Below are 71,556 nucleotides of genomic sequence, written 5' to 3'. Positions count from 1 at the left end.
GGTGGGCCCCCCCCCCCCCCCGAAAAAAAATCCTGGGTACGTGCCTGAGCTCAAACACTAGTGGTCCGCTTTTGAGCCTTCTCCTGGGATATTTAGTGGATGACTTGAAGTAAAGGAAGGTGAGATGACGAGCTAATGGTGGAATTGCTGAGTCGGCACGCCTGAGAAACAGTGTAATAAAGGAACCAATATGATGCATACCTAGGCCTCCCACTGTAGCCCGCACTTGTAAAAGTGATTGAGCGAGATTTTTGCCGTATGCAGACAGCGACAGCACAAAGGCAGCTATAACCTCTGAAGCTGAGATTGTCTTCGAGGTATACGAGTGTGAAATGTTGTAAAATGATTAAGTTTAATTTCGTGAACCTATCCAATTTCGGAAGCCTTACAACCAGGTCGTATATTGCAGTCTAAAATGTTTAGAGAGGTTAACAAAAAAAAAGCTAAGCTTACCCCCCTTCTCTGGAGATATATGGTGCAGTCATATCGGGTTTCCTTTTCCGTAGTCGCTTTTCAGTGCGTCGCTACTGTCGCTGTTCAAAATTGGCGTGATTGCAAAACATACAAAACGGACAAATGCGCAGTGTGTCATTGCGTGCTGCTGAGGACTAGCTCAGACACAGTGACGAAAACATCTGCCCTTCTTGGCCCTGCGAGCCCCATCTATAATTAGCCTCCCAAGGAAATATTTCGCTTGAGAGCGTGGACGAGCATTTTTGAAAATCAAGGCGGTGTTTATTACCAAGTTCTTCAGACGCCTAGAAAGCACTCTCAACAGGGCTTGCATATGTTGAAACTGTACGGCGCACCAGCTCATGCCTGCGTTTAGCGGTTAAGAGCCGTGTTGCCGCATGTGTAGCCGACGAGGTTACGCTTATGCGAGGCGCACAGCATACCTTATCAGACGCAACACTCAGCACTACTTAGCGCAGTAAGCTGGTAAGCACCCAAGATTTCGGGTCACCGTAGGATTAAGGCGTAACGCCATTTAGCAATCTGCTGACCATTGTGAGATGGCACATAGAGGATTAAGTGTTGGCTTCTAACTTTAGAGTCGCTGTTGAGAAACTGAGGACTACGCGGGTGAAGTGACGCTGGTGTGCATGAAAAATGAGAACGCGAGGCTCGCAGAACGTTCCTTACAGTTCAGCGGTTTCGCGGTAGCACAGTGCCAAAACATGGGCATTTATGTAGTTGAAAATGCAAAATGGCCGTAAAGTGAGCTTGTCGGTACACATTTACGTTCATATGCGTGCACATATTCATGTTTAAGTGCGGTTTTATCACTATTGATGTATGCTACAGCAAACTGGTCAAATGTTTCTGCTTGAGCGATCTCAGAAGACGCCTTTGACCTTTCTTCGGAGCATGAGCTTTAGGTTTTGTAAACTTCCAGGAATTCGCGCCTTGAATGCGCACCTTCTGCGCATATGTGCATAACCCCTCGGGCTTTACTGGTGACGTCTCAAGCAATATGTCAAAAGTATAGCCTAAGATAACTTCTCCCGTGTCAATAGAAAACTGTCTTTCACGTACTAACTTATCTTAACATTACCTCTCAGTGTTCCTGGCCCCAGGAACATTGAGACGTAATGTTAAGAACTGTTACTTAAGCAGCGTATTTTGACGTCTGTTACGTTTCGCCTACGACGCGCGGTATAGCCGGCGCGGATGCAACGGTCGCCGAGGCTTCATTCAAAGCGGCGGACATTTTGGCCCGTTCCGCGCCGCCGCAACGCCTCCCCGCCAAGCGCGTCCAGGCATGTTTCAGTGCCACGTGTCTTCAAGTGTGCGTGTGTGTGTGTGTGCATGTTGGTGCCCACGCTTGTCAAAGCGCGGCAGCCGGGGAGAGGAGCTCCCCAAGTGTGAAGCGAGGAGGTCTGACCGGCGCCGTCCCGGCGGATGAGTCACTACACTCGTCTCAACATGCCTCTCAGCTTGTCCGTGCCCCGCCGTCACGTGGTCTCATCCCGTGACCTTCCTTCTTGCCCTCGACTCCGAGAGTATAAAAGCAGCTACCCCCGGACGCCAAGAGAGAGGCTCCGATTTCCTCTGTCGAGTAACGTGCTCTCCCGTCTCTCCACTTCGGTCGACCTGACCGGCCGCTCTTTTGCGATGCTAGAATAAACAAGTTGTTCTGTTAGCAGTCGACTCATGCTTTGCCGGGACCTTCGGATGCTTCCAGTTGTGCCCCAGGCCGCCAGGCCAACACTACCCTTGGAGCTTGCGACCCATTTGCAACAACTCGTGCCAGCGGTCCGATTGCTACAACGGGCGTCAGCGCTGAGATTCCAACACGTCTTATTGATGTCGCAACACCAACCTGCCGAAGCTAATAGGCATTTTGTTCTGATGAATGATATAACAGCGCCACTAAGTCATCAACTTCGACTCCACTGTGATCACCGTGCACGCCAATATAAGACACCACCACTTCTCATATCGAGAGAGAGAGAAAAGAGAGAGAGAGGAAGAAGGGGGAGATCCTCTCTTATTAATCTTGAGGAGGTTTTCCTGGTGGCACATCTGGCATGCTACTCCAGATGGGCAGGCGACTCCAGATGGATACTCAAAACACAGCACAACACTGAACAAACTAAAGTATCACAATGAGATCACCGCCAGTGTGGAAGTCTAAAGGTGCCTTCATTGTTGCGCGAGATGCACATGCAGCGTTAGTCCATTAGCCAAGAACATCTCTTAGCTCAAGAGATGGCAGTTTTTGATGAATGTTCAATGCGGACATCAAGGCTCTTCCTTCTAGAGCGATTTGCCTTCAAGCACAGATTAAGTAGGCCATGTCTACCCATACGTTGAACGCAGAGCACAGTGGCGACATTATTCGTTTGATTTAAATAGGAAGTGTCTAAGCGTTTGCTATATTTCGATGAATGTGGTGTAGGCATGCGCCATCCCTCCTATTGAGGCCACATGGCCTGTGAAACTCGCGCATAGAATCGCAAGTGCAAATAGGTCCTTACTGCTGTTCTCAGTCAGTTCAGGTGGCACGTAGCGCTTTCCACGCAGCGCAAGACTCAAGAGTTGATCCCTCACTCGTAGAGAAAAGTATTGGGAGTAACTCTGTAGAGTTGTGTGCTGAATCAGCAGCGTAGTCTGCATGCAAGTGCCCGCTACTCCGCAGTGAGACGGCAGCCACTGCAAAGCATCGCTATACTGCATAGCAAAGGCTTCAGTGTGCAAGCAGTTGACGTCGTAGATCGGCTGATCTTTGGCGCGCGGCTATTTTAGGTATAACAGGGCAGCACGTGTCTCAGTAAAGATGACCCAGGAGCTCAGTGGCAGCTTCAAGATTCAAGTGAAAGCTGCTCTCAGCGAATACAACTCTGTGACGAGGGAAGAGGTTCTGTGAGTGAGTTTCCCTGAAATAGTGACACCTGTTGATGAGATCCACACAGGTATATGGCCCGTCAATCAGTTGTCAGAGAGCCGTCAGTGTAGATATGACGACGGTGTTAGTAGCAGCAGCAGCATGAGATGTGTTGCAACGTAAAATATCTCAATGCTGGCACGGGGTTTTTTTGTTGGCATTTAATGCCTGGCATGTTTGTTACAATAGATGAGGAAAATATAACTTCCAAGGAGGCATTAAAGGTGCAGAAAGGACTCGAGTAGTGAGGCGGGATCAGGTCGCTGATTTCATAAAGTTATACCGGGTGTTTCAGCGAACAGTTCCAATTTTTTTTTAAATTGCCTGTGGCAGATAGGACAATTCTAGTCCATGAGCTGGTCTACTCGAAGAGCCGTACATTTTTGCCAAAAAAATTGAAATATATAATCTAATAATTAACAAAAATCACTAATTATGTTTTAACTAATTACCTTATGGCACATGTTTCAATTTACAAATTCTAGCCGGGGAGTTCACAAGGCAGATACACTCGGAAGAATTCTCAGGATGACACCAGTTTCGAGACATTAATTCCCGAATTTTGCGGAGAAATGCATTGGCGTTCCAGTTGCTTTAGTGCTTGAATGCATAGAACGGCGTTCTGTTAAGAAGTGGAACGACAGTGAATTTTTACCGTAAGTTTGACGGCACATATCTCGTAAATGGTGCCATCCACACAATTATTTTCAAGCGGATGTGCCTTGCAGTCTCACCCGCTCGAATTTGTAAATTGCAATATGTGCCATAATGTCATTGGTTAAAAATTTAATTAGCGAACTTTTGTTAATTATTTGATTACGCATTTAATTTCTTTCTTTTTTTGCAAGTAATGTTCACCTCATCGAGTAAACCAGCTCATGGACTAGAACTGTGCTATTTGCCACGGGCAATTTTTAAAATATTTTGAAAGTGTTCGCTGAAACACCCTGTATTTTCTATGAACGAAGGTCTGGATCTTTGCTGCATTAGGCTGTGCGACAGAAGTTTCTCCTTTCAGTTTCACGTATGCATGGAAAAATGGTATTTTCGTATAGACTTTGTGAAAATAAACGACTTTTTTACTACTGCATGGTGAGAAATAGACACTTGTTGGTAGGTTTGTATAGCTCGCCACTCCAATCTTTGTTAATGAGCTAGCACTGTCCAAGGCAGAATAGAAAAAAACGGTTCTTCAGATGGTTTTACTCATGCTCCCTGTGAAGACGCGTTGGCACTGTAGTATATACAGGGTGTCCCAGCTAACTTAAGCCAGAGTTAAAAATATGCGAATGCCACGTAGCTGGCCAGAACCAAGGTAAAAAAGTAGTTTGTCATCGCTTGGAGATGCTCTGATTACTTTCTTCATTCTACCTGCTTACATAATTAGTTCTAATTAATGAAGCAACTGAAGCAATGAAGCAACGCAGTTTTTTTAGGTCGCTTAGATGTCTTGAATTTGATTATAATTTCTTTACTGATAGTTTTAAGTCAACGTTCTATGGCTTGTTCTGGTACAGGAGTCCAAGTGGATTGGGCTCTAAGTGGTGTCGTCCCGGTGTCCTGGTGTGCACGTTGTCTGAAAAAAAGTGACTGATACGCATTCGTCGGGAAAATTCTGAGAGGTCCTTGTGAAGCGCCAATTCATTTATTGTGTTGTTCGTGGGACAACAGTTCAGGCACTTGCTGAGTACGCTTATTTCTTTTTTACTTAATGGTTTTCGAATGTCTACAACACTGGAGTGGTTTAATTTTGTGGAAGTTTCCGTCACGTCTGGTATTTATAAACTCGAAGTCTCTCTTCTTGGCGTGAGGAGGCTGTTTGCCTTGAAGGTTGTTTTTTGATTAAAGTTTGCTATTTTCCTTTGGTTTTGAACCAATTTTCTAGACTGTTTATCGTCGTAATGCTCTAAATCATTCTTCTCATCTTGTGTCAGAGCTATGTTCAGAAGTCTGTGTCTAAAACTTTCGATTTGTTCTTCGCAGTGCCACTTGAGGATATTAAAATGTGAAAGTGAGGCATTGTGCAATGTTGTTTCCCAGTTTGCACGATGGTGTGGTGTATGTGTTCCTCGAGCTGGTACAGCCTTCAGTGTTAGACCTTTAGGGATTATATTTTTCTCTGCGCAGATTGTGTAGGTTTTCAGATGGGAGATGTACGTAGCTCGCATGTGTTTTGGTAAGTTTTCTAGCCTGAAACTTTAAAACTAACATGCCCAGGATGACGAGGCCGCCTTTGAGGAAGATAGGTCCTCCTATCGAAACGTTGGCCAGCCTTTCTGAGGCACCTTATCCCTGTTTATAAACTTTACACCCTTTTATTTGTTATACCGGTTTCGGTGCCCCCCCTCCCCCCACCCGCCATTTGTTTGTTTGTTTCTTTATTTTATTTTCTGAAACACCCTCGCCAACACATTCCAAAGTCCCAGACCCCAGGATAGCTTTTTCGGCGCCTCAGCCACACAGGGTGTCGCGACTTCTCTATACCACCGTGACGACGCCTACCTAGAGTTACTAGAGCATTCAAGCTACGCCATGCATTGCACCCCAGGCTCCTTGTCACCATCTTAACTATTTCAAAATTACCCTAGGCATTGCTGCTACGCTACTCAAGTCATTCTTTGAACTGTCTTTTTGTGTCTCTTTTGTTACTCGCGCACTGACCGGCTGGCCGGCTCTTCGAAAGCCACAAAAGCATGCCGCACGACAACCCTGAATGCTCCGCAACCTCTCGCTCTCCCAACATTCTCCAATGCCCTTCTTGTTCTTTTCTTTTTCTTTTTTTCCCTCTTCGTCGCTTTTTTCTACCTTGTTTTTCCTTTTTCTTTTTCCCGCCTTCCCAATCTCCCGCTGTTGTCCCCTCGTCTTAGAAACCACGCTTACAGACGTCAGGCGACAGTGCTCATTGTCTTTGCAATCTCTCCTTTACAACTAGCCGCCACCGACAACCGCACGTGACGTCATTCTGCTAACCCGTTAAAGCTAACATGCCGAGGATGACGAGGCCTCATTTGACGAAGATAGTTCCTCCTATCGAAACTTTGACAAGCCTTTCTGAGGCACCTTATCCCGGTTTATAACATTTATACGACAATGTGCTATTCCATCTGTCAGCCCCATTCTTGATTTTGGATTGTCCCTTTTATGACAAACAAGATCGTTTCTAAGCCCGGGTTTCCTCTTTTGACTGTCACTGGACTTTATTTAACGTTGCATTGTGACTTGAAAACACATAATAAAGGCTGTGCAAACATCCTTGTCAAGCGTAGGCACCAGCTTCCATCACTCACATTCTTGGCTGCATGCTAGCTCATTCACCAAACACCCGCTATTGCAGTGCTTCTATCGCCAGTCATCCAACAAGACTTTCTGTTTCTGTGTCTCTCCCTCAATGCTTACGGATGCTACACGTAGACTCCTTCCGCTCGTCACAGTGCTGCTGTGTTCTAATATGGCTCTGGGACGGAATATGATGTAGTTATCACACATTTGTTTACTCTGTTTACATTGTATACGCATGTGGGAGTCGATGACCGGTCAAGCTAGTTTTAGCTTGTACCTTTACCACTCATAAATAATGAATTAAGCTAATCAATTAATTATGAGGATGCTAGTCTGACTGAAGAGCTTGATTGATTGAGGTCTGTTATTGATGATTACGATGTCGATTATGATGGTCATTATGATGCGTTCTGTCGTACGCACCGCAGTAGTTCAAAGTGTGCATTCCATTTCCTAGCAGTGACCTTCCATGCTTGTGCGTTGCAGGCACAAGATCGACATGCTGAACGAGTGGCAGGTCGCCATGCCCAGGTCCGAAGGGCACTGCGACGTAGCGCGTCTTAAGAGCCGCCGCCACGTGCACCCGTGCGCCGCTAAGGACAACAAGCACGTCGTATGGCGGGCTCAGGAGCTGATGATTCCAGGCCTTCTCATGTGCGCAGTAGCCATGCCCGGCCCCTTCCTGCAGTTCATGAGCTCGCGCAACAAAGCGCTTATGAGATTGTACCAGTGCCTGCTGTACGTTGGCTTCTCGGCTTACGAGGCCTACCGGCTCAAGGAGTTCGTCGAAGACTACATGAGAAGCGAGAAGACGTCACTTATCTGCTTCTTCCACTCCCTGGTCAACACATTCCTGTTCCCGTTCATATATGCGTACGTGGCCCGCCGCAGCACGTCGCTGGATCTTCTGCTGACGACTTGGCGTGACGAGAGCGGTGACGTGGCCTTCTCCCAGCACCGCTGCCTGGCCAAGCACCGGTTGCTGGCCGGCGCCTACCTGGCGGCCACCGCGCTTCTAGTGTTCGCCTTCCACACCCTCAACACCGTTCGCGTCTGCTACGAGATCTCGTGGCGCTACACCAACCGCACGCTACCGGTCAAGTCGGTCATTTTCCTTGGAAAGACGGCGCACCACTACGTGCTGCAGACCATGTACTGCGGCCTCGAGTCTTTTGCCTTCTCGCTAATGTTTCTCCTCTGGTTGCTGTCCAGCCACTTGTCGGCTCAGGCCAAGGACATCCCATTGCTTACAACCGCCACGGTGGCGTTGATTCGCGAGAAGTATATGAGGCTCTGCGTAGTCATCGAGGCGACGGCGCACTTCCTGAACAGCCTCCTGTTCCTGTTCTTCTTCCGCACCGCGTTCGACTTCATGTCGTCCGTCATTTTCTATTCTATCCAAGACGGCCGCGAGACCAAGCTCTGGATTCTGGCGTACGAAGGTATGCTCACGCTGATCAACGTGTTCCAGAACACCGCCATCTCGGAGATGTCGGGCAAGTTGTCGTCGGAAATGAGTAGCGCCCTATACGAGGTGTCCAAGGTTCCAGCCATGCCCGAAGCGTACAATGACCTATTGCTCTTTCTGCAAGTCTACAAAGAGAGGCCAGAGGCTATGGCCGGCTGCGGTGTGCTCCGCGTCGACCGGGCACTCATGTTTAAGCTATACGGCTCCACCGTCACTATTGTACTAATTTTGTTCCAGCTTGATCCGAATCTCTCGCACAAAGTGAAGTTCTAGACCCTAGGTGTAGCTTTCATCCATATTACATGGCCCTCGCGGGCGCGGCGTGACTGTAATATATTCTGCACGCAGTAGAAGCCTGAGAGACACTTTTCAGACGGCGCCTATTTGATAGTTCGTTGTATTTTTCGTGTTTACACGTGTATGTTATAGCAGTTCATGCAATAGGAGACAATGCCAGCGAACCGTTAGTAGTTAGATAAGCTCGTCAAGGCAGCCTCCAGAAGCACAGCAGATATATAGCAGTGGATACACATAAATTTACGATCACGCACGATACGTCGTAATGCACGTTGCAGTAGTTAGTGTCTTCGTCATTGTTGTTGTTATCATATACGGTGCTAAGTGACTGGCCTTTCTTTAGCCTAAACATTGGCGCTAAATTTAACAACAATGGCACTGTAGTTCTTTGATGCACGCAGGTATTAAGAATGCTAGCATATGTGCTTGCGTGTTTCTATATACAGGGTGCCCGAGCTGTCATGCAGCAAGACTTAAATATATTCAAATGCCACGTAGTTGGACAAAACCAAGGTAATGTTGTTTGCCGTCGCTTGGAGATACTCAGATTATTTTTTGCGTTCCACCTAATTACATAATTAGTGCTAATTGACAAATTCATTTCGCAAGTATTATAGTTAGATGAAAAGTGTCAATGAGAAAATTGCAGAGCAACATGAAAAACTCCAGATACAGCTTTCTGTTGCTCAATACGTGCTGCATAAAAGTATTTTTCCGAGCGTGAAAGAAGCCCGCGAATACACGCAAAGTGCCTCGAGCGGCCATTCACGCGGCGATCTTGCGTGTATTCGCGGGCTTTTTTCATGCTAGGAAAAAACACCTTGATGTAGCACGTATTGAACAACAGAAACCTGCATCGGGAGTTTTTCATGTTGCTCTACAATTTTCTCATTGACACTTTTAATCTAATTATAATATTTGATAAGTTGATTAAATAATTAAGACTAATGATGTAATTACACGGAATGCAAAAAATGCTCTGACTACCTCGAAGCGACGGCAAACACTACCTTTGTTCTGTCAAGCTATGTGGCATTTGCATATCTTTAATGTTTGGTGCATGATAGTTGGGACACCCTGTGTATACATCATTTCTGGAAAGTCAATACGTATTTTGAATTTATATAGTTTACGAAGCTATAAGCCGAATTTATTAAAACAATTTTTATTTTGCAAAGCAAACAGTAGGAATATTTTACACTTCAAAAATTACCTATAGGTCGTCTCAGCATTGTCCACAAGCTTACGCAAATAATCAGGCACTGCATTTGCTAATTTTCGCAGAAACTTCGGCAGAAACTTCGGCAGAGCGTTGGTGAGGACGTCTCGGATGTGTTCATTGAGTTCTTCCAGAGTAATGTCCTTGGTGATGCGTTGCACTTCTTGCTTCGCCCACTCCGATGGAAAAAAAGTCTTATTACGTTGAAGCAGGGCTGCGTGTAGTCATGTGGACAAAGGCGGCCATACCAAAGTCTTTATTCTGCAGCATAGACGAGTACCGCTGTGCATTTTTTTTGTTCTTTAGAAGAAACGACCCTCCAACTTTGATTGATTTCGTGCCGCACAAAAATGTCACAGTTGGTCGATGTTGAACAAATTCTGAAGTGACTTCCGGATTGTCTTACCTCGCAAAACATCACAGTTCTGCGCCGACAGTTCACGGTATAGTAATGTGGCATTCAAGGATGAAAAACTCATTTGTTTAAAAAAAAAGAAAGGATAAACCGTGTGTCGTGTTCTGGCATGCTCACAGGCAGCCTCGCGAATGGACTTGTTAGGAGTTTTGGAAAAAAATTTGTTGCACAGCTGCACGACGCGAAAGCGGCTGGCCGACAACCTCTGCCAGCACCAGCTATTATTCTACTATTAATGAACACAGGATGGTAATTCCTGACAGTCCTTGCGTCGATGGGTGCATGATGGTCATAGACACAGCGCCGCCACTGCTACGCGAGTACAGCGGACAGCCACATTAGTATCGGCACGCGAGCTGAGCGCACTCACGTATGCGGCAAACGTTTCGAGATTCGATGACCTGGGGACCTATAACGTTAAACGATTCCAATATGTTTGTATTCCAATCTCCTAACGTCAAATTTACGGAACCGCTGGCGCAAGCATCGGGCGGTGGCCCGCATGGTCGTCTGAAGAGACCAATCAAACGCTCTCCTCGTTCATGGAGGTCACCTTTGTTTGCTTTCGAAACGAATAACATTGCCTACACTGAGCAGCTTGTCTTACCTAATTGGCTGACAAGAGGTGAGGAGCACGCTCAAGTGGAGAGGGATTCGATGCGGCCGAGCCACTGCACTGAAAATCGATAACCGGATTAAGAGGGTGGTGTCGGCGTCTGCGATTGGTTCGTTTTCCCTTACTTAGCTTGCGGTGGCTGGTAGAAAATCGCGGCGGCATGCAACGGAAGCTTAAGAATGACGTCAAAACGGACCCTCAGCAAACAACAGTTGGCAGAACGAGGTCGTAAACGTGCCGAAAGTGCTCGAAAACGTCACACGGCCACGCAAAAAGTTTTATTATGCGCAAATAAATCCATGCTCTCTGGCAGGTGCGAGTAGCCAGTGCCTAAGCGATCGGCCGCAGCCATCTTTTATTCATTTCGGAACGGGACAGCCTGCGGTTATTCAGAAGAAAATTCACTTTTGTTCGGCATATTAATGCATCTTTAACGCGTACAGGTCACTTTGACGCGGTGAGTTTTTGCGGTTTTGTGACGTCACGTGAAAGCCAAGTGTATTGGGCTTAGCCCGAAAGCTTTTGACCAATAGCCGAGTTTTAATGGTGAAAAGGCGTCGAATCAGAAATAACTATTTTTCTTTTGTTCGGTCAAATCACGCATAATCAGTGTGTACACGTCATATCGGCTGGGTAGCTAACGCGGTTTTCGTGACGTCGCGTGACAGACAGGTGAAATGGGAGTGGTCCGAAAAAGTTTTTGACCAATCGCGGAGGGCTGATTGCAGAAGTGGAATAGAAAAAATTTCGAATAGCTTTACGTTATAGGCCCCTGCAGTCTGCTTGAACTGGCGTTACGATATGCTGACGCCTGCAGAAAGCAATCTTAAATCCTTTCCGTCAGGATACTAACTGTATTGTTTAAATAATTGCAAAACTTAGCGAACGCAATTGCGGCTCAAGTTTGGTCATTTCTCACAGCATGTGCCCTATAGTTGAGAGACAAATATGGCACCGGTCGTGAGGGCTTCGCGAAATTGTCTGCGGTTGCGCTGTGAGGTCTACGCCATTGCTTTCCTCCTGCCTCATTTGGGGTTATGGAGTCGAAAGTTAAAATAATCTCCAGTAATGCTTCGCCTTTCTAGCCTAAACCTGAGATTAGCTAAAAATATTTATTAACGAACGTAACAGAAGAACTAGGGCGTTTAAAAAGCTATACACAAAGGCAAATTTAATCACAGTCGAAACAACCTCTAAAATCACGGCGCAACAGCGGCACGGTTGCGTTATAAATTTATTTAGAAAAATGAGCTCAGCTCGAGTCATAGCGAACATTTTTCACCGCGCTGGGTTAATTGAAGCCTTGAAAGAAGCAGTGGAAGCGACTACGCGTGCATCGTTCATTATAACACGCCATGAAATAGAAAAAAAAGTCGATCGAATCTGCAACCGGAAAGATGGCCACAATTTCTGACGGCTGCGCTCATATCCCGAGGTTCTTGCACTATGACTCTCTCCTGGCAAATTGAAGTGATGATTAAACGTAGTTAACGTATGGTTCCACAAAAGCATGATCGTAATATTTCCATTAAGAGACTCTTTCGACAGACGCGGCAAGGATGACTTATGGGGTTTTAGTCAAGCACGATATTAAGCGGGACCAAAGAGTGGCAAGGTCGCTTAATCAAAACTCGCACGTGTACTTTATGGACGGCACGTTCGAAAACATTTACGTGTACACAAGCCTTCTCCCCCCCCACTGTTGCAGAGAACGGACAAAGTATGCCACGAAATGAGACAGAAAAAGAAATAGAGCGGATCGATGAGCATGCCAATCAGACAAAATATAAACGGAACGCGGTGGTGTGTCCTAAGCGTACAGTCGGCAAACTCGTTCATGAGTCGACTCACTCGGCCTCAGACCAACCCGTGACTCTGAGTGAGCCCGGCTGAGAAGGATTTACACGATTAGAACTTATATCCATATATGAGTGCGAGTGAGCCCTAAGCAAAAACAATGTAATTTGTGAGTGAATCTGAGTGAGTTCCGTTCATTTTGCCAACCTAAGGGCATTGACGCGTGAGCTCGTAGGACAATCGAAGGCATCGCGGTCTGACTGCATCGCGTTCGAGCGCGCTGCGATTCCTCGTTGGCACGAGGCTACGGACCAGTACAGTTAAGTGGCTGCCTTCCCGTTCAGTAGACTTTCGCTTCCCAGTGCACGCAATGAAAAGCAACGTTTGTTATGTTGACCCGCCCTGCAGCCACTGCGGGGCAGGCGATGACAAAGCCAGAATAAGGTTAAAGAAAAAAAAAAGGTGATTACCGGTCACTGGCATTTTTAACGCGCACAAAGCGTTCATCTGTATAAAACCTAAATTTTGGGGTTTAGCTTCCCGAGGAGGAGGGAAAGAGAAAAGCAGAAAACAGGGGGGTTAACCAGAATAACGTCCGGTTGGCTACCCTACACCGGGGGAACGGGAGAGGGGAAAACAAAAATGACAGGGAGAGAGAGGAGGGAAGAAATGAATGAAATTAGCTTCCCGAAAGTGCGCGGTGGGCTATGAGGCACGCCATAGTGCAGGGCTCTCGATCGATTTTCATCGCCTCGGACTCTTAAAAGTGCACCTAAATATTAATGCGCGCGCGTTTTTGCATTGCGCCTCCATCAGAATGCGGCCGCCGCGGTCCGGAGCGAACCCGCCACTTCGTGTTCAGCAGCAGTACGCCAGCACCACTGGGCTACCGTGCTCTCTGTATATAGATCTTCTTTGGACATGGAACGTTCCAGAGGTGTCACACCCAAGCGACGGCGCACACTTGTATCTACATAATTATGCAATAACCATGCAGATGTAATAACCCTTTACGTAATACGCCCGAGTGCTGCCCTAGGAAATGAAACGAAAGTTCATTTATAGGCTCCTCCACACTCCAGCATGAGTCACTGGGGTCGCCGTCCCCATTTCGCAGTCGCAGTCGTTTCTACTACCACTGGATAGACTCTTTTTCGGGATTGTTAATTAAGCCCGCTTCAGCAGTCGTCGCTATTGCCGCTGTTGCTTAACTGCGGCAATAATTCGAATGGAAACAAAGTGCGCTGTGCGGACACCTGTTGTTTAGCTGAACGTGACGTCGTTACAGAAGCCTTGTTGACATTTTTAGCTTCATAGAACGCGTTTTTTTTTTTCGTTAGATAGAAATGCTCAACTGCAACTGTCGATAAAAAATGTTGGAAGTCGATTTAACCTCCAATTGAAGTCGTTTAAACCTCCAGTTGAAGTCGATGAACTACAATGTCTTTATGATCGAGTCGGGTGTAAGGTGTGGGTAGAGTCACTACACGCAGCACTTTTTCGCATTACTCCTCGCGTGAGGGGAGTAGGAATAGCATCTAACCTATTTTCGGAATCATCCCACAATTCTAGACTGCACTATCTTCGGGATCGGCCTAAATATTTAGGCTGCACGTGTTTCCGGGATCGGCTCGCATTTTGACCTATGATGACGCGTTAATCTGCGCTGAGAGGTTCTCTATTTCGAATCCGGGCCTATTTATTTATTTATTTATTTATTTATTTATTTATTTATTTATTTATTTATAAAATCACAGTTTCGCCACAAGGGCGAAGCAATAATGGCTGCGATTGCAACGCGTTAAAATATTACACGATGTGCAAGGCGCGTGACTGTATAGTGGAAGTATACGAACTGCAGCAAAGATATAAGCTGACTAAGCAAACACCTGTGGTGTGACGTGTGGAGACACGTGAACAGAGAGAACTCGATGACCGCGAGTTGTGCATCGGTTACAACTACAGGGCGTTGTCGGCGTTGTCGCCTTGTGTGGACCTCGCTTTCCCGCACGACGGCATGCTCACGGTGGGCACATTGTGCGCGTCTGCTTCGCGCTTTCGAACTGCGGGCTGCTGTCGACGTTGTCGCTTACAGCCTCGGCATCCCGTTGCCGCAGCGCCAAAGTCTGGCCGCCTTCGACGTTCAGCTACAGTGTGCCGTCGCAGACGCAGCGGATTATTCTTTCTGCACCTGTAGCAACGGAGTGGTCTTATTGGCGAAATCAAGGAAACGGCGAATTTGTCTTGCTGCAGATACGACCTTGAGAGTATGTCGCGTCCACCGCTACCAATTAGGGAAAGCAAAACACAGCCGAAGTAAGACAGGAACGCAACTGCAGAACTTCCAGCGACTGTTCTTTATGAACATTGTTTATGGGCTTTCTTTCAGAAGGGGGAAAAATTAACGAAAAAAAGCGACCCATTCATCTGGTCTGGTTGGTGGGCCATGTATATAGAGGTTAGAGGAGGGATGAAATTAGACACACACACCAAGAGAAAGATGGGTAAGAGGAGCTCCACTGTTCGCGCTCGCCTTGCGTCCCTTCTAATAGCTAATTGCGTCCCTCTTCTAATAGCTACGCTTCATGAACTATGCCAACGATAAATACTCCTAAGGACAGCGACAGATTTTAGCACCTGCACGTCTGAAGTGAATAAAGATGGGATGAACCAGGTTAACACGTGGAGGATGACAAGGCCACCTGCGACAATGACTTATCTTATATACCGACATGTTGGCCAGCCTGTCCGAGTCACTTTACGCTGGTTCGTCCGGTTTCTAATGTGGAGCGTGTAACCACCTATTAGCTTTTACGTCGTGGCTTTGGATCTGCCTTTAAAGATTGATATCAATGCTATCAACTTCCGGTATTAGGGTGAAAAAAAATCTTGTAATATACGGCGCTACAAGCGTAAATCCCCAAAGGTGTAAGAAAAAACGGTACACATCTGCAATGCTGAATGTTTTATTTCGCGTGCGTCCCCAGCCACTCACTTTCGCTTTTAAAAGGATACGTCGATTCGCTACTTCTTGCCACATTTCGGTGGTGACTGAGAGCGCACGTGTTACACCGGCACGTTCTCCCCTGGCCGAATGAAGGAAGCGCCTGCTCTCTGGGAGTGAGGTCATCACTCAATGTATCAGGTTGAACAACCCGCAGGCAATCACTAAACAGAGGCCATTACAAAATGACAAAGTTTCAAGCCACCTTATGCTGGGAAAGGAGCCCTCACTGCGAAGTCGATCAATATATATATATATATATATATATATATATATATATATATATATATATATATATATATATATATATATATATATATATATATATATATATATATATAGAGAGAGAGAGAGAGAGAGAGAGAGAGAGAGAGAGAACAAATTTATCGCTATGCTGGAGACGTTAGCCTGGCTGATCGCCTGGCATGCTACTCCAGGTGCTGGTTGATAACTATATCTCCAAGCAGGGAACACGTTCAAGTAGTCGTATTTGGGCATTCCGTTTATTTCGGGTCACTTTTCTTAAGTGGAAGGTGGTAGAGCGTGGCATCTTGGCATATGGCCATCATATATCCTACTAATTCGGCGGTCTCATTCTGCAAACGAAAAAAAGAATAGTCATGTTTACCCCATGTCATCGTTTTTTTTTCCTAAGCGCTCTGTCTTAAGAAACGCAAGAGAAAGACAGAGAAGAGAGAACGGAAGAAATGAGAAGCATAAACTGGCGAAAACTGCAAAATAGCAAGGACGCCATATGGTGCTATAGCATGCTGCAGAGGCATCTTACTTTCCGACTGTTTTGTTGATTGTGTTGCTTCTCTTACCGAACTCATCGACTCAGTTCAACTTATTACCACATGTTCGGCTTCATCAAGATGCATTTTCAGCGGACAAATTTGCTCAAGCTAAGAATATACAGCACACAGGCAAATGTTATAAGGCTATGTTGTTCAAAGGTTCGCTACTGGTTTCGCTGACAGTATCGTGTATGCGTAAGATCATAGAATGTAACGAAGTAATCAACTTGTTTTGCCAACACCATGGCCACCATAATTATTTGGAACTTGGTTTCTTTCGGGCGCATTAAGGTCTCGCGGTGTATGAGATTTCACGTTGGTGAAAGCTAACGTAACCAAATGAAGCAGTGTGAGCTCCTCTTTCAGTTCACCTAAGTTTGTCTTTGTTCACCTAAGTTTGTCTCTAAAATGTTACATTTCATATATAAAGCGCAGGCTTACCCTTTGTGAAGGCTAAAGCTGCTCTTTAATCATATGCTTCATTGGCACACCAAGCGCCAGAAATCGTGCTTTTCGCCGACGAGCTCGTGAACTTGGCCTCGACTTTGTAGCGATGCTTTCTGCTCGATTCTATGCTACTCTTATCATCCACACCGTTCACGGAAGACGAATCCCATTATACAGTGCGCGGATATTTGCTAAGCTAGAATCGATAGATAAACAAAATATGCGCATCCTTGCACCCCCTGCTCGCGTGCGGCATTAGAATTTGACGTCGTGCGCTCGGTGATACAGTAAATTGCTTGCTATAGAAGGAATGCATTGCATTCACAAGCAAGCAAATATTCAACCTGGCAACTTAAGGGAACTTTTGCTATATAGAGATATATAGTCAACAGGCTAATAAGACACCATAAAATCCGTGACGTTGCAATGACGCCGTCAGCGCCGTGGTTCGTGCGCGGAATTAAAAAGATAAACGCTAGGGTCTTGAAAGAAAGGATAGTCCACCGTGTTGGAATTAGTCGAGTGCCTCTCTTCAGAATTTTCAAAACAAATCTACGCTTTGCGTGCACGCACGCCGAGTACGTTCTGCCTGAGAGGAACTGCTTGACATTTTACTGATCCCCCAGTGAATCTGAACGCCTGCGACTTTCTAAATGCAACTGCGCGTATACGTGCGCATACGCATATATGCACCAATGCACAACTTACCCTTGCGAGGCCCTTTATTACGGTTCTCTGTCGAGAAAGCAAGAAAAGGGATGTCATGCATCTTGGCAAGCAAAAGTGCTTGAGCGCTATATATAGCCAGAGTTGCTTTTCTTTTTTTTTTTTTAGAAGGCGCGCGGGAGTCCCTGCAGACAGCCAGCGTCCCATTGACTATGCTTAAGGTAACATGCGCAGACGGTGAATATACCCCGAATCGCCCATCGATCGGCTCCGAAATGCGTAGGAAAAGGAATTTCGCGTAGCATCGTGGGATCGCCGGGAATTTCTGCAGCTGCACTGCCGCCGGTGCAGGCGCTGCTGTACGAGAATGTGAGCGACAAGCGGTCGACCGAGCGAACGACTATGTCGCAGCCAGCGTTCCCCTCCCGCACTGCTGCCGTGGCCGCAGGCGGGGTAGGTTCACACATCAAGGCCACAGAAGCGCAGTAATCAGGGCGGAGTTCGCGACGGCGGCACGCCACGCATGTGCTGATACAAAGGACGGCTATGCGAAACATTGGATGGCGTCCTGGGAAGTGCGCGGTGTAGATGAGATAGTCAGGAAGAACGAGGGCGCAATAGTAATTCTGTTTCTAAAATTGTCGCTGTCATTTTTGTCTAATTATACCGTCCTGTGAAAATGAGAGAAGCGCTGGAACTTCGCGGCTGTGACACATAGTTTACTCTGCGGCGGACGAAGCTTAAGCCTACTCTGTGAAATAGGCGGAACCGAAGACAACTGACAGGGATGTGTGTGTGTGTGTGTGTGTGTGTGTGTGTGTGTGTGTGTGTGTGTGTGTGTGTGTGTGTGTGTGTGTGTGTGTGTGTGTGTGTGTGTGTGTGTGTGTGTGCGTGCGTGCGTGCGCGCGCGCGCGCGTGTGTGTGTGTGTGTGTGTGTGTGTGCGTGTGTGTGTGTGTGCGTGTGTGCGTGTGTGTGTGCGCGCGTGTGCGCGTGCGCGTGCGCGTGTGTGTGTGTGCGTGCGCGTGTGCGTGTGTGTGTGTGCGTGCGTGCGTGCGTGCATGCGTGCGCGCGCGCTAATAGGAAGGAAAGAATTCGACAGTTTTGCGTGAAGGACGGCGCATTGACTGCTACAGCAAAGTTCAGCGTTGCCCTTGAACTCGACGTATTGGCGCGGCGCAGCACGCGAGGCAAATCCTTCCCATGGGCAGAAGAAACAGCGCTCGGCAGCAGCCACCAGGCATCTCACGACGTTGGCGCGCGCACGAGCGCCGCCAGTGGAGTCTCGGCGAGTCGCACCTCGATGGTGCGCGGTACGAGAACGAAGGGAAACCGTATAGGCGTTTTTCAGCGCTCACTGAAATATTAGATGGCGTCAGCCGGTCGCTTACTGTCAAGGCCTGAGCGTACACAAAGCAGCTCAGCAGAAATACTATATATATATTAGTGTGCTTGCGCGCAACGCTCATGCCAGTAGCGGAAGGTGTCCAACGCTGCCCTTGCTCCGCCACCGCGGTGATTGATCGTATATTGAGAGTGCGTCCGCTTCGCTTCGTCGTTTTCTTTCTTCTTTTTTGTGTTGCAGCCAAACGCACTCCGTGCATGTCTAGAGATTCTCTAACCCTCCGCGCGCGGGCCGTGCATGCGCCGTCGACGGGGCAGCACGAAAACGGCGCCGGCGGTGCCGATGACGTGAATGCGCCTCGACCTTCAATATAATTGTTGCAGCCATAAAGAAAGCTGCAGACTGCACGGGGTTACCGAGAGTGCACGCTTCCAGTGAGGCAGCCGCAAATGTGTGGCATGCTCTATAGCCATAAAAAAAGGAATAAAAAAAAAGAAATGTGTCATTCCGCACTGGTCGCGGTGAGAGAAGCGCACGGCACCGAAAACAATGCGGCGGTAAAATACGGCACGGCGCAGAACAGTGCGCCAAAAAAAAAAAGTTACTGGTGATACTCTGGGATTTCGTACGTGTAAAAAACCATGGTCTCATTATGGGGAACGCAGTAGTGGTATAGTCGCATGTAATTTTTATCACCCGTGGTTATTTAACGTGCACTTATATCTACGTACATTATCGTTTTTGCACTTCGCTCACATCGAAATTCGGCCGCCCCGACCGAACCCGCCACCTCATGCTAAGCAGCGCAACGCCTTAGCCACTTAGCTATATATAGCGCGGTGGGTATATACTCACGAAATTGTGCATCAGAGCTGGAAGACTTTTGCAGTAACGTTTGACCAGGCGGAAGGTGGTAATGTTGGCTGAAATCCTTTTCCTTGCAGCGATCATAAGGTCCAAGTCCTGAAATAAACGTTCCCACCAAGAAAACGTTCTTGCGTCTAATGGCCCGCGTATTTCACGAAAGATGCCTCAAATTGGCTTTACCCAATTCAAGAACACCATGACATACAGCGTCACGTATAGCACGTCAGAAAGGTGCGGTGACGCTTTAAACAACGAGTGCACTTTTTTCATGCCGTATAACCAGTCCACGTCTCATTATGTCTGCCTGACTCGAGGGATGGTGAAGCGGGAATGTTATAATGAGTTCGTTGTGTTGAGCGCGTACGAAAAGATTGAGGATGTATCAAAGGAATATGACGAACACTGTTTAACCATGATCGAGCGTTCATTAGACACGCAAATAAAATTATACAAATGAATATTTCAAGGCATACAAACCACCAAAACATTGTACAGTGGCCGCTCAGTAGGAAGCGCTAGCACTTGTTTTCATCCTAGTCTACCTTGTGATGACTCATTCCGTACTCTACAAATAATCGCAAGAACTGTGCACCACGTGCGAATCCCTTTTGTTTGACGATGAATTCTTTTCTTTTTTTAGTGGTTCTACAATTCTTAGTGACAAAATCTCCACACGCTCTGATGATCCATTCATTCACTGACAATGCTCAGTTACAATAATGCAGAAGTAAGCTCGAAAGCATGGCGAAAAGACAGTTTTATACCTCTTGTGGAAAGATGGTGCAATGGCAGTTAATGACTGCTTTCAACTGTTCGTCGTTGTAATCTGCAAATGAAGACATGCAAGTGACAGCGATTGAGACACAAAATATTCGTTCGACTGTTCCCTCCTCGCTACAAGAACCATATAATCGGTGTCTGTCTATAGCTATTGATTGTTTATTGTTTACTGTTGTGGCGCAACTACAGCTCGAGGTACTTTGTATGTATTCGCGGGCTTCTTTCACGCTCGGAAAAACGCTTTTATGCAGCACGTATTGTGCAACATAAAGCTGTATCGCGAGTTGCTCATGTTGCTCTACAATTTTCTCATTTACACTTTAATATAATTATAATAATTGAGAAGTTGTTTAAATAATTCAGACTCATTATCTAATTAGGCGATATGTAAAAATAATGTGAGTATCTCCAAGCGACGGCAAATGGCATTACCTTGGTTCTGTCCAGCTACGTAGCATTTGCATATTTTTAAAGTTCGGCTCAAGTGAAGTGAAACACCCTGTATATCCGCGCCCTTAGGAACAGTTGAACAGTGTACGGACTTTTTCATTCCTTTAGGTGGGAGAGAAAGGGGGGAGAGGGGATACAGGCCCAGTGCCCCAGCATGCCGAGCCTCATTCGTACTGTACGCACGACGCGTTGTTGCTAACGCTGAAATCTACGGCCTGTAATACTCATCTGCAATCGTCGTCGTTATAAATGCGTTTTTAGAGCGCAGATTTTAATAACATGCTGTTGCGTCGAGCGTCGGCGGCGTCGGCGTAACCGAGCGAACGAGCACCGCAAACGAACGGGAAGCGCAGTGGTCGGTGAGAGAAAGGCCATAGCAAAGAGAGGAGAAGGAAAGCGCAGGAGGAGGGAGCAGCGGTATTCTAGCCACTGTAGCAGCGGAATGATGAGGTGGAAAGTGGAGGAGGAGTGGAGGGGAGGCGGCCTGCGCATGCGCAGCCTCGCGGGCGATCTCGTCTGCGCTTCCGAAGGGGTGCCATGGCAGGGTGCCGTGAGGTTGTGAGGGCTGCGCTCGTCCGCTGCGTCTGTGCTGAGGTCAGTCCGCGGCACCAGCTTGTATGACGGGGATCACTGCTCCTGCAAGGGGTGATGATGAGCAGCTTCGAGTAAGGCTCGATGTGACGCTCCCTTGGGTGTTGTCGCCGCCGACACTGGTGGCACGACTTCCCTGCGACGAAGGGCTGCTTTCGTCGTTAGCGGAACGAAAGCGTAAGAAAAGCATAGTGCCGCGCAAGACGGGCTCTGCGGCGACGAAGGCTATGATGTGGAGCCAGAGTGACGCGCATCGTCTGTATGGAGACAAAGCGCTGCATGAGCGGAGGTCTGCCTGCGGCGGCTGCTGTAAATCGCACTCACACGTCACCTACGCTCTGCCTCTGGGGAAATGCCGGTTAGCGAGGCAGACGCGCCACACTTCGCTCCGTTTGGAACGTGCAGCGCGAGGCAGATTGTCCGCGCCAGCCAATATATCGCGAAATGAAAACGCGTATAGAGCTAAACTCCATTTACGCATTAGGGAATATTGTAGTCGTCAGTGAATTTTTCTTTTTTTTTCTTGTGTATGACTACCGAACGACGATCACAAGTACGGACGAGCGCTCGGCCTAGTCGCTTTAAGTATATAGAGACACTACGATGACCTGACAATCACATGCGTTGTTAGCCGTGTCGATCGGCCTTTTTGTTTACTAACCGTTAAGAGGAAGCTTTACCCTACGAACAACTATTGCTTGAAATCCGAGAGCTCCGACGTCACATTTCAGCGGTTCCCTAGCCCCTGTGGCATTATGAGCAATGAACATGCCGATGAAACTGCTCGATCTGCTGATGAAGACGGCGTGCACGAACCAATCCCACTGCCAGACGCGAAATTTCGAATGCTTGCGTATGGTGCCTTACGATCGTTGCGGAACACATCTAGTTTCCAGCACACACATCTAGCTATCGACTGGATCCCTGTCTGCAACTTCATCCTCCACCTGGACTGTCCGGACCTTAGACAACGGTACTTTGCCGACTTTGCCCAGTATTTTTGTTACGCCGTTACAGAGTTACCCGCCGCGGTGGCTTAGCGGCAATGGCGTTGCGCTGATAAGGACGAGGTCGCGAAATAAAATCCCGAAATAAAATAAAACTCCCGTGTCCTGTGCATTGGGGCACGTTGGAGAATCCCAGGTGGTCAAAATTAATCCGGAGTCCCTCACTACGATATGCCTCATTATCTTATGGTGGTTTTGGCGCGTAAAAATCTCGAATTTAATTTACAGAGTTGTAAACTTCATTGCGAAGTTGTCGCTTCCTTTCCTTTTTTCTAATTTTGAAGATTCTTTGTAGAACTAAAATGATGGCCTAATAGTGACTGTCACTGTCAATTAACCTCATCACTATCTGTAAAGGGGATGCCGAGAAAAAAGGCTATTTCTCCGTTTCCGTGTATTATAATAGGAGCTTGTGGGGTAAAAATTACCTGTTAATGACAACACGCAAACTGCTTGCACGAACATCGTTACCGATAGCCGCGAGCTCCACCCGTCGACGTTGCGACGTAGTTCATGCAAGCCGCACCGGCTAGGAAAAATGGGACTTAACCCGCTTGTGTATTCGCGCCGATGAACAACAACAAAGGAAATCAATCGAGACAATTCTTGTTTGCTTCCGAGTATCTGGGCAAGAATCACCTGCAGCATAACGGACACAGTTATAGTGATGTTCCTCGTTTAATGATGGCGCAAAGTTGGCCTGCAGTTCTATGAGACCTGCTTGTCGGCAGTATATGCTGGTGCCTTTGAGGATTTTAGCATGTGTATCTACAGGTGCACGTCAAGGGATTGCACTCCTAAAACGGACACCAATTTTCGAATATCCCACTAAGCAACCTACAACCTTATCAGTTAAGTTTGGACGGCGCAGTTAACAGTAAACTTGCATAAATATGTAAACACATTGCAGCCACGTTCAGACATTACAACCATTTCAGGCAGTGAGATCTGAAAATGCGAAGGGAACCAAATCCAAAAATCTAGTTGATTAGGCATGTAAAAGCCACGATGGTTTCGATGCTGAAAACCGTGATCGGTCGAAACGTCATGATCTATACACGGCGTGTGCACACAGTGTGCACACACTTAGCACCTGCGCACATTTTTTTTTTTTTCGCAATCGAGATACTTTTGCTACGATCGTAAAGCTAAGGGCATGCGTAGTGTATACACGCGTACAAATATAGACGATGAACATTTGAAAAAGAAGGGGGGGGGGGGGGAGATACATGTGTTTACGTAAGGAGCGGCTGAGCACCTCTCGAATAGCATGCATGTAGCCGCGTACAGTACCGCATATGAAGACTTCCCGGGGTTTTTGGCAAAACACCGCGCAAGGCACGTAAGTGATTGTAGCCAGGACGGCAGCCAAGAAGGGTCCCATCATGACGACGACGCCGGCGGTGCGAGTCGAGTGGCGTGTGCCTGAGAACGGGCCACCGGGCGGAGGAAAGGCGAAATTTGGTCCCAGTGAAGGAAGTGCTTGATGGGGCAGGCCTTTATAAGTGCCACCCGCTCTCTGCCTTCCGGCGCTAATGAGAGGCAAGCGTTTGATTATGCCCGAGCGCACGTGTGTGCTTCCGCGACGGCTGAGCAAAATGACGCGGCAAGGAGGAGGCAGGGAGTTTCGTGCAGGAACCTTCATTTGTCTATAGTGGTTTCTCTCTATCCCTTCCCCGTTCTGCATGTTCCCGTCTTATTTATTTATTTATTTTTATGATGGACAGTCTCCTCGAGCACGGTAGTCTATGCGTATGAATTATTAATGCGTCCGAATGCCATTATCCTCGCCGGATGCTTTCAGCCCGTACAGCTGTGTCACTCGTTCGGGAAGCATGCACTTTACAGGAGCTAACGCTTTCGGCTAGGCCCTCCATTCTTTGTGGCACCACCGGTAGACATAGCGCGTAAATGCGCTGCTAGCCCAAATAAACTATGCCTTAGCTCCGTATGCGATATGGCACCCCGTTTCATTAATGTGCGTTTCCGTAAAACGTAAGTCGAGCAAGAACGTTGCCTGCGACATATGTGACTTAGGGAAATGCAAAACAAATAAATAAAGACACTTCTTCGCCGTTTACTTCTCCCTTTTTTTTCCATTTGCCTCTAGTGATTGTAAGACATATTTATTGAGCTATGCGAAAGGTACTCCGTGCAACCTATAAAAGCACTTCTGATGTCATCCCATGATGAAGGTTTCCTCACTTATACTGTGTGTCGCCGCAGCCGGTTACGAAGCCGACACTAGTCTGAACTTCCATAAGTGTATGGCGTCTTCTCGCCAAATCAATCTATAGTTACAATGAAGCACCTTCATGCATACACATGAAAGAAAAGAAGTAGAAGCAGGCCATGGTGTATTTATATCGAATCACCTGGGAACTTTTTTTTTTTGGGGGGGGGGGGGGGCAACAGAGAAGACATTTACTACGGCTGCAGCAGCGAAGGACCTCAAAAGGAAAGAACTCGACGAGACCCTGGGACGGTGAACCGCTTCAACCGCGCCTAGAATACGGGATGGTAATACGAAGAGGAATAATCGCAAGCGGCGGTTATCCGTATTTGCGTTCGGGATAACCGACACGTTGCTTCCCTCTTTGGGGGATATCGCCCACAATCTTTTTTCCGGACGTCCTAACGCCAAGTGCGTGAATCGCCCTTTCATCCTCCTTTTTGCGCAAGCATAATAAAATGTTCTACACATAGCCAAATGTCTTGTCGATTTTGTCATGCATGCACACTTGCTCAAATATATGTAAGAAAACTACGCTATATCGTTTCATTGTTTTAGCACTAGTTCACGCTCATAATTTTGCAGAAAGACTTCTTGTTCAACAATTCCGACTTGTTCAGCAATTCTGACGGAAACACGAGCGCTCGTGTTCGTATCCCTTTATTAATTTACCACCACTATTACGCAAGTGGTGGTCCTTTCACTCAAGAGGAAATGAAGAAGCTGATTAGGGCCCAGGATCAGACCTCTCAAACCCTGGCAGTCCAGAGGGCTCGCGACAGGGCCGTCAGGTTCCACCTGATGGTCCCCGAGTGGGCCTAGCCAGGTGGCGTGGCGTTTGCTTACGTCTCTAGTGGACAAAATAAAGTTGTTTCACTCACTCACTCACTCACTCACCACTATTACGCAAGACCAACGCGCCAGCAGTTAGTTCTCGTTAAAAAGGCGCTGCAACACTTTGTGAACACGGCACGAAAACGCTCCCGATTTGTGGACAATGCTGTCGTCAACAGGCGAGAAAAATGTTATTTCGCACGCATGTAACCACACTCTCGCGCGAGACATCGCTGGCTCTCTCCTGCGGCTCTCGAGGCCCCCTCTATCTTGTGGGGTCGATGACGTTGTAGACCGCACGACAGCCCATACACGCCAGCCTCCAATGTTCTAGGATAAAGGAGGATGAGGCGGTTGCTATCCCGTCGCATAGCCACCGCCCTGTCAACGCTAGGTTCCCGCTTTTCGGCGCCGTTGCCATACCGTGAAGGGTTGCCGTAAGTGCACCGTGGAAAGAATAACACGCAAGAAAGGAACAATAGGTAGGACATTGCTATAGGCGTTGCCCAAGCTCAGAGGGAAAGTAAATATTGTGCTCTTTGTATCCCCATTATTATCGTGCACTCCTCAAAAAAAAAAAACTTTTTGGGAATAAATTCATTGAAATCCGGCGTTCTCACTTCAGGGTGCTCTAACATTTCAATAAAACATGTTGTAAGGCCCCTCCGCGCGTTTTACTGCCATGCATGCATTGCAAGTGCGTTAGGAATTGTTGCACTGAGTCGAATACGTGCATTCCTTGTTGCGCAGGGAATGCACGTATCCCGTAGCCTGAAAATGCTGACGCCAAGTTCAATATTTTGTGTGTGTGTGTTTATCCATGGAAAGAACATTGTTTTATTTGCATTGACAAATCATCTACGGTGCGAACGATGTGCAAATGAAAGCATGCAGGCGCGAGTGCCTGAAAACCACGAAAAAAAAAGAACACCTGGGTATCACGGAGCTCACTCAGTGATAATCAATATAGAAGCTAGGACCTTTGCTAAAATTTACATTTCGCGAAAATTTGTCTGCGTAATCGTATAAAATCTTTACAGAAAGTTATAGGACGTATTTTTTTTAAATTTATTTACAAGTCGTCTCTCGGTTTCTCTGGGTGCAATAGAGCCCGCTGGTGGACAGACCGAGTCAGATACACTCCGGATCACGTGAACTCAGCCTTGTCACATTAAGAACACATAGAATGACATGCGATTCGGACTTACTTGAACTTACTCAGACTCACATACACTCTCATTCATGGGCGCTCACACTGACCCGCACTAACGCTCACTTCGGACTCACCTCGACAAACTCAGACTCCGCCAACTCGAACTCACTTCGGCTTACACCGACTCAGGCTCAAGGCCCTAGGACTCACTTGAGCTCACTCAGACTCGCGCTCACAGATGGCTCTGGAGACTGAGTGCATCGATTAATGATTGAGTTCACCTGCCTATATGGCCTTTTATGCTTGAGTAAAGCAGTCGTAATGCGTAGTTCAGCATTAATGACATTTAAAGTGTGGTTTCTTAAATAGGTGATACAGTCTGACAAGTCAAGGTGCAACAAAAATACAGTGAACCGCTCTGAATTGAACTTGACGAGAGAAAATCGCTAAATTTATCAGTTGTTTCATTTGATCAAAGTTTACTATATTCTTGAGCTTCGCGTTGTTTAAAAAGAGCGAGAGGCGTGTTTTTAAGTGATTGAGGTGAAAAATATTGGAGCCAATGACGATGCAATGACATTTTCGATTACCCTTGCAAAAGAAGGTGCTCACACTAGGAAGACAGGTTACGAATTTTAAACAAGCAAGCTCAGCAAGTCTGATTCAGCAGTTTTCTGCTTTTTGCACGAGGTGAAATATTCTGCTGACATAGGTTTAAAAACATTATGAAGCTTCTCTACGGAAGTCATGCCCCCTACCCTCTCTTTTATTCAAAAGAGAGGGTAAGGAGCAAGTACTCTTAACAAAACGTCGTTTTATGCATTGAAGCAAAAAAAGTAACTGGAACGCCAATGCCTTTCTCCGCAAAGTTCGGGAATTAATATCTCGAAACTGGTGTCATCCTGCGAATTCGTTCCCAGTGTATCCGCCTTGCGAACTCCACGGCTTGAATTTGTATATTGCAATATGAGCCATAAGATAGTTAGTTAAAAACTTAATAGTGATTTTTGTTAATTAGTCGACTATGCATTTCAAGTTTTTTTTGTTTAAGTAATGTACACCTCTTCGGGTAGACCAGCTAATGAACTAGAAATGTGATAGCTGCTACGGGCGATAAATAATTTGAAAGTGTTCGCTGAAACACCCGGTATACAGTGCGTACCGCGCCTGTGAGGGCAACTGTGACGCCCAAGTAGACGCGCGAGAGTGACGCGACTGATCGTGCCTCAAAGGTGGCCGAGCATCGGGCTAGCGCCCTTACGAAGTCTGTTACGTCTCGATACGGCGATGAGCATTCTTTAGGCGTTTACCACGAGGCGGTCCTGTCATCAGCGCGCGCCCAGGCAACGCCGGAGCCCGAAATAGACTGTGACGCACAAACAAAGGAACTCACTTCGAGGGACAACTACCGCGCAGATCACTGTACCTGAACCTGGCCCATGACAAGCAGAATTGATGAAAGGGGCCAACGTCGAAGGCTACTGTGGGAACTCGTGACGGTCATTTGAAGGATTTGAGGTTTGTGCGCAGGCGCGAGTACGATCGGGTACGAGAGAAAAAAATTGGCGGCTTTTGGCGGCGGTGCTGCGAAGCAACATTGGCGGTGCTGCGAAGCAGCATTAGCGAACATCACTTCTTGCATGAATGAATTAATGAATGAATTCAGGGGTTTTACGTACCAAAACCATGATTTGATTATGAGACACGCCGTATTGGGTAACTCCGGATTAATTTTGACCATCAGGTAATTTTTAAGGCGCCCCCATTGCACGAAACAACGGCGTTTTCACATTTCGCCCCCATCGAAATACAGCCGCCGCGGCATGGATTTGATCCCGCGACATCGTGCTTAGCAGCGCAACACCATAGCCGCTAAGCCACCGCAGCAGGAATCACGCACTTCTTGAACGACCATATATCGACAACCGCACACCGCTGGATCTGATTCAGCTCGATTTCAGCAATGCATTTGACGTGCTGGACAAAGACCTTCCGCTCACATAAATTGATCTTATAACGCCCTATAACACACTTTAAACGTGATTGTTTAACACAAGCGCGAACCGAACGTTGGCAGGTCTATTAGTCTAAGTGTCAAGAATTTATCGGACACCCCGCGGCCTCTAACTTTGCTTGTTGGAAGCCAACACTGCAACTGCTGAGGGAGGTATATATGCAATGCTTTATTGCTTTAGAGTAATGGTAGTGACGGCAATTTAGAGTAGTGGTAGTAATGGGAAGTAATGATAATTTTGACAGCACGTCGACGCCCATAGCGATGCTGAAGCAACATTGTAATCAGTTGCTAGGCTGCTTCTTTTATATGCGAAAGGCTAGGCACGCACCTCACTCCCACGTCGCAAGCTGCTGTTGCCGTGGCAGCTTGCGCAACAGTAATCATTTACCGGGAAACGTCCGCAGAGAGCGCTACGTGCTTCGCATTGTTATCAGGAGCGCTTTATCATCAATTTTGTGGTTCGGATGGTTTTCGTGCGCGCTTTCTTTATTGAAACGTATGCTGTTCTGTATGTTGCATGCGTGATTTCAAAGAATGTATGCACTATCGCTTCACTTTGCTAACTACTTGAAGCCTCTGCCTTACGGGGTTACGAGCAACTGGTCCTGGCCTGCACTGCCGCCGGGATCGGCCCACATTTATTCCGAACGGACGCGGACAGGAAAAATACCGACCACTGAGATGCTAACAGCTTCGCTATAAAATTTACGTAACGCCGAGAGAAATCAGAGTTCTTCGGTTGCAAGAAATATGTTTTTAACCGACTGTCTTCGTCAAGAATGCGCGCTATTACGACAGGGCGTGCATCGCCTGTTCATAACGTAAACGGAATTATTTGCTAATACAGGCTCGCCATTCAAGGGGCTTTTCTTAAGAAATGTGGGTCATCGGTGCCTACGGTATAATTAGTTCGCTGTAACGATCCGCAGGGGTTCGTTATTATGATACGTGTATAGTAAAGCGATGTAGCTATGTATACGATTACTTGCAAAGTCATTTCATGGGGAATAAGGTTTTCTAGGGGCAGTTAATAGATGGCCTTAGATCAGGGGACGCAATCTGCACCCAAGCGTTTGGGGAGGCAAACCGCCGGCTGTACAAAAGAAGCCAAACTGAGCACAAAGAAGCGCAAATGGCCCACAGCGGAGTGTGCCTCTCCCAGCGCTTGGATGCGGCCTTGCGTTCCCTAAGACAAAACTCCCTAATATTGCTATATGCGCCGTGTGTCATGATTTCACTCGCGTATTTGTTTGACATGACCACTTTTTACGAACGGCCAGCTAATCGGAGCATATTGACGCGAAGTAAGCTGCCCACTACGAGTCCCTATCCCCAGAAGTCTGCTGCTGACTACAGGCACCGATCGCCAGACAGAAGACGACGAAGGGCGCTGTTGTGCGCCGGGTCTTTGGATGTCAGCCATCATTAAAGAACGCTGTTCTCTTTCGTCAAGCTCGTCTTACTTATCTCCGTGACAATATGTCGGAAGGTGCGCGGCATGTTTTACGTTAAGCATGGGACGCAGAATAGACGCAAGCGCTGTCTGAGGTCACTGACCTTGAAAATGGGAATCAACGCTAAAAATCAAGTGTCCGTAGAACTATGGCTGCATCACCGTAATTTTTTTATGTACATCATCCATTAAGTGAAAGCTGCTAGGAGTTTTACAATAACGAAATTTCCTAATCGAATAAAATTATTCGAGAGATACGACCATGGAATATTGATTGTGACACTTGATTTCTAAGGACGTAAAATGCGTTGCGTGGAGTTCATTTGGTCACAGTTTCTCTATGCCCTCGAGAGAGTAAAGTCTCTCGGTACGGAGATTGGTGAAAAAAGGGTTAGGCGGGTTAGGTTAGGCCCTCACCCTTGCTAGCCAGCCTTCCTGTTTCATCATCCCAGGTGAACATTTGCGTGCGTTCAGGCTAAAATTCTGGTACTGCAGTCAGGATGCTTCGTGGTGTGGGTACAGTTCAACAGTTGAACAAAGCAGAAGACAAGAGTATAGATGTCATTCCAATTGTAAACTGAAAAAGATCGGCATTGGAGAGGTAGCCGCATGCGCCGTCGCAAAGCAAGATAAATATCGGATGTCTTTCTAGTTGCCTGCTCGACCCTGCAGTGCTTGAACTATAGCTTTATCTGCAGAACCTACCTAAAAAAAGAAGAAAAAAAACTCACGACCACCGATAAACATTTCATTACATATGGTGGAGTTGCCGTGTCTTTCGTCGGCAGATGTAGTCAGGCAAAGTGGAAGCTGGTGACATCGTGTGACTACTATGTTCCAAGAAGTTAGAGAAGGAATACATCACCAGGTCTTGTGAGAGGCCTTGCCAGATTTTTTCTGAAAAACAAACGCGCGGATGAGGGTCTAATATTACGACATTGACGTTGAGCAATGGTTGCCTTCACACTGACCCTAAACCCCTGTTTCCTCAGGTAAGGGGAAGAGTCAAGTGTCTTTTAAGCAAATAGCTTTGAATCGTTCATAATGGGGCTCAGAAAATCGACCAGAAGGCAACGCTATGAAGAAGCTCTTGCATTTGTAGTGCAGATAATGCATGTATTTGTACCTCTAAATCAGCGTTTTGGCTTTGGTAGTACTTTAAGCTGTTATTTTGGCAGATTATAATGCTTCGAATCCTTGGCAGATTATAAGTTTACGTTTGGTCTTACAATGAATTCTCAAGCTACATCGCAAGCGACACGGTCGTCAACATACTGGGAAAAGTGCTACTTTTTTCTCTTTCGGTTTGCGTATAGTACAGATATGTGCGGGCCAAATGTGCGCTCCATTTAGCTGGGCTTGTGGTGGTGTTCGTGCTGGATTGTCCCCGCCCACTCCTTAAACATAAGCATTTAAATTATGTGGTTTAACGCCCCAAACAACTCAGAGGCTCTGACAGATGGCGTAGTGTCGGGGGATATTATTTTCGGCAACCCGCGAACGAGCACTGCGAAGGATGAAAGAGCGAACGCGCAGCGCAGTGGGGGATGAAAGACGGCGATATCGAACAGAGCGTGAGGAGGAAAGCAGAGAGAGTATGGCGAAAACGTGAGAAGAAACACGTAATGCCGCGCAAGATGGGCTCTGCGGCGACGGCCGCTACGAGGTGGCGCCAGAGTAGCCCGCCGTCGTCTGTTCACCGATGGCATGCGGCGAGCGCTTCGACCGATACCATATATGGAAACAAAGCGCTGCATGAGCGGAGGTCTGTCTGCGGCGGCTGCTGTGAATCGCGCTCACGCGTCACCCACGCGGTGGCTCTCGTTATCTCCCTATTAGCGAGTCAGTTGCGCCACTTCGCTTCCAATGTATAGCGAAATGAAAACACACATAGAGCTGCGCTCAAATTTCACTTGATGGAGTCGGTGAGTTTATTTTACACGTGATGATCACAAACGGGAACCCAACCCGCGACCTCATTCTCAGCAGCAGCAGAACGACATAGCTCCTAAACCTGAGCCACCTCGGTGGGTAACAGGACCATCTTCTCTAGCGTTGGCATCACGAAGTTCGTCTGAGAGTATTCAAGACGATAACGGCGCAGAACACGTGAATAAGAAAGGAAAAGAACAGGACATGACTGCTTTGCAGTGCACGCCAAGATCGATTAAAATGGAGCGCACTACAGTTCGTTTACGAGCGTTAGTGAACAACAAAACAAATCGTAACCCCGCTATCTGATTTGTTACTTCCTTCATTGCAGCTATGAATGCGAGTAAGTTGAATGAAGTCGAGCACTGAGACCTTCAGACGCCTACAAAATTTATTTACCTTCATTTTCGCGCCACTGATCACAACGGGTCTTTAGGCGCGATCCGCGCGGTCTGTGGCGCACTCAAACCACTCATGCCCTGTTTCATACGCACCCAGCAATGTGGCGCCGTCTGCCGTTCCTACGCTAAAACGGATCACCACGCGCGCAGTACAAAAGTTGAGAGCGGCCCAGATCGGCAAGGCTTCTTTTTTTCTCTCTCTTTCGCTCCTTGTTATTTCATTCTGAACTGGGAACGATCTAAAAACTGTATTGTCTTCTTAGCGATAAGACGTATTTCTGATGATTCCCAGTAAACACGACCTATACGCGATATCTAGACCTATTGAACGGGACATATTCCGAAGAATCTTGTTTTCTTTTCTTATTTAAATGTATTATGGTTCTAGCTTGTAGCGCAAATCTACAAATGTGCATTTACTGTGCTGCAGAACAGCGCCCGCACCCACAGAATCCCGAGCGAGTGTTCGGCAATGTGAGCAGTTCCGTTTGTGAAAAGCGTATTTACGAGTCACCTGTAATTGCGCAATTCCCCAGTTAATTGGCGCGGTTTGTCGGGATTGTTGACGTTCGAGCTTTCTTAATCCATTAAATGACTATTTGATGTAAACATTCGCATTCGTGGGCCCTTTTGTGTGGTGCACTTTCTGGGCTACTTCGACTTGAATTTACATTCGCTACCACCGTGCTCCATAGTCGAAAACGACTAGCACCACCCGAAAGGTAATTTCCCCATCATTGCTTAGCGCGCGCGGTTGCATTGTCCCAGTAATGACCGAATTTCGAAACTATTTTTTCCTAATTTTTTTTTTTAAACAAGCTCAACCAAATCTCAGAATGGGTATCAGAATACTATTGGCAAATTACGTTTGTAATTCCAGGGAGCCGGATTGTCAAATTGATTCTTCGGATGAAATAATCTGCTTCCTTTCCCTATTCTAGGGCAAGCCTTGCCACTTACTTGGGTTCGTATTGTAATGACTGTCCACTTGTTTGCCTCTCCTTGACCGAATTAATTCATCTGGTCAATCTTCTACTCGGGTAAGAAAAGTGAAACCTAATTTCCTCTGAAAGCTATGCAAGGCTCTCTTCCAGTCTCATTATGCATATTCGTTCACGGGGCATGCGCATGTGATAGCTCAAGGTTATAGGCATGCACACGATGCCTAAGTGCAGGCAACTACATAGGCGAACACGGCCGATGGATGACGCTTGGCAACAATTTGAGAACTAATCAGCGACCGATCTATTGGCCAGACAAGCAAGGAGCAAGGTCAGCTCGCGACTGACAATAAAGGCTGGCAACATGCAGGGTCGACGGATGCTGATGCGAAAGTGATTAATCTCAGGCTCTTAAATGTTGCGACGCAAAGGCAAAGTTTGCCTTTTGAAGTTGAAATCCTAGACTTAATTCGCTTCGAATTGTAAATTACCGACAAACGTCGCAAAATTCTGTGATGCGCAAAATCTCATCCAGGAGTGTAAAATACCCGCTGTGTTAATTGATCAAGAAAAAGTTTATTGTCGTCTCATGGCTCAATTACGGACGCTGCAGTGACACAGGATTGGCCAATGTGGTCGATCTAGCTATGTTGTTGGCGGAAAGTCGACCAACGTTAGGCCATTGTCGGTACCCCGAACATGGGCCTCTCCCGGAAGTTGACTTCAGTCCGATCTCGGTGACGTTTGTCGTGAAAGTAAAACCGGTTGTCGATTGCACGCGCCAGCTTTAGTTTATGAGGACAGAACGAAGCCTTCGAGTTCGCAGCATACGCAGCAACTGAGTAGCAACGATTAACATATATGTAACGTTTGCCAAGCTACTCTGGTGCCACCTTCATCGGAATAGTGCGGCTTCTACGTAATGAAGCAAGCACTGCACACTCATGACGCGTATTTGCTCAAATGTAAGCACTTCTCCCCCCCCCCCTTCTTTTTTATTTATTTATTTATTTATTTATTTATTTATTTATTTATTTATTTAGTTATTTATTAAGTACTGCTAGCCTGAATTCCAGGCCTTAAGCAGGAGTGGGTTACTCTTCGGTACAAATGTACCTGAACAACAAAAATAGCACACATACAAACAAATGGAACTGGAGAAAAAGTGAATGCTGTGTGAAGTACGGCACTGAATTATATAATTTCAAATGGTAAAATGTTATATATATGAACACACATCATATCGCAATAGTAGATATATGAATACACATCAAGTCATATTTGACAAGTGCGTTGCTCAACAATTGACAATGTGAAGGAAACAAGAGAAAAAAAAGGTATTTTCTTTTTGCCAATAATCAGCAAAGTAAGAGGTACGCTTAGATTCGAAGCCAACCAAAAACTGCTTCAATAAACCTGGAGAATAGTGTTATTAGAGAAAAACTCAACGATGTTGGAATGAAAGAGTTTTAATAAAATGAAAAGTGATACATCACGAGAACAGCACAGAACAATCAGAGCGCGCGCACACACAAGCACTCCTCAGCGTTCCACAACAACTGCTGATGATGGAGGTTCGGCGGCGCCACCTAACGATAACACTCGGCCATTCTGGCCCACTGGCTGTCCTCAGTCAGTCAGTAACATGGTCCTGGAGAAATCGTGGTCTGGTTCGTCGTCGCTCACTTTGTCTTCACCCAGGTAGTTCCAGTGTAGATGAGTCGGTGCTACACTCATTACTGCCGACTTCTTCCTCGGACACATCGCGGAATAGCTTCAACTGACTTGCATGTGCTGTTGTAGAATACAGATCATCATTCTTGGCAAAGAAGTTCATGTCAGTGAGTCCATATGTGTCAGCAGGAAGTATCCGAGACACAACAAAACGACCGCGTTAATTGAGTTTTAGTAAGCTGCCCATTGTGCATTGGTGAACGCCTCACCACTACCACATCACCCGCCGCATATGTCAATGCTGGGCACTTCTTTCGATCGTATTGGTTCTTTGCCTTGCGCTGTGTTTCTTCAATAGCTTTCTTAGGTTCTCGTAAACGCTGCAAGTTTGCTGGCTCGCATCCCATGGGAGTGATCAGGTTAGTTAGTCGACTGTCTTGCTCTGGCACATATCCAGTGGCGTAGCAACAGGGGGGGCCGGTGGGCCGTGGGCCCCGGGTGCAAGGGGCCAGTGAAGGGGGGGGGGGTGTCATATACGTCTGAAGACACCCCTCTTTCCGCCGGCTACGCCCGGGGAGGGGGGTGACAGAAGACCTATGGGCCCCAGGTGCCAGACGGCCTAGCTACGCCACTGCACATATCCGTAGAGTAGTTTAAATGCTGATTTTCATTTTGTCTTGCTGACAGATGAATTAAGATTAAACTGAATCTTGCGCAAGTGAGCATCCCAGTCCGTATGGTTCGCGTACGTCACGGCGCTTGATATCGGGGGTACCAAAACCTTCTTGATGCGTTCCACAGGGCATCCGGTGGAACGCATTAACCTGTGAGCGTTGCGTTGATGCTAATATGCTCTTAATTCCTTGCGAGACACAAAACTCTTGAAACAATTTTGAGGTGAAGCATGACTCACGGTCGGAGATTATTCTGCGACGGGCTCCATACTCGTCAATGAATTCTTCGACTAACTTCACCACATACTTAGCTTCGGTGAGCAAACAAGAGCAAACGAGAGCACAAGAGCAAACAACATCTGATTACTGAGTGAGCTCTTGACGAATGGCCCTACATGGTCCAGATGAACTATCTTCAGCGGCCTCATCCCTGGCGGAATTCGGCTGAGATGTCCCTGAACCTTGCCACCTGGAGTCTTGAGGAATAAGCATTCTACTCACTGTCGTACGTGTTGCCTTACATAGGAGGTCATTTTTGGGGACCGAAAATTCTGTCTGATCCGTGCGACAGTCTTATCAAGTTACGTTGTTTCAACACCGACCGCTCTGCTTGCGGCTTTCGCAGTATATCAATCTTCTGGCGCAACTCAGGGTCTGGCATCTGGATTATGGCAACTTTGTTTTCTACAGGCACAGTGTAAGGGACTAGGGCACCACACAATTTGGGGTGTCCCGCAGGCTCTAACTCTTCAGCAGGAATCTCTTCACGCTCCTCGATTGGTACATCACTCAGAGCATCCACATGCACTATTCGTCTACCTGATGTATGCTTAATTGCATAATCGTACTCACTTAGTTCCTCAAACCACCTCGCAACTTGTGGCTTCACAGACTTCCACGCGTTCAGAGGAACAGTAGCACTGCAGTCCGTCACTATAGCGAACTTCAGTACCAACAAAAAGAATCTCATCCTTTCCACGACCCACACAATAACGATTACTTCAAGTCGGCTTGAGTGATACTTCGGTTCTACTTCGCTAGTCCGTCGACTTACACTGTACACTAGATGTCACACATTTGAGTCGTCCTTCTGTAGGAGCATACCAAATAATCCCTTAGCACTCGCATCCGTATGCAATTCAGTTTCACGCCTTGAGTCAAACTCTAAAATTATCCCGGACGGAAGTTTACTTTTCAACTCGCTAAAGGCACAATTGGCATTTTCTGACCACTCGAACTCTGTCTGAGACATCAGAAGACGGTACAGGGGGGCTGCATCGATTGCATACCCCGGTAAAAACCACCTCAAAAAGGTCATCAGTCCAAAGACCCTTCGCAGCTCGTTCACATTGGTTGGCGCGGGCAATTCTATGAGTGCTGCCAACTTTAGTGCACCTAGTTTGATTCATTTAGCAGAGAGCGCACAAAGCCCAGGTACTTCACCTCAGTTTTTGCAAATTCCCATTTGGACAAACGTAATGTCAGTCTTGCCTTGGAGATTGCCTCGAACACTTGTTGCAGCTTGGTCAGCATGGATTCCCTATCTTGAGCCGGAACAAGTATAACGTCCAAGTAACACGTTGCCACACTCCACCAAAGTAGACCTACGGCCTTGGAAATCATTCTGTGGTAAACAGGTGGACCATCAGTTAGAACGTACGCATTGGTTCAAGGTATCCATCTGGAGTGCTGAATGCTGCCTCGTGCATGCTCGACTCATTCAGATGAATCTGAAAGTAACAATGTGCCATGTCCAGCACTGTGAACAAGTTGTTTCTCACGAGGCGATCCAACACATCATCAATTATTGGCAACGGAAAGCGACCTCTCACGGTTTGCACGTTCAAACAGCGATAGTCCACCGCCATTCTCCATTTTTTTCTTTTTGACTAAACTAACTGGACTGCTGTACTCAGACTCACTGTCTCGGATCAATCCACAAGCCTCGAGTGCTTCGGTGATTTGCCGAAGCACCTGTCGTCCTGCCCATGAAGCTCGGTAAGGGGTCGACTCAAGGGTGTACTTCCCGGTTTTTCCTGAATGGTCATAGTCGCCACGGGCGTGCATCCGAGTTCGTTGGTGTGCACAGCAAAGCACTATCGGTATCTGTTCAATAACTCATATACCTCTCCTTTCTGTGCTTCTGTCACAGACGGCCCAACCTTGACTTCCTAAGCCCTTATTGGTGATATTGCCTTTGCTGCTTTTTTAACGTAGTTGACCACTTGCATAGAAAATGCTGTGGTCAGGATTCTCAAGCTCAACATGATCACCACGCTTGACTACGGGACCTTTCTTTCAGGTGATGTCTGCTTGCAATAGATTCGCGATTGCAATGGTAGGCTTGTCTTCCGATCTTTCAGCTCACACAAGTATAGTCCACCCCGTTGTCTCCAGAGAAAAGCACAAGACCGATTGGTTGCACACAGTCTGAGACCACTGTAACCCACAAAACCATGTTGCCTTCAAGCTTGACCTTCTTACTGGTAGACAAGGCCACGAGTTCATGGTTGCTGTAGGTTTTCATTTCGCTGATTAACGGGACGTCTCGCTCATCCAGCAGCATGGTGGTACATTCCTTCCTCAGCAGCACAACATTTGGTGAGTCAATGGTGCCTGTTCCCACGATAACGTCAGGCCCCGTGAAGGTATCGTCTGGGACTACGTGCATTCTCACGTCCTTGAGCAGGTTACTGTCAACTTCTAAATGAGCCTCAATCTCGCCCATTGCTTCACAAGTTCCATCAATACCGCGGAACTGCTCGCAGTTACTTGGGCTGGCTACTTCTTTGCCTAGCTGCATGGCACATTTTGACTTTAACAAAGGTGATCTGCGCACCAGTCTCCAAGAGAGCGGCTACAGGTTCGCCATTGACGTTTACAGTTTTCAATTACTGTGACAGCCCCGCCCTTTCATCCTCACTCTTGCTTTTTACGTGAAACAAGTGTACTGTACTTCCTTTGAGCTCGGGACAGACCTTTGTGCCGTGCCCTTGTTTGCCGCAAGAAATGTATTTCTTTTCACGTCGTGGACTCCGGCAATCTCATGCGAGATGACCACATTCTTCACAGTTGTAGCCCTTTGTTCCTTGCCTGCGTACCTGCTTCACAGCGTTGTCGTCCTGTTGTGATGGGCGGTTAGTTTCTCTTCGAAAATTGCGCATTCGCCCCTGTGTCTTCGACCTGGCATGAACTTCACTTCGCGATTTTTCTCGAAGCACTCATAACTATTAATGTAGCGCAGCGGGCCATTAATGGAATTGTGGACACGGTTCCTCATGGCGTAACTTAATTCTCTCAACACCTGTCCTGTGACGATTTCTTCTTTTGTTTCCTCCACAGTGAGGCCAGGACGCACAAAAAATTTGTTTTTCTTCCTCACGAACGTAGTTCTCGTAGTGCTCCCCTTTTTGTTGGACGCAATGTTTCATGAGCCTCTATTGCTGTGTCTTCGATGGCGGATGAACGTAAACATCTCGAAAGGCTGCGTTCCAGGACGATCAGGAAGCACAACTTCTCCCGTGGACTGCTGCCAGTCGCGCTCAGGACCTGGAAGTTTTAACGTCGCCATGGTGAGCTTCTCCTCGTCGCTTCAAACCTTTCCTTTGGTTCAATTCGGCAATCCATTCCTTCGCAGCAATGTCGCCCTCGAGCCCGGAAAAGGTTGGCACGGTTGCTGACGCGTCCGGAGTCGCTCGCATGGGCGCCTGCGTCGCAAGTTTCTCGAGGAGCGGTTGGTTCTGACGCAACACTTGCGCCAACACCTCCAAGACGTCCACGGATTCCATTGATGGTTCAGGCCTATCATCGCCGCTCGCCATAGCTAACCGTTCGCCGCAGCTAGGAGCTAGGAGCGGCACCTCAGCCTACTTCTGATGTGTAAATCAGTGGCGTAGCCAGAAATTTATTTCGGGGGATGGGGATGGGTTCTCTGCCAACAACTACCATTCCCCCTCCTACACCTCTCTGCAACGCTTACAGGTGGCGCAACAATTCAGTGCGCCAGCGCCACGAACAACCACTTCAGTTTCCACCCGCGTGCTACGAACTGTCATCTTTCCGCCTGCTACACCGGCACTGCGTAGAAGTCCGTATGTGCGATGGTGACAGGCGGGTTTCAAGAAAGTTAGCAGTGCCGTAAGCTTTAGGGCCTCAAACGAAGAGAAAGGACAAATTATACTCAAGCAATCATGTTTTCGACGTGACACAAGGAAGCGCGGGTACGACTGAGTGTCTTGAAAGGGCGATGCGTGCGACAGGCCGACGCCTCCTCTTCTTTTTTTTATGCGAAGCATATTACGAGGGCTCAACCCAGCTCCTCAGGCGCGGCGGTGACCATGAAATCACGTGACACCGTGACGTCACGACAGAGGAGAAGTGGCTTTGGCTCAACTCTTGCAAGACGGGCTGGGTGGGAATCGAACCAGGGTCTCCGGAGTGTGGGACGGAGACGCTACCACTGAGCCACGAGTACAACGCTTCAAAGCGGTACAAAAGCGCCTCTAGTGAATGCGGTGTTGCCTTAGAAACGCGCTGTTTCTAAGGCGTGCGTCTCTTGCTCAGGCGCACATTTCGTTGCCGCGCCGAACGCTGCTTTGCTCGACGCTCACCGCGTCCAATGCGGGACGCGTAGTCGCTGCCCTGTAGCCCATTGTCTTACACCCCTTGGCGGGTCGACGGGAACGCTGTCGCGTTCCACTCTTGAAGGCGAAGAAGTAATGCATGAGTTGTTTCTTCGTCTAGCCGAACCAAATATAGCCAAGCAACAGCAGTTCACCAGGCTAAACAGTGGTTCAACAACTAAAATAAAGGCTAGTATGCTTCGCATCCTGGGCTTAACCTTACCTAAGCCACAGCCATTTTTTTTTTTAATGCCAGTGCAATCGCTCGCTCCCCAATGGGAGCCGTTGGTGCGCCTTAGTTCAGTGAGTTGCCGCGATGCGACACTACCCAGATGGTACGACTAATTTAGCTGCGCCTGCTTTCGTAACGCTGACGTCTGAACGCGCGCCGCTGCCGTTCCCGATGAGAAGTGGTAGACGCTCCGTCCCTGCGTTTGTCAGGTGTCAGGTTATTACGCGTCTGTCAGTCTTCCTCTGTCTTCCGCTGTGATGCGCCATCCAGATGGTACTCTCCCCCACGACCGTAAAGCAGGCGCGAACGCTAGTCAATGGAAAAAGTAGGAAAGGACGATAGGAGAGGGTGGAGAACGGTCAGATCAGTCGCATCTGGCTGGCATTGAAAAAAATCGAGGAGGCGCTGGACAGGCCAATGTAAACGTGGAGGCATACGCCGTCCCAATCGAGGTTAGTATGCATTTTTATTTTTCCTCTTTATTACTGAGTAAACGATGACACTTACGTCCGACATGTGGTGTAGCGTGATCTTAAACGTGTCTCACAACTGTCTCAAATGTGTCTTACAATAGGTGCAAGTAATACGTACGGTCTCCGAACGGTGTTGCAATTAATGAGCCCGCAGCAGGTGCGCCAAGTTTTGAGTGCTGTACCTGTTTGTGGACGGTGCTCGGGCAGCGTGAGTGCTTGAGTAATAGAGGTGAAGCATGCTGTTTCCGATTTTCTGTTTCGGTCTCGGCCTGGCCCGTGAAGCGTCATCTGCCTGCCGAACGAATTCGGCACGCATTGATCCGACACGATTCGACACGGCTGAGTAGTAGCTGAAACCGTAAGGTTACGCCGATATTTTTGAGCACATGGCTACCATTACGTCAACGTTACGTGTCAGCTTTGCACGTGATATCTAAACCGCCACGTAGCGCAACAAAAGCGTGTCGCGGCTTCGCTTGCACGCGCAGAGCTGTCAAGGGCCCGAAGCAGTAGTGGTGGAGTAAATGCTGAAATTCGCGCGGTCCCTGATGCATTGTGCCACGCTTCCGGGGCTTCTTCCTTACTGTTCGCGTTTACGAACTGTGCAGTCTGCTGATACGTAGCACGTAGTATATTTTTTTCACTGAGTAGGGCCCAACTGACTGATACCTCTTTTTATGTACCTGTCTACATGTCAGTTTGCACTAGGGTACCCAAATGAAGTCATTGGCCTATGCGTAACAACGCGCGTGCAGTTTTGCGGTAGGTCGGCGGAAAAACAGCAGGAGCGTACTAGGGAGAAGCTGGATTTGTCGATGGTTTTCCGCCTACGAAATGTAGACTGGGGACTCGTGACCACTTTACCGGCTGCCATTCGGCTTCGTCTACGCTGTAAAAATATCGATTAACTGGCGTGGAGCGTAAATTCACAACGAACTAGAGACAGCATGCAGTTTGTAGATGTCCGCGATCACTTACTTTGCACAGCGTACACTACGAATCGAGCACTGCCGCTGGTCTCTGAAACCTGGTTGCGCCAGAAAACTGAAAAACTTCGTTGCAGGTGGGCAGCTCTTGTAGCTATTAGCACAGTTTACGACGCAGCAATTCATACGCTCGACATTGCAAAGATATATATATATGTATATATATATGCGTGCGTGCGTGCGTGCGTGCGTGCGTGCGTGCGTGCGTGTGTGTGTGTGTGTGTGTGTGTGTGTGTGTGTGTGTGTGTGTGTGTGTGTGTGTGTGTGTGTGTGTGTGTGTGTGTGTGTGTGTGTGTGTGTGTGTGTGTGTGTGTGTGTGTGTGTGTGTGTGTGTGTGTGTGTGTGTGTGTGTGTGTGTGTGTGTGTGTGTGTGTGTGTGTGTGTGTGTGTGTGTGTGTGTGTGTGTGTGTGTGTGTGTGTGTGTGTGTGTGTGTGTGTGTGTGTGTGTGTGTGTGTGTGTGTGTGTGTGTGTGTGTGTGTGTGTGTGTGTGTGTGTGTGTGTGTGTGTGTGTGTGTGTGTGTGTGTGTGTGTGTGTGTGTGTGTGTGTGTGTGTGTGTGTGTGTGTGTGTGTGTGTGTGTGTGTGTGTGTGTGTGTGTGTGTGTGTGTGTGTGTGTGTGTGTGTGTGTGTGTGTGTGTGTGTGTGTGTGTGTGTGTGTGTGTGTGTGTGTGTGTGTGTGTGTGTGTGTGTGTGTGTGTGTGTGTGTGTGTGTGTGTGTGTGTGTGTGTGTGTGTGTGTGTGTGTGTGTGTGTGTGTGTGTGTGTGTGTGTGTGTGTGTGTGTGTGTGTGTGTGTGTGTGTGTGTGTGTGTGTGTGTGTGTGTGTGTGTGTGTGTGTGTGTGTGTGTGTGTGTGTGTGTGTGTGTGTGTGTGTGTGTGTGTGTGTGTGTGTGTGTGTGTGTGTGTGTGTGTGTGTGTGTGTGTGTGTGTGTGTGTGTGTGTGTGTGTGTGTGTGTGTGTGTGTGTGTGTGTGTGTGTGTGTGTGTGTGTGTGTGTGTGTGTGTGTGTGTGTGTGTGTGTGTGTGTGTGTGTGTGTGTGTGTGTGTGTGTGTGTGTGTGTGTGTGTGTGTGTGTGTGTGTGTGTGTGTGTGTGTGTGTGTGTGTGTGTGTGTGTGTGTGTGTGTGTGTGTGTGTGTGTGTGTGTGTGTGTGTGTGTGTGTGTGTGTGTGTGTGTGTGTGTGTGTGTGTGTGTGTGTGTGTGTGTGTGTGTGTGTGTGTGTGTGTGTGTGTGTGTGTGTGTGTGTGTGTGTGTGTGTGTGTGTGTGTGTGTGTGTGTGTGTGTGTGTGTGTGTGTGTGTGTGTGTGTGTGTGTGTGTGTGTGTGTGTGTGTGTGTGTGTGTGTGTGTGTGTGTGTGTGTGTGTGTGTGTGTGTGTGTGTGTGTGTGTGTGTGTGTGTGTGTGTGTGTGTGTGTGTGTGTGTGTGTGTGTGTGTGTGGAAGTTGTACAGCACGCCAACACAAACTCCTAGCACTCCCTGAACAAGAATGCTTTAACAACGAGGGTGCACGTTTTTCCGTTGCGAAACAACACTTTGCTTAACTTCTGACAAAGTTTTTCATTGGTAAGGCACGCAGCAACTTCGCATCAAATTATGCTATCATCTTTATGATTTTTTTAATGTTGATATTAAAGAAAACTATAGTTTTGTTTACCGATTGACGCACTTCTATAATGTCGATGTCCTAGCTGGTACATTGCTTGGAAAAACGAACAGCGCTAAAAACGGGGCCAAACAAAAACAAGACAGCTCACTACCGCGTGTCTTTTATTTTCAGGCCAGATTTGTTTCAGCCCAAATAATAGTGGAGATCACCGTTGTTTCATCTTCTATAGTGATTGTACGGCCACGGCTACGTACGGAAGAGGACAGGCACAATTACTAGCCGCCTATCACTCAACCGCGCTTTCGGCATGGTGGGCATGCTATACTATTTAAAAATACAGGAACGGAGCTTTGCGCAGAACTTCGATAGTATCATATTATGCAAGTTTTACTCGCTTTCGATGACCTGCTTGTCCGACTTGTTTGAAGAAATGTTTGGAAGTAACTTGCGATCATGGTATTGTAGTCATCACACGACGCAAGACCCGCCGTAGTTGCTTAGTGGCTTTGGTGTTGCGCTGCTAAGCACGAGGTCGCGGGATCAAATCCGGCCACGGCGGCCGCATTTCGATGGGGTCGAAATCACACACACAAAAATAAAGTCGTGTATTTAGATTTAGGCGCATTTTAAAGAACCACAGGTGGTCAAAATTATTCCGATGTCAACCACTACGGTGTGCATCATAATCAGATCGTGGTTTTGGCACGAAAACTCCATAATTAATTAATCACGCGACGCATATTGTTATTTGATCACACTCTGGAATTGATGAGGCAGACAGTCCGAAGCAGGGCTGGTTCCTGTTCGGAGCCCTTGTGAAAATGGCGGCATCCGTAGTTCGCAGTATAATAAGGGGCAGTAGCTCCGAGAGATTTGAAAGCGTCGTGTCTTCCGACACCCGTCTATTCTGAAAATTACTGAGACGTTTAGTTAGGATGGGCTCTTCGCAACAAGCAGCACGTGTTACGACGGGGTAGGTGAGCCTCAGCTAGGCGACTGGCCGCGACCTTCAGGTGTGGAGTGATCAGGCAGTGACGAGACGCTCCCCCCTTTGTCCATAATTATCCGCCAACTTCGTTCTTGACGCCTTCTATTTGCTCCTTCCTGTGAGCGCGGATGGCGTGGATGACAATATATGTCAGTTTCGGAGACACTAAATGACCGATGGACAGTATGTTTGTACAGGTGCCTTATTCTTAGCGAAACATGGTGCTGCAAGGACATCATAACGCCCAGCCATGCAGCCAATAACCGTGGCAGTATCGGCTTTCACCAGCCTAACCATCGATTAAAGCAAACTTTTCGGCGCAAATTAAACGAGCACGAAGAGCACAACACAGAACGGGCGCCTTCTTCTTCCTGGTTTAATTTGTGCCGAAAAGCTTCCTTTAATCATGAATCAATACCAACTAGCTAGCTCAAACCAAGTTTTTACCGGAACCATCGCTTCCAGCTAAAAATCTACGACCCTAGGGCATATCAGCAAACTCCTCGCGCGTGCCTCCAACACTGTGAAGTGGTGATTTGGCATGTACTGCCATGTAGGTTAAATCCCCCTTCTTGAACAAAAAAAGACGGAGGATTGGGTGGGTAAAGAAATGAAAAAAAAAATAAGGAAAATAAGAAGGAAGCGATAGACAGTGATCAGGCTTCGATCATACCGGTCGGGCCTAAAGCTGCCGAACGAGAGGTATAGCTACGTACGTTCAAATATACGCACGAGGTGTAATATCGGGCAAAGCAAATGAACGCAATGGCACTCGTTCGTACTCTTTCCTTTGTAAGCCATTTCCACGCGTCTATGTGCTCTTTGTGCGAAGTAATTACACGGCGCGAAATTCATGTCACCTAAGGAGCCAGCGAACATAGATGGGCGCTCTTCAGACTGGAAACGGGTCACAATATGGCTGCAAGAGCACCGAGCGTCGTTCGGTCGTTTCATCTGTGTCTGTGCTTCATTCACCGGTGTGTGTACTTCCAGGATTTCTGTCAAGTTTTTGCTTAGAACCTTCAGTTTGAACGCCGACCTGAGCTTAATTTTTTTTTTCACATCCTAAGCGGATCTTCGTCCATCCACAGCTGCATGACGTCGGTTCCGGCAGTTTCTTTCTCAATAAACAGTTTCATACGCTCTAGCTGTTCGCGTGTGAAGGTGCCCCTAGAGTCTCCCACGACACCTTTCCGGACAAAGTTCACTGTGTTGGCCTCTCGCAAGGGCGCTACGAAGACCTTTCCGTAGAGGTTCTTCAGTTCGTCCGGCAAGGCGTTGGGATCCCTTTCGATGATGCTCTTCAGTATGGCGGGGTCAAGCACAAAGTGCTTCTTCATGAACTTTGCACTGCTTTTCTCTAGCACAGTCTGGAAAAACTCTTGGTCCTCAAGCAGCGCCTGCTCGTATTCTGGTCCCAGGAAGCGCGCTATCTTGAGCACGGTGTCGCATTGTTGTTTATATAGCTGCTCGTAAGTAATAAATAGCACGTTCTTTTGTCTCCTGCGCGCGTACCAAGGCAGCAGGTGGTCGAAGAAGCCTCCATGGTCTGTCTGGCCACTGATGAACAACTCGAAGAAGTCTTCGAAAGTTCCCTCGCTGAAGTACGCCGCCGGGAGTGCCTTAGTGTGGTGATAAAACGAAACGCAGCAGTCCCACGGATTCCGTGCAACGTACACGTACCTGCGAGCAGTGAGATGACAAGTGTGGAATGAGCATCTATAGCAGCGTACGAGTTCATTGCACAGCCAAGCTAAACTCTACCGGCCGCCCCCTGCCCGACGTGCTTAAACATTAGTTAATGAGTGCGGTAAAATCAACGCCCGCGTGCGCATTGGGGCTAAACAGTTGTTCCCAGCAGTGTATACTTTCGAATTTCATTGTTGGTTATCAACACTCATACGCATGAAAACATCCCGCGTTGTTTTGAAACGTTACACTAGGTACAGGTATGCATGTATTTGGCAAAATACAACATTTCGCGGGTGAAGCATGAAATTAGCCCGGAGTAGCTATGCTGTTGTGTTCCGAGAGACAGAGAACGGAGGGAACGAGACGCTCTTAAAGGCAGATATTTTTCGCCGGCTCGCGTATAACCACTGACATGTTATATGCTTTCCGAAGGGAGGGGAAATGAGATCAAGAGAGTATGGAAGAGAGTGGAATGAGAACGTGGCCCTATTGGTGCGCTATTCCAACCACGTAAGGATATACCAACAAGCCTACAGATGCAAAGTAATGACTAGTTTTCAAGGTACCGCCGTCCGCCCCCGCTGGCCACATACCTCGCTTCGTCGCGCAGTGTCAGCCTGTCCAACGGCAGGTGTGTTTTCATGAGGCGGGGCTCGGACGCGTCCTCCAGGATGCGCGTGCCGAGAAGCTCGAGGAGCGGCGTCCTGGCCAACCACTCAAAGAAGTTTTCTGCCGACCGGCCTCTGTTCACAATGAGCTGCAAGATCTGCTGGACCCAGTGGGTTCCGCACTTCGGGTACGTAATGAGCATCACGTCCCCGGCACGTGGCACGAACTGCAGCGCCTGTCGCACCGGCTCCGGGCTGAACTCGCTGGTGAGCCGGAGCCCCTCGATTTCCACGTATTTAGGATGCCGGCGGATCGCCATGTCGCTGCGCCGAGTGGCTTTCAAGTGCGTTTGGTCGGCTGTAATCCAAGGTCGCCTGGGGAGGCTGCAGCAAAGAAACGCAGAGCACAACACAAAACTTTGAGGGCAACACGCCCTTTACATCGTTCGGGCCGGCCACATGCACATGGATTACGCGCAACAGAGAAGAAACAAGAAACTCCCAAGTTCAAAGCCAAGTACTCTAATCAAAGGTGAAAGTCTTCGACCGATTTCACAAAGGTTTATGTTCGTAAGGTTAGTTTGTCATTGGCCAGCCGCCTTCGCTGACTAATATGTTCTACGTGACTGTGGCTGGCACCTACTCTTACCCATTGGTGCTTTGCGCCGTCTTTCTGTCCCGTGCTACGAAGGTGCTTTTAATTTTATGTTACGCTAAGTTTGTGTTAAGTAACGCATGTCCTGTGCGTACCAATTCATTTATGATCGCATTCATTTGCAGCAGCACACGAGGCGTGTGCGCCCGGCGAACCTCTCCAGTTTTCATTAAAAAGCCTCGCTCAGCCACTCGCGCGTAAATAAAGTTTTAACGTAAGTGAGATTCTGCGAATACGAACTCTGGAGCTCGTGTCTAACCTTCGTGTGTTCGTCCGCGAGTGCAACTCCTCTGATGCTGACTCTGCCGGTATACCTTGACCGCGACATCAAATGTTTCGGGTGGGTTGCGCGCCAAGAGACGCCTGCAGTAGAAAGGGATTACCAGGGAATGGAAACTGCGGCAGGATAGATGGCACTGCCATCGGAATTTGCGATGTTACCACAAAACTCAATGACCTCTCGAGGTCCGTGAAGTGAATCAGAGTTAAAACACCTTTTAACAGGTGAAATAATCAAGCGTGGTCCATTACGGACCGACAGTGGCACACGGAGTATTTAGGCACCTTGAATGCACTACACTACGTAAATTTATTTCCGTAATATCCCGAGTTATAGCCCGTCTCCGAAACACCGCACGTCTGCTTCAATTTTACAAAACAAACGGAGGTATCGACCGCCCCAGCTAATCACTGCAAACGTCATTACCTGCCAACCCACTGACCACGGCCTTAGAACGAAGAGAGCTAGGCAGGCGAAGTCACTTTATGTCAGTCTTGAAAGATATTGTGATGCCTCCTTTGAGGGCATCGAGGGGCACGTCGACAAAATAAAAGATTTAGCACACGCTATTCGACAAACTTAAACGAAATATGTTTGTTAATGGCTTCTCGCCGTAATTCTTGGCCCTCGGTTAAAAACATTTTCTGCTTGTACGCCGAGACATCGCCGCCGGCCTCTCTTCTTTCCCGGCGATGAGTTCTTGCTCCCCTTTTTTTTTCAGCATTAGTATTTCTTCTCTCCTTTTATTGACGAATTGTTTATACCGGTTGTTTATACAACCGGTTGTTTATACCTGTTTTTTTTTTAAATTGTTTATACCGGTTTGGGATTTATGTGTTTACTCAGTATACCATGGTATAAGTAGGCTGGTATAGGTTCCGCTTGAAGCGAGAGGGGCAACCTGTACGCCAGAAAGCGGCGTGAAAGCGAAAGACGAGTGCCGATGCCATGCACCTTAAGTTTTCTCCATCAGCACCCCGTTACATGATATACTGTAGCGGAGTCTGTCCAGGTTATTTATAAGAAAGAGCGCAGTTATGAATTAAAAAAACATTACACGCAGGATCTCCTTTGGGAGTTATCTGAATGGTGCGTAAGCATTTGCTACTAAATCACCTGCTGTTTCGTCGTCGTACGCTGCTATGCTTGGTATAATTACGAGAAACACCGCGAAAGGAGCGTGGTACAGGGAAGCGTGGTTCCAACACTGAAGTGTTAACTGAGACCAGCATTATACAACGAAGAGACGCGCAGATAGCATGGTTCACTCATGTTATATATATATATATATATATATATATATATATATATATATATATATATATATATATATATATATATATGTGATGGTGCGTTCGAACAGAGGTTCGGATGATGCCGCTTCGTGGAAGATGAACCCTGGCCGATGCGTGCTGTAGTACATGACGTAACTGAACAGGGTCACGTTTGGTAGACCTCGTACGTACACGTGGTCGACGACTCTGGCTCCTATCGATGCGAACCATTATCAGCCGTAATCAACCGAACTCCGGCGACGGCTGCGTATGGCGCGGCCGCGCGGGCCCTATCTTTCAAACTTTCAAACTTTATTTCGCATTTTCCTTTGCACAGAAAAAGAAAATGCAAGGGCAAGAACAAAAAGCTGCACAATTGCAGCTTGACGAGGTTCCTGTCCCCTGTTTTTGACAAACAGTTGCAGAATATTCACAAAGAAAATCAGTTACATGTGTGCAAAAACAATTTCACATTATACAGATATTGATATTCACAGCAGAACAATTATAACATCTGTATACATATATTCACATGCGCATCTACACCAACCCAGCATCTATACATATTTGCATCTGTACATGTAGGCATGCATCTGTATACAGAAAAAAGTGGAGAAAAAAAAAAGATTATGCACAAATGACAAGGAACACCTGAACAAAAACGCTTTAAAATACCAAAAATTCAACTCAATGTAACGGCAATGTTCAGCGGAACAAAAAAAAATGCGGAACGATGGAAAAGCGAGGTTTGGAACATGCTAAAAAATAAAATGAATAAAAAAGAAAAAAATAATAAAAATGGCAAATGTTATTTATAAAATTTGACCATTATTAATTAAATTAAATTTCAGTGCCTTTCTCGTAATAGCATTTAGTTCGGTATGGGAAGCCTGTATCACATTTAATATTTTCGGCACCTGGTACTGCAATCGCCTGAAACCATAATTTGTTCTTGTGAAAGGTAACACCCACTGGCTCTGTTTTCGGAAATCATATAACGCTTCCCTTGATTTGACTAAGTTGCACAAGTTTGTGAAAACGTTGTTGTTACAGCGAAAATATTTTTTAATTTTTAAGACTAGGTTATAATCATAGAAATATTCAATAGGGAGCACATTAAGAGCACGAAATATCTCGAATGTATGTGCATCAAACGGTGCGTTAACAACATTTCTGAAACCGATCTGCGATGGGGACACAGTGCACCGAGTGTTGATAGCTTCGTGTGTGCTGTGTTCTCACCGCTTAGTTCGCGTTTAAGCGAGAGGAAGCACGAAAGTCAATTCGCTCGCTGCTGCGATCCCTATCTTGATAGCGATCGTCTTGCGTTACGGACGGGCGGATTTGCTCGTTGGGTAGGCATAGGAATGCTAACACGTTTAAAACTAAGGATTACATTGCGTCCGAACTTAAACGAACACTCAAGCTGGCCACGTATGTAGGCTTTCCTTGCATATAATCAGTGCCCGAGTACTGCGAAATCTGTGACGTCAAACTATCGAGTCATCGGTGCCTCAAGTTATACCCGAAATCTAAGAAATGGAAGTTTGGTGGTTTTCATGTTCTTCGATAATAATAAATCTTATTCTAGAACAAAATTCACAACTGAGCTTTTCGTTCGTATAAGTGTTGTTTGTCAGTGGCTGGAGGCCTTAGTTGAAACATGTCCACTATCGCGATTAAAGCTGGGAATTGATACTTTGGCCACTTTAGGTAATAGTTGGGGCTTTTTTATTTAAAACCAGATTCTCTTGATCGCAGTTACCATAACGACACCTCTTTGGTAACATCATAACATCAGTAACGAAAGCAAACAGCACTTTTCTGTGAAGCATTAAGCAGACCACACACTGGAGCCCATGAGCAGCCGCAATATGTTTATTTGTAATGAAAATTCCAGCTTTATGCGTGCGCCGACAAGTAGAAAACAAAATCTACAAATAACTCTCAATATGTTGCAACTGCTTTCTTAAGCCGCGATACAAAACGTTCACTTACACCGGAAACGTTTTATATTGTTAGTTGTGTGCACCGACCGGCTTGAATTAGTACTGTCTAGTTAGTCTTTTGTACCAGAAAGCGTTGTTAGTCGCACTATTGTTGGCGCGTGTGAGCCAAGACTGCTACACCTCAGCACAGGTTCAAAACATTCACGATCCTTGGGATAAGGGAAGGGTAGCAAAACATAGCAATATATTTCGTTGTTCAAGACGCCGGTATATAAGCGCAACGGCTCTCGGCACAAGACTGCCTTGCGGGAGTACTATACCTTGGCGTTGGCGGCAACAGGTGCCTTTGTCGTTTATTTTGTCAATAGAGGCCGTAAACGCACGGGTAATGGCGAAGCCAGCTGTTCTTCGGCGCAGTCTTTAGCGTATATACCAAGCAGCGCGTTGCTTTTCATCATATACGACTGACGTTCCAGGCCGCGCTATCGAAACTTTTCGCTGGCACCTTGTCAGAAACCGTTTATTTGCGTTTATTCGTGCGGCGCTTCAGGCCGTACCTAAATACAGATAAAGTGCAGGCAACAGAAACAACTTCTATCTGCAGGCCAGCAAATGTAGCATCCTCCGTATAGTAAAATCATCTTAACCTATACAATGGCACTATACGTTTATGATCAGCATTTCGCGAAATCGACCGAGCTGGTCCTGCCAAACTACAAAGCCCATTTCGATTCCATATACTCACTTTACTATTGCAGCATGCAGCCCACAAGGCTCGGCCGTGCGCCTGGAACGTCGCTGTGCTTTTACGACCCTTAGCGTATCAGCAGTAGTCTGACAGCGCGCCGGGGTTTATCGAGGCAGCTACTGCCTCTGCCGTCAAAGCGGGCCGTTGTTGCTTAGGCCCTGCTCTGACCTGAAGGAACGGCGGTGATAAGCGACTCGGTTCCGTGGACGTCGTCATGCGCAAATGCGGTCTTATCAGCCCAGCACATATTAACAGCTTGATTTCGCTGCCGAGCTTAATCTCGTTGGAAACTAATCAAAAATCAACTCAATGAGTGAAGTTAGGTGTCGCTTAAGTGTTGTAAGTCCTGGACTACTCGCGCTCAGTAGGTCTTAAAATTTAATTAAGTTCTGCAATTTTACGTGCCAAAACCACATTCTCATTATGAAGCACGCCGCAGTGGAGAACTCCAGGTTAACTTTCACAAAAAAAGGGTTGTTTAACGTCCACCCAATGCACAGCACGCTAGCTTTCTTGCATTTCGCCCCTACTGGAATGCAGCCGCCGCGGCTGGGTTCCAACCCTTGACCTCGTGCTTAACAGCGCAACGTCATTGACACCAAGCTACTGCGGCTGGTAGAGGGTCTATTTCGTCTAAAAACAAAAACTTTTATATTGCCCACACCTAGTGCACGGTTTGCAAGTGTAGAACGTGCAATAGAGTAAAAAAATGAGGACAAAGAAACCAAATGTGCTTATTGTCCAGCTGCAGGCGCTTTAGTAATGCGCAAGAATAAAGAGTTCTGTAGATAAAAAGTGTTACAGCAGGAAATATTCGCTGTCGCTTTTTTGGTCGTAGTCAGGACGTGATGACGAGAATTATACTCTACGCTCCGCCAGGCTAAGATGACTCCTTTTGCAAACAAACATCCTGCGCACAGTCCGCGTCAGTTCATGGTCCGCGCCAGTTATAAATTCAACATTTAAACCTGAACATTCCGCCGTCAAGTCGAAAGGTGCAACGATTGTTCCCGCTGCAGTTGTTCTTGTTCTAACATTTGTAACCAAAATCCTTCATGGAGTCACTGTTTTTGATCATCTTCTTCCACTTCGCCTCACGCAAGCTGGAGAATGTGACCTCGCAGACACTCGGCGACGCTGCCGTGAGCTTCAGTGCAAGGAAAATAGAGGACCGTCCCCATGCGTGTACTGCGAAAACTAGGTGGCAGTCGTTACTGAATGGATGGCTCTGATCGCACGCGTTTTGTGAAAAAGTGAGATCGATGCCTAGGGACAACCTTCAAAACTTTCTGCCAAATATTGTCATGCAGTAAACAAAGTAAGGTGTTTGCCACTGAGAAGCCGCCTTCGGTAATAATACGTGCAACATAAGAATTAACTGGCGCCTGCTCTTACACGAATGGGAACATTTCTAATGAATGTGGGCCCAAAAAATACTGCTTCACCTCAATCCCTTTTACAAATTTCACAGGCTCAGAAACGAAGCGAGTACGCACACTCTTTTGAAGAATTTTTGACATCTTCCGAAGCCGGTTCACCTTTTTCACAGGAGAAGAATCGGGTTCAGCAAACTTTGGGTCCTGTTCAAGCGTAGTTAGTACAAAGCTCGCTGGAGCACCAAGCTCTCGCTTCTTAGAAAGTCAATGTATGGCCGCCGCCAGAAGCAGGAAGTCAACGTTACACCATTCCATATATCGAACCTGCTGTATGCCTGCGTGCTGCTTGCAGGTGGGCGTCACCTTTCCCTTTTATGAAATACTACAGCTAACACTGATTTTGCAGCGCCTTTTTCCCTTTGCTTTAAAGTTCACACCACGTCGATTACACGTACTTTCCTCAACTTTTGCTGTGACGTAGTTACTAGCGTGAACAAGACAAACGGAAGAAAGGGTGGGACAGGACAAAGCGCTAGACTTCAACTTACCAGCTTTATTCAGAAAAAGACATGCAAAGAGGCCCCCGTATGCTCAAATAAATGCGCAGACAGACGCATAAACGAATATATGCCACGTTGGAAACAACCAAATGCGCAACGAAGCCGATAAGCGCCCCCAACAAGCCATTACGTAGCATTCACCAGGCTCTTCTCAAGTTACAACACTTCTTTATCATTGAGTGCCAGTGATAGATCCATTACACATTCATCAGTAGATTTTGAAATGTAATGCGCCTCAAATATTTCCTTGTCAACTGCCTGGCTAAGCGTCTGAGCTATTGCGTGTTGTGTGCAGCTCAGACGGTTCGCCAGGCAGTAAGATAGGGAAATATTTGAGGCGCATTTCAACAGCTTCTGATGAATGTGTAAGGGCTCTATCACTGGCACTCACTGATAAAGAAGCGTTGAACATTGAGAAGAGCCTGGTGAATGCTACATAATGGCTTGTTGTGGGTGCTTATCGGCTTCGTTGCGCATTTGGTTGTTTCCAACGTGGCATATATTCGCTTATGCGTCTGTCTGCGCATTTATTTGAGCATACGAGGGCCTCTTTGCATGTTTTTTTCTGAATTGAAGTCTACTGTTCAGGCTTGTCCCACCCTTTCTTCCGTTTGTCTTGTTCGCGCTTGTAGCAATGTCACAGCAAGTGCATCAACAACAACTAGCCCAACTTTCCGCGTTAATTCCTCAGCTTTTATTCGACCTCTTTCTAGCGAAGCTTTCTTTGCCTACCTTCCCATAGTTTCGAAGGCTTGGTCGGTCGCTGGTAGGGTTCTGGCAGAGTAGATTCTTCTTCACTCTTAATAAAAAAAAAAGCGCCTCCGGCTTTCCTCTCTAATGTTGCCTTGGTCTTTATGTACCGGTAAATACCTGATCCCGTAGACATATTGAGGCAGACCTTTTTTCAGAGGTATTTGAAGAATGTCCCACAAGAACAAGGCTTCCCAGCAATCCAGGAAGACGTGCTCTATGGTTTCAGGTTTTCAACATATGAAGCAGTGCGCTCCCCCGGCATGAATAGTATCCTCTCTTGCATCAATGTTTTCACCTAAAGTGTACCTGTATGAAGCTTAAAGAAAAAATGATTTGGAGCCAGATTGTACAGCCATTCGCTGATTCTTGCCAATGCATTTTGATGAGATTTAAGATGCTTTAAGCTTTTGTAGAGCGGAACTGGTAGAACAAGGTAAACAAGGTCTTTATGTAACTTCCGTTTGACTTGTGCTTAATATTCCCACGAAAAACGTACCAGCAAGAAAATAGATGCACCCACTGCTACCTTTAAAAACCCGCCGCGGTTAATTAGTGACTATAGTGTTGGGCTGTTAAGCAAGAGGTCGCGGGATTGAATTCCGGCCACGGCGGCCGCATTTGGATGGGGGCGAAATGCGAAAACACCGGTGTGCTTATATTTAGGTGCACGTTAAAGAACCCCAGGTGGTCCACATTTCCGGAGTCCCCCGCTGAGGCGTGCCTGATAATCAGATTGTGGTTTTGGCACGCAAAACCCCATAATTCATTTTTTTACTTCTTTTAAATAACCATAGACAGACCCACTCATATGAAGAGAGGTCACAACGAAACAAGACAGATCAACACCAATCCTTGCCTGAATAATTGTACGTAAGATACGGATCTGTTTTATCCCGTACGAACATGAAACTGCTTACAGATTGTCAAAGAAACAAATGTGACCAACCGAGATAGCCATCTCGGACTTGACGAAAAATGTTAAAGGTTGTCACGGCCTGACATTTCCCGCGTAGATTCCCCGTATAAAACTTGCAAACACATTGTGCAGTTTCTGTGCATTTGTTCGCAGTTCAAAACCTGTAGCGTACCTTCAAAACCTTCATTCGGCAGCAGCAGCGGCGCAGTTCACGCATCCGACCGATGCCGTTTCTGCAATACCTTTGCAGATTTTTCTGCGGTGCCTTGGCTTGGCGCATGCCCACTGAATTGCGCTGAAGATACGCTGGACTTGTCACAGTAAATTTCACCGCTACAGCCTACAAGTGATAAACTGCCCCCCCCCCCCCCCCCCGATTGGCTTTCCTGGCTTACTGCAGATCGCCATACCGGCCTCGTGCCTGGCTTTCCAAGCAACGTCGCCGAGGCGCCCTCTGATGCTTTAAATACAGAGTGCTGTGCGGTATTCGGCTCATTCGGCAGCAACAGCGTCAGAGTGCACGCATCTGACTGACGCCGTTCCTGCAACACTTTTGCAGGTTGGTGAATCATTTCCAAACATAGCTGTCTATATTCTCTCTTGCTGCTCCTGCTGCTGCTGCCTTTGCTTTTGCCCGGTGCCTATTTCCGCTCATACTGTAATTATCATTGCAGTTTTGTGAACGAAAGCGAGCATCATGAATCCTAAGGGTAATCGCGCCTGCGGCAAATGCAATGATGTTCTGAATGAGGATGAACCGTGTTTGGTATGCACTGCACTGCACAATCTGCTATCATCTTGGTGGCGCCTGCTCCGGTGTCTCTGAGAACTCGTTTAACTAGAAGCGTGATGAGTATAAGAAGTCGTGGCGATGTCCTTCATGTCGAAAAAACAAAGCAAGCGCTTCGGCACCGAAGGAAAATAATGAAATGATGGCTTCCATGCTCATCGAAATTAACAGGACAGTTGATGAACTTGCGCCCTTGAAGCAAACTGTCTGTGACATATGGGAATCGGTACAGCTGCTATCTAGCAGGTATGACATTATTCTTCAGGCCGTTGCCAGACATGACACTGACATCAAGGCTCTCGGGGGCAGAGTGACCAAACTTGAAAAGCTAGACACGAAAAAAGAGCTGCTTGCTGTGTCTTCTGCAGCCAATGGCCTTGAATATCACAATCGTAAACTAAATCTGGAATGTTCATCTCATTAAACAAGAAAATAATGAAAATCTGAGCGATAAAATCAACACTCTCGCATCAAAATTGCAATTAGCTTCTCTGACTGAACATACTGTCACTTCGGTTCACAGGCTTTTGTCGAAGAATGACAGGACGCCAGGTGTTATCATCCGTTTTTCGAGTCGGGGAAACTCGAGATCGTCGGCTTGCTAAATGAAAGTGTCTGTCTACAGCCAATCCTGACCTTTTCATAACAGAGAACCTTACTGCGCAGAACAGAATACTCTTGAAAGCCAGAACAAAATGGTCACGTGCAAATAAGTTCAGTTTCGCTTGGCACCAAAACGGGAAAGAGTTCGTGCGTAAGAAAGAGGCAGATAATGCATGCCTGATTACGTGTACCGCGGACCTTGCGAAGCTTCTTGCGCAACCCGAGTTGATAGCTCTTTCCTTATGACGACATCATCGTTTATTCACTCAGACCAGCTTCCAGTGACCATTCAGGATTTCATTCGCTCCCATCACGGTGGATCCATCACCTGTATTCATTTAAACTGCCAATCTGCAAAAAAGAAAAAGGATGAACTTGATGTACTTTTCAGCAAAATGAACTTTGAATTTAACTTTATTATGTTGTCTGAAACCTGGCATGATCGTCATACCATACCCTGGTGTTTGCAGAATTATCGATGTTTCACGCGTTCTAGAATGGGAAGTCGAGGTGGCGGAGTCAATATGCTTGAGCGCGAAAATTTCAATGTAGAATGTATCCCTCATTTTTCTTGTGCGACCGATGATTATGAAATCCTGTCTGTTTTTGCATGATGGCACCGTGTACTCTGTTGTATATCGATCCCATCATGGTAATATGCAATTCTTTTTTTTGCATTCCTGGAATTTCTTTAACTACGTTGCTGAATCGCAATACAAAATTGTACTCGGTGGAGATTTTAATATCAACATGTTAGACCGTTCCAGCATGACTCGTAACTTCGATCTATTATTACAGTCGACTGACTGTATAAATGTCATTAATTTTTCCACTAGAATTACATCTGACACGTCTACATGTCTTGATCTATTTATCACTAATTATGGCTTGAACAAGATTAATTGTGGTGTTCTATCATATAGCCTTAGCGATCACATGCCTATTTTTTCCGTTTGAAAAAAAAAGCTAAAATAACACCTGTAAATGACATTCCGTCCCAAATAATCACGCATGATAGGCTAGTCCGCTTTCGTAATGAATTAAGTCAGGTTGACTGGAGTAGTGTATACACTGCATTTTGCGCTGAAGTGGCTTGCAACACATTTTTGCAAATATTTATCGCCGCCTATTTGAAACTTTTCCCTTCTCCTTCACACCTCGCAGGGCCTTCAGTAATACGCAAATTTATTTGAAGAGATCAATCTTGTGTTTCAAATAGCGGGATAATGAATAGCGACAGTGGGGGGAGTGTTCGATGGCGACAGCGATATAAACAGCCGGTCGCGCGCGCGGAGCGAAGAATCCTGCAACGTCGGCAGGAAGGGGGTTCCACGGCGAGAATTTTTTTTTACCTGGCGATGACCAGTGGAAGACGCCAGTTCTTTGTGAGTCGGCGCTTCGGGAGTCCCTGAATTAAAGCAACGCGGCACGGAATGATTTCGTCGGCGCGGAGCGTTTCTTTTTCCGCGTCGGCCACCCGGGCGCACAGCGCATTCGGCGCTTGGAGTGAGCTGTACGCATACGTAATGACCGGCGCATACGAAGGGCCGAATGAAAGTGGCCGAGAGGCACCATCAAGAACTAGTGTACGGCTGCTGACGCACGTATAGTGGCGAGGCGGAACGAAAGCCGATAGCAGTCGGCGTCCACTTTCAGGCTGTCCTTGAGAGCGGCGCCCAGAGTCTATTTATGCCGGGTTTTTACCGGCCGAGCGCTGCTTGGATACTGTCGCTGCCGAGCCGGGCGGTGGCCGCTCAGCGCTTCCAAGCCGGCGTCTGACGGTCAGCTGAAGTTCACTGTCCCGCTGTGGCAGGGTCCGCACCGTAAGTGAACGGTGCACTTCAATTGTTGCAGAGTCATTCGCTGCTGTCAACTTTAGGGAAGGTGGGATCATATTAGCGTTCATAAATTATACAATTATCACGTAAGCATTAAGTTTCAGCTACCAACGAAAAAAAAATGTAGATAGCATACGTTATCTAGCCCAATTACGGAAAAAAGTAAATTAACCTTGGGAACCTTGGGAGATATCCACCCCGTGTTTAAACACAGGTAAACAACGTTTAACTACGCGCTTTCGTCGCTTCTGAATGTGTGTCAAATGGCTCACTTTCACCTGTTTACGAATACATACGGCGAAATTTGCGAGAAGTATTCAGCGTAGGTGTGGAGGTAATTGATATGTTGTACGGTAGGATAGGATAGGAATAAACTTTATTGCCCAACGGTTATTGCTGTTGGTGCCCGGGGCTAGACTGCCAGGGGTCCATCGCCCGAGGAAAATCTTTCGAGATCCTCGGCAATGGCCCTGGCCCACTGGACAGCCCACTCCTGGTCTCTTCGGGTGCCTCGCTGAAGAGGGCGGCTTGCCATCTCTCAGCGAGGCGCGCCGCATTGCACCCTTACGGAAATTATGACAATTGAACGCCTGTTCATTATCACTTTGTTTTCACTGTTATGTTTGTTGCGACATTTGTGCCTGCCTATATAATTTTTCTCTTTGTTCTATTACAGTTTTTGTCTCACGCGAATTTTTGTAAAAAAGAAGTGCCTTGGGCGTATCCGCTGTTCCTGCTGCTGAAAGAAAAAATGAGGCTGTGGCTACGTCAAGCTATCTGAGAGCTTTTTTTCCCGCAGCTACTCTATCCGTTCCTAAATGGATCGAAAAATAAAATTTGATTTTTGTGTGTGTAAGGTTGGGAGAGGGTGACGCTCTTACCGCGAAGGCTATAAATCTCTTTTCATGACAGAAGTAAGTGAAGCACAGGAGAGATGAAAGCATGTAGAAAACGTTACTGCCTTTAAAAAAATTAAATTATGGGGTTTTACGTGCTAAAACCATGATCTGATTACGAGGCATGCCGTAGTGGGGGATCCCGAATTAATTTTGAGCACCTGGGGTTCTTTAACGTGCACCTAAATCTAAGCACACGGGTGTTTTCGCATTTCGCCCCCATCGTATTACTACCTTTGCTTTTGTCGTCCATAGACCATGGGGCCATATTCACAAAGCTCTTCGTTCGTAAGTGCTCTTTACCATTGGTTGTCCGCTTTCGCTAGTAATGTGTCCAGCATCAAGATCAACTGGAACTTACTCTTGCGAATAATTCTAGCGTAAAAGGTATTTGTGAATACTGGCGCGTATTCGGTCAGCTTTTCGTTTGCAAGAACTGTTCGTCATTAAACAGCGCCTTCGCTTTCATCCCATTGGCTATACCGATAGTCTGAAGCATGTTACGAACCTCTTCTTGCGTACGAACGGTGCCTTGAATTCGCATTCGCAATAGTCCGTATGATGAAACTGTTCATAAGAGGAGGTACCAATCAGTCGTGATGTTGGACATATCATTATCGAAGGCGGTCGGCCATTGTAGAAGAGTTGTTACGAACGGAAAGCTTTATCGATTCGACACAACTTATTCTCTCTTTGTCGACCTACACGTTCGTCATGATCAGCGACTGCCTCCATGAACAGTAATTTTTGGCGTCCTTAGACTTTATATCCATTGCGGGGGCCATATATGGCAGTGACGTCGTTCTTAAAGTTAGGTTCTGTGGTTTCGCATGCCGAAACCACGATATGAGACACGCCGTATAGCGAGGCACTCCGGATTGATTTTGAGCACCCGGGGTTCTTTAACGTGCAGCGAAATCTTGGCACGCGGGCGTTTTTCGCATTTCGTCCCCGTCGAAATGCCGGCTGCAGCAGTGGCCGGAATCGAGCCCGCGACCTCGAGCTCAGAGGTGTAACGCCATATCCGCTAAGTTATACCGCGGACGGTTGACATGTTTCTGTGCACGATGTCGTCGGTTCAATTCGCAGGCAGCACGTAGGCTGAGTTTTCATAGGTACGGAATAATAATAATAAAAAAAGACGTCCGCGTACTATGACTGAGGTGCATCTTAAAGTGCGCCATGGACAGTATTTTGTCATCATTCTTCTCCTTCGGTTCTATTTGGGTCTTGTGCAATTGTCGCGATGAATCGGCCCTTCGTGGCTATAATGGCGTCGTCGGAGCGTTAAGGTCAATGACGAGGGGCAAAAATAATTGACAAAGAAAGGAATCACTGTGAAGTCTGAACCGAGCTAGTCTAAATTAGTTCATTTCCTTCCACCATTTCATCTCATTACAGGTGTACGTTGTTAAAAAAAAAAAAACCTGCGATAAATCTAATTTAACGCGCATGCCAGGGGTCGCGCAGCTGCCCGACATACACTATAACGAAGCTATGCACTTTTTATGCGAGAATAATCACGAGCGTTCCCTGAACAGTCGCCATAGCTCAATAGATGACAGTGAAGGTACCGATTGAGAATAAAGACGAAGTAAAGATCTCTTGCGAGCAGAAACCCCTGTGCATGTTGCCGATGCATGGACCATGGCGTCAATAATGTTTACTGTTTATTCCTCAAATGCGCATGCATTGCGTACTTGTAAATTTCGTCTTCAAATAGCATAATCCTTTCGAAAATGACTAGTTCCCAACAACTTGTTCTTAAAGTACAAGAAAAGAGATATGATGGAAAAGTTTGCAAATATTGTACGCGACGTCACTTGTCACTTGTACTCGCTCAACAGGTTGCGCAACCAAAAGCGGCGCGATGCCTTTCTTCCATCTGAAGGACGCAATGGTAATCTACGCTACTTCGTTTCCTTCTTTCTTTTTCTTTCTTTCTTGTTGAATAGCTGCGCTGCACATAAGACTGCAGATAGGCTGGCGTTGTACGCGGGTAAATAGCAAGGAGACCCTGGACTTCAAGCTTGACGTCAGCGTATATTTTTTTGTTTATTTCCCCTTAACTTTGTCCTGTAGTGAGTCGAGAGCGCCATGTATTAGTTAAATACGTAGGCACATATTACGTGCACGTAGAGCGCTTGCTAAGTGCCAGCTTTGCTAAGGAGGATATGAAGAACTGTGTGTTCGTTGGGAAAACACGGGGACATGTGTTTGTTTCCTGCAGTGTCTACGTCGAACGCAGCCAAATGAAGTTACTGCTTACCGGGCGATGTGGATAATCACCGGCGTAGTTGGGATAGTTAGTATTCGCTTCACGCTCGCCTGCAGCCGCGTCGTTCATTTCCTCAGAGGGAACGATCGTAGCTTTCAATGTACGGCCGCGAAAGAAAACGTGGTGCACCAGCATCAAGGTGGCGGAGCTCACTCACATGCAAGACTACCCCACTTTAATTGCTTGCTGATGCCACTGCGGCTCACGGAAGTCAAGCACCACGCCAACGGTCTCGGTGCCGACGTTGGTCAGATACCAGCCAACGACACGCCATATGCCCTCAGAGAAAAATAAATAAATGAATTGCGGCAGAACCCATCTCACGATGAATGTCGACGTTAATGCGATCAACAATGAAGCAGTGTATAGCGACACACCGTATTGTCGCTGCAGAGACGAATCTTGTATGGGGCGAGTAGGCAGCCGGGCTTCTAGTACTCTGGCGCTTCCCTCTAGACACGCTGTGTCATTCAGCTGCGAAGCTCGCGCGTCACGCTTGTGCGAATACAACATCCAAACAAGTTTATCTGAGTAAATGTGACGCGAGTTCGATACCGCTCAGCACCAAAGAAATTCTAAAGGATTTTTTTTTTTGCAATTGGAAGAGTGGTACATACTAAGTGGCACATAATTACCCACATAATTACCCAAAGCACGGCTCGGCCCCCTCGCAACGTGCGACCTGTGCTCTCACACTGTCCGAGACGCTCGCCCTTTCTAAGGACTGTGTTTTCCGCGCCTTACGTACGATGGTGGCCTCGCGGTTACGCCCCGAACGCGCGCCTATACTGCTGCAGCCTCGCTGAATTCCTCGAGCTTGGTTGTGCGGTTGCTCTTCCCGAGCTGCATATCAGCCACACTGGGCAGTGCGTCTTGACGTTTTCCTCCTCAGGCGCTGCCAATTTTTGCTCTTCGCCTTCCCATCCCTCTCGCCTCTTTGTTCCGTTCAAGTGTAATCTTACCAACGTTCAGTTGCCAGCCTCACTCTGTATGGGCTATTGCGATTCGGTCAGTGACCTGTCATTTCTGGCAGCCAGTAATAAAAAACGAATATTATCGATAATCGTTTTCTTCCCTCTCTTATTTTTTTTTAGTCTATATGAGTCTAACTTTGAACGAAAGGGGTGATTTGGAATTGGTGGTTGTTTATCATGAAATGTGTGAGTTATAGCACGGACAAGGAACACGAATGCGAAGAGGTGCGTGTGTATTCTTAATGTAATGTGTGTATTCGCTCGTTTCAAGCTTAACTTCCAAGGTAATTCGAACCTCCGAAGGAAAGACCTAGTCGTACAGTTTTCATATGGAATGCACGCCATTATTATTTCTTCTTTTTTTAATTTCGCGCCGCCTAACAAATCACGCGACGAAAAATTCTGAGTGGTCGTATTTCGTGTCTGTACGTTAATTTGGGGGCGCCTAGGGGTAAAATGTCCTTAACAGCAGTGTACGTACAGAAAGCAGCCTCCTGTGAGTTTCCATTTTTTTAAGGGGTTTCAGCGGGGGCTCTTCTCTCATATGTGAAAGCGGCAGTGAGCGAGAAACGATCATTGCTGATGCGAGGTCATCGCTTTGCCGAGGAAGGCTTTGCGACGCCGCGTGGTGAGCCGACACAGTCTGGTGCATTCTGTTGAGCGTGCTTAATTGCGGAAAGCCTCCGAACGACTGCATGTTGCGTATGTGTACACGCTCATTTTCATATTTATTTCTGCGTCGTCGTCGTCATTGTTGTTGTTGTCGTTGTTGTTGTTGTGTTAAGCCTCGAGTCATATTATTTGTGTCACTAAGCGATCAAGATTAGCCATCAGCTCACTATGGGGTGATTAAGTATCCTTTCATACTTTAATTTACCAACAAAATAAAGGAGGGAGAAGAACAAGAATGACAAAGGGTCATCGCTTTCTTGTTGAACCTAGGCCTCGTACAATTGCCGCGAATACTTGATTGACGCTTTCTCCTTGAACATTTGAAAAGACGAGGGCTAATTGATGCATACTTGACTTAGTAATCTGGTTACACTTACACACACACACACAAACGCCACGTGAGAGCAGAAACGGACAGGGGACAAGTGTTTGTCCGTGTAGGTTAACTTCCTTTTGTGGCGCGCGTGCGATGGCTTACGATGTCAAGTATGCCCCGGACAACTACTTCCCCGTCCACCCCATCAAGCATGCCGCTTGAAAATTATCCTCCGAGAACGTGCGGGCCCCATAGGCCACGGAAGAAAAGTCCACTGATTGATTGAAGTCATCGGAATGGAATTGGAAATGATGGTCAGTAATATCGTCCCCCCCCCCCCACCTCACCTGCAACAACAAATCGCTACATACCTGAAAACCAGTGGCGTAGCCAGGAATTCTTCTTTCTCTGGGGGGGGGGGGGGGGGAAGAGAGAAGGAAGGGGCTTGCACTAGGCCGGGGAAGTCGAGTGCTTTGTCACTTTTGACTGTCGTTCGGCAACGTGAAAGCCTATGAAGCGGCTGCATGCCCAAGCTGCTTCTCGTGTGTCTGCTGTCGAGTGTAAATGTAGTGCAGCTGTAACGGCTCCGAGCCATAACCTGCAACACTAGTTGCGTGGAACTCGGAGCGTTCCCTGTGGAGTGATGCAGAACTGCGGCACGGGTTCCTACGCAATACTGATCCGAACTACGACTTTCGTCATGCCCTGTTGCCTCGACCGACGGGATCGCGCGTGCATGCGTCGTATTCGGCTTAATGACGCTTTCACTAATCACTTCTTATTTCAAATTCAGCCAGTGCATTACTCTCATGTGCCACACATGCAGTGTTCACCCAGAGTTGGCACGCGTAATCTATACGTGCAAGTGTATCGTAACTTTAAAAAAACAGACCGACGCAGTTCATTACACCTCCGTCGAGATGCATGCCTCGAACTGCGAGATGTTCGCCTTTGAAGGCTTTGCTCTTTGCGCCACGGCGTCACGTACTGCGTACGATCGAAGCTGGGACTCGAGTGTAATGCGGTTAAGTGCAAGGACATCACGTCCGACTTGACGTGGTGTACTGGCATACTTAACCGTACGTGCGCGTATTTGCCTAGCGATTTCATCATTTTCTAATTGGTTATTTCTGAAACATCCTCCTGCAGAGATTTGAATGTTGCATGCTGAGGAAAGATTTCAGCACAATGTAAATCGATTTAAAGAGGAAAAGAACCGCGACTTCAGACGTGTCGAAAAAATGGACAGGACGAGCGGCATCACGTCACGTCCCGTCTTCGTCACGTCGCGTCTGAAGTCGCGGTTCTTTTCCTCTTCAACATGTCGGACCAACTGGCCCAAAGTTTCCCCCTCTTGTAAATCGATTAAGCAATTAATTTTGGTCAACTTTTTCTTTGCATATTTTTTATTAGAGTAGTTTCAACGAAACGAAAGATAATTAGCAATAAATTAACTAACTTTCGTAACGAAAAAGTTTATCAGTCTTGCATTCCTCCTATTTGTTGCATCAAAATTTACTTTGCTTAACTGCGCGCAGCAGTTAACGAAGAATTCATTCCTCGCTGGCAACAACTTAAGTATTTCTCAAGATATGATTAATTGACTGGTGTTTAACGTCACAGCACAACACGGGGCCCATTGAAGACACCTTAATGGAGGGCTCCAGAATAAATTTTTTCAAGCTGCGGTTCTTTAACGGGCCCCCAAAGTTCGGCAGACGAGCATTTTTACAATCCCCACCCATCGGAACGCGGCCACCGCGGGTTCCTCACGACGTGTTCGACTGCGGCTCGAATGTTGAATTTTGTCGGCCTTGTCCCATTTGTTCCATCATTCTGCAGCGAATTTTGGATATTAAAGTCTAAACAAAGCGTTATCCAGTGCAGGCTATTCGTATGGTTACAGTAACGATTAGAAAACTGAATGCTTCAGTTTTCTTTCCATGCGAATTTTCATATCTCCTTGTAAAGCACACAAGAAATATTACACATTCATCTTTGACATGTCACTCAAATTAGAAAACATTTTCTTGGGCGCATAACTAAAAATTGTGCTAACGCCAGCTTTGGGCAAGCCGTCCGTTTAATCTCTGCCCTAATTCCTGCATGGGCGCAGAAGTTCATGCCTTTGAATTTACCGCATTGGACACTTTCTTTCATGCGAGTCGCATTACACTATTCCCGGTATCAGTACGGGAAAAAAAAACGTGCCTCAACCTGGAACTCTGCAAATCGCCCTGATTCATATATCGCCAAGGAATACTCGGGTTCAACCCATGTCCTCATTGATGGGTCTTGCTCTCAAGACAGTTCGTCGTCTGGCTTCGACACATCGTCTTCTGGTCAGCACTTTTCTGACCTTCTTGAACGGTTAACTTTATGAAATTTACGGTCATAAAAGAACCCTTGCCATTTGTTGGGCGTGTTGGTAAACTGGCATTGCAAGCATATTTAGCGCCAGCGAACAAGGACAGAAGGGAGACGACACCACAATGCGGCACCACAAGGAAGCCGTTCTTCAGATCCTTTGGCAACCACCAAAACGATGGGTCATCTTCACAGCCTCAAAAATCACCCTACAAAGCATATGTAACATCAACAGAGCTAGTAACCAACATCCAGTAATCCGAGAAATTGGTTACATTCATCACATGGATACTGTCGCTGGTCACACTGCAATATTCCAATGACCTGCCGGACACTACTACATGTGTTGAAATGAAAAAAAAAGTTTATCTATCTGGCCGCAGAGGGCTATATTAAAGAAATTTCAGACGGATATACTTTACAAATGCTGACGCATCATCAATGGCAAAAAAATACGCCACTAGGAAAGGAATCACCTGGGGAGGATGTCGCTTCATCAATATCACTTTCTCCAGTCAGTTGACTCCGTCTTAAAAAATTCCACATATCAGCTTCCCCGTCACCTTGAGACAATGTATCAACGGCTTAGACTGAATGCCACATTTACCGGTGCCATTTTCAAGTGTCCACCAACCCTTAGTGTGATGCGCTAGAAACCATGGAACATATTTTGTTGGAATGTCCAAGCAACAGAGACGAAGGGACATGTTATCTCAGTAAAATGGTGTCCGCTTCCCAAACTTCTCTTTATAGGAAGCATACTATGTCCAATACATTTTCTTCAAAGCAACGTCAAGCGTTAAATTTTTAATGCTTTCGCATTAAACATTTTAAATGCCCCATTGCGCGAAAATCCGGCGTTGCAGTCAGCGGCTCGAGCAAATGATGGCACCGAAAATGGCCGGCGGCAAAGAGTAAAAGCACATGAAAAGTACTCGAATTGACGTCAGATTGCTCAGGGAGGTTCCTGTAAACAAAGTAAATTAAATGCCTTTGAACATAAAACACAAATTTCGGTCTGGGTGGGAATCGCGCCCGTGCCTCCGGGGTGCGAGGCGAACACGCTCTTCCGACGCCACGGTGGCTCCTCGGTTCTGGCTGACTAAACGTGGGGCCGTCGTTGGGTGCGTGATGGTGCAGCCATTGGAGGTGGCGCCACGTCATGAGCGTGTGAAATTAGTGTGTAAAAAGCAATAATGTCCAATTGAATGCCGCTGAGCGATCCTTCGAGCTATCAGTTCCTCGTGGGCACGCGAGCGCGTTTAGAAGCCTGGCGCGTTTTCATTTGGCCTTGTCGAGGCGCAGTTAAAACGCTGGCAAGAGCTTGCGCGGGCAAGGAACGCGCAGAAAAAAAAAAGCATTTCACCAAAGCGACTACAATGCTTTCGGATTCCCAAGCGTAAACAGTCTTGAGTGTCTCTGCCTATATATATATAAATATATATATATATATCCGTTATCCCACCTGTGCATACCATGATAAACATTTTCCAGATTTTCTTTTTCCTTATCCCACCCTCCTCTCCCTGGAACCTTCGGTCCCCAATTCCCTTTCCTATACAGAGTAACATGTAGCGCTTACATACGCACCCGCAGAATTCTCTTTATCTTATTAAAGAACTCTCTCTCTCTCTCTCTCTATCTGCATGCATGCACTATGTATGTAAGCAAAATGTCCCTAAGTGTAATACCCATTAAGACTGTGTGAAAGCTAAATTTGTTATATGAGGGGATTGCACCTAGCTGGTTCATCGAGAGTCGCCTTCATGCCGACGGAAGGACGCACGTTTATGGCCTAAGAGAAGGCTCCACAAGCGACAATTTTATAAGCATCAAATTATCGATTGCGAACATAAATTGCCGTCATAAATTGTCACTGTCAGTATGCGCGATGACAGTTTACAAGCACTTCTTCACTGTGCTTATAGCGTATACGGGCGACGTCATAAAATACGACGCTGCTTTCGGAGAGCGTAGTGTAGCTCCCACTCGGCCAGGGTTAAATTCGTCTCTGCTGTCTGTGCGTGAATGAAGGCGTAGGTGAAAAAGGTGCATTCTGACGCCCGTCTACCTCTCCATTGGTACATTCTCGTGTTATCTAGGACTGCGAGATTTCAGTGTTACAGAAAGCCGCAATCAACGTGTCGCAAAGCGATGCACTGCACGTTATCTGCTTTCTGCATCCAACACTTTCTTTTTCCCCGTATTTTTCGCTATAGTGTACTAGCAGTTGTTTCGGACACAGACAACTATAGCTTTTCAGTGATCCGAAACGGCACCTCGGCATGAACAGAAGCCATAACATGATATAGAGTTATGCTGGTGCTTGTAAGTGTCTGTGCTTTTGTTTCTGTTTTCAACATTTCTCACTGTTCATGCCGTTTCACATTTTGAGTTTTTAAACCTGTTTTGGCTTACTAATTTTATTACAATTTAATTTTATGCGAAAGACGTATCCCTGCGCATACAGCTGTCTCGCTTCCGTAGGTAGATTTATTCGCTCTCGCAGACGTCCTAATGATTATCCACTATACGCCCCTTCCGCCGCCTTTGCGGCTAGCTGCCGATTAACGATGCTTCCGTAAGGAAAACACCCAAAACAGTACCGTTTGCATAATTTGCTGTGAAGAGTGGGGCACGCGTTACGCAATGCTACTAACGTATAGCATCTGAAAGTTCTTTGATTGCAGAGAATCTCGCAAGCACAGAGCGCTCCAAAAGAACCAGCGAATGTCGCATTGCTACCGGTATTATTTAATATTGATGTACTCGGAACAAAAGCTGCACTGTCAGCAGCGTTATCTTTTTATTTATTTATTTATTTATTTATTTATTTATTTATTTATTTATTTATTTATTTGTTTGTTTATTTACAGGTCACGATGCCTGCCCCAAAGAAGCCAAGTTACATAGACGTAGACGGGATCCGGGTACCAGGGGGCTTCGATCCTGACCGCGTACGAGAAGCACTGAGCTTCGAGCCGTTGCCCGGAGACATCTTTCTGGTCACATACCCCAAATGCGGCACCCACTGGATCCAGCAGATCTCGCAGCTCATACTCAACCGTGGCGCGTCGGCTAGCAACTACCTCGAGTTCCAGATGAAGACGCCCTTCCTGGAATTTACAGGCAACAGCGGCCTGGACGCCATGTCGCCGCCACGGCTTCTCAAGACGCACTTGGCCTTCGACCGGCAACCGTACCACAAGGACGCCAAGTACGTGTACATGGTGCGCAACCCCAAAGACTGCTGCGTCTCCTTCTACCACCACGCGCGGGGCATACCCGGCTACGAGTTCGCGGACGGGTCGTTCGACGACTTCTTCGAAGTCTTCATCAGGGGCGAGACGGACTTCGGCGACTACTTCGATAACCTGCTGTCGTGGTACAAGCACAAGGACGACCCTAACGTGTTCTTTCTCACCTACGAGGACTTAAAGGAGGACACCAGGGGCGGCGTTCTTCGGCTAGCCCGCTTCCTCGGAGAGGAGTACGCGGAGGCGCTCGAGAAGGACCCGGACCTCCTCCAGCAGGTGCTGGACAAGAGCAGCCTGCAGTACATGAAGGAGCACATCGAAGTGTCCGACAGGGACTTGCAGAAGTTGTTGAACACCGCGAGCGGCGCCGCCCTGGGACCGGTGCGGAGAATGTTCGTGCCCCGAGACGGCAGGGGTCCGACGATGCAATTTATACGCAAGGGTCAGGTGGGCGACTGGAGGGGACACTTCACCCTCGAACAGGAGGCGAAGATGCGGGCCAGGATCGAGGAGAAGACCGCTGGCACAGATGTGATGAGTCTTTGGAAGGACTATAACTAGTGTGTACAGTCGCGCCAGCCGTTTTCGGGCGTAAGACGCAAGAATCATCTACTTCTCATAGACGTAGATAAGGATCAATTTTTGTTTCTTGTTATAACAAAGTACTACCTCGCAAGTGCCGGAAAATTACTATCAGAGTGCCGCAGGAGCTCGTCGCAACTGGTATACTCGTAGAACTCGAGCGGCCAAGAATTTATATACGAGTGGAGGATCGCAAAGGCAGTGCTTCTAAAGGCCTGCCTTTGGGATGGCAAACAGCGGCACACTCGATTTTAAATGAAAACGACTAAAGGAAGCCCTTTACAGCCATCTACTCTGGGACCTCCTTCTGTATATTCATTTGTGTATTACCCTTAGTAACTCAATAAAACGTGATTCTGATTCCGAAGACGAAACACTATAGGTAGGTGGAAATTTAAAAAAAAAAAGTCGCAGTTTCGCCCGAACGGCGCAGCACCGATTGCGATAGAAAATTCCTAGATAGCTATATGAAGTAAGGATAGTAGTTTTATCTGCTGCATAAACTTGTAAACATTCGCTCAGTAACTTAATTAACAATGATATAATTTGTAAGCATGACTGAACAAGGACGTAGAAAGAAAAAGAGCGACAGAGACAGCGCTGTGTCTATATGTCTGTTTCTTTCTACGTCCTCGTTCAGTCGCACATACACATTCTATCATCGATTCAAACCAACTAGCCCGCCAACGTATTCTAACTAAATTAACAAGCACGGTGCCACGCGCGCACAGGTAAACATGAACACATCTCGCTCGATGAGCGCGGAAACTCGCGGTCAATATGCTGGAGTGAGGAATCGCAGCAGCAGCAGCGATCGAATTGACCTTCGTGCATCTCTCGCTTCGACGCGAACGAAGCGTCGAAAGCACAGCGCATACGAAGCTACCGGCTCTACGCGCACTCTGCAAACATCGCAGATCGCTTTGAAGAGGTTCGCGCGGGCGCTCGCTTTGGCCACGTCGCAGATCGCTTTCAAGATACGGCGCCCGCACGGCCGCGCCGTTTAGCAGCAGCCTCCGGAGAAAAATACCTCCCCCCCCCCTTCCCCTCCATCGGCTCACCCCTCGTGCCTCGCACGCGACAGAATGCGCGCTTCCGACCCGCCTTCCTTAAAGCCAGCCTTTCTCGCTCGTACACGCGAGATTTAGCCGCGATTGGCGTTTCACCCTGGCACGCTTTCACTCGCACGTACAGCGTAAGGCGCGCGGCGGCGTTTCTTACCGCCCTTGGACTCATGGCGACGGCGACGGGAGAAATGCGGCTGGAATGTCCATATAATTGCTATCGCAATAAAACGTTTAAATAATGCTCCAGAGGGCCGTTTAATTCCCCGCACACATCTGCAGCATGAAATAGACCATGAACGATTAAGGGACGGTCACGTTGTTGTTTTTGTCAACACCGTCTGGTCGTAAAACTTCCGTTCTTCTTCTGTCATCTGTTTATACCATACACGATCGCCGTTTGTTATGATCTTCTGCAACTTGACCTTACAGTTTACAAACTCCTTTCTCAGTTCCTCGGCG

The 71,556-nt window shown here is 47.1% G+C and overlaps 2 protein-coding genes across 11 annotated transcripts; one reads left to right on the top strand and one right to left on the bottom strand.

Annotated features, from left to right (window-relative positions):
• The first annotated feature begins 40,894 nt into the window (after positions 1 to 40,894).
• On the top strand, positions 40,895 to 70,404 carry LOC135896914 (sulfotransferase ssu-1-like). Of its 5 annotated transcripts, none has more exons than XM_065425420.2 (2): positions 40,895 to 41,049; positions 69,068 to 70,404. In XM_065425420.2, the coding sequence occupies exon 2, from the start codon at positions 69,074 to 69,076 to the stop codon at positions 70,007 to 70,009; it is 936 nt and encodes a 311-aa protein (XP_065281492.1). In that variant the 5' UTR covers positions 40,895 to 41,049; positions 69,068 to 69,073; the 3' UTR covers positions 70,010 to 70,404. The 5 variants fall into 5 exon arrangements, with proteins under 5 accessions (XP_065281492.1, XP_065281490.1, XP_065281491.1 ...); XM_065425418.2 differs by lacking the exon at positions 40,895 to 41,049 and adding an exon at positions 55,873 to 56,016; XM_065425419.1 differs by lacking the exon at positions 40,895 to 41,049 and adding an exon at positions 58,518 to 58,673.
• On the bottom strand, positions 43,803 to 57,124 carry LOC135896925 (sulfotransferase ssu-1-like). 6 transcript variants are annotated; one of them, XM_065425446.1, is made up of 4 exons: positions 53,391 to 53,682; positions 47,861 to 47,964; positions 46,932 to 47,330; positions 43,803 to 46,329 (listed from the first exon to the last, which is right to left on the bottom strand). In XM_065425446.1, exons 3-4 carry the CDS (start codon positions 47,264 to 47,266, stop codon positions 45,705 to 45,707), a joined length of 960 nt encoding a protein of 319 aa, XP_065281518.1. In that variant the 5' UTR covers positions 47,267 to 47,330; positions 47,861 to 47,964; positions 53,391 to 53,682; the 3' UTR covers positions 43,803 to 45,704. The 6 variants fall into 6 exon arrangements, with proteins under 6 accessions (XP_065281518.1, XP_070386877.1, XP_070386876.1 ...); XM_070530776.1 differs by lacking the exons at positions 47,861 to 47,964; positions 53,391 to 53,682 and adding an exon at positions 57,049 to 57,124; XM_070530775.1 differs by lacking the exons at positions 47,861 to 47,964; positions 53,391 to 53,682 and adding an exon at positions 55,630 to 55,782.
• Positions 70,405 to 71,556: the final 1,152 nt, after the last annotated feature.

This window comes from Dermacentor albipictus, chromosome 1 (assembly GCF_038994185.2).
Source record: "Dermacentor albipictus isolate Rhodes 1998 colony chromosome 1, USDA_Dalb.pri_finalv2, whole genome shotgun sequence".
Classification (NCBI taxonomy): Eukaryota; Metazoa; Arthropoda; class Arachnida; order Ixodida; family Ixodidae; genus Dermacentor; species Dermacentor albipictus.
The sequence above is the reverse complement of the archived record's forward strand: the minus strand, read 5'-3'. Positions and strand labels throughout refer to the sequence as shown.

Excerpts from the sequence above, each read along its gene's own strand:
- LOC135896925 (XM_070530776.1), bottom strand. The coding sequence starts at position 47,266 with ATGGCGATCCGCCGGCATCCTAAATACGTGGAAATCGAGGGGCTCCGG. Across the intron at positions 46,330-46,931 it reads ACACTGCGCGACGAAGCGAG|GTACGTGTACGTTGCACGGA; the intron begins GTATGTGGCCAG and ends CACTGCTCGCAG.
- LOC135896914 (XM_065425417.1), top strand. The coding sequence starts at position 61,455 with ATGCCTTTCTTCCATCTGAAGGACGCAATG. Across the intron at positions 61,485-69,067 it reads TCCATCTGAAGGACGCAATG|GTCACGATGCCTGCCCCAAA; the intron begins GTAATCTACGCT and ends GTTTATTTACAG.